This window comes from Zingiber officinale, chromosome 4B, assembly GCF_018446385.1.
Source record: "Zingiber officinale cultivar Zhangliang chromosome 4B, Zo_v1.1, whole genome shotgun sequence".
NCBI lineage: Eukaryota > Viridiplantae > Streptophyta > Magnoliopsida > Zingiberales > Zingiberaceae > Zingiber > Zingiber officinale.
This window is the reverse complement of record NC_055993.1, coordinates 49,986,674-50,058,762: the sequence shown is the minus strand read 5'-3', so window position 1 is coordinate 50,058,762 and position 72,089 is coordinate 49,986,674. Positions and strand designations below refer to the sequence as shown.

The 72,089-nt window shown below is 37.7% G+C and overlaps 1 protein-coding gene across 2 annotated transcripts; it reads right to left on the bottom strand.

Moving 5' to 3' along the window:
* Positions 1-30,689: 30,689 nt before the first annotated feature.
* On the bottom strand, positions 30,690-57,257 carry LOC121977540 (protein REVEILLE 8-like). Of its 2 annotated transcripts, XM_042530058.1 has the most exons (8): positions 56,675-57,256; positions 50,240-50,297; positions 49,525-49,648; positions 49,281-49,439; positions 49,076-49,201; positions 42,451-42,572; positions 41,648-41,707; positions 30,690-31,103 (listed from the first exon to the last, which is right to left on the bottom strand). In XM_042530058.1, exons 1-8 carry the CDS (start codon positions 56,923-56,925, stop codon positions 31,062-31,064), a joined length of 942 nt encoding a protein of 313 aa, XP_042385992.1. In that variant the 5' UTR covers positions 56,926-57,256; the 3' UTR covers positions 30,690-31,061. The 2 variants fall into 2 exon arrangements, with proteins under 2 accessions (XP_042385992.1, XP_042385993.1); XM_042530059.1 differs by lacking the exons at positions 30,690-31,103; positions 41,648-41,707 and adding an exon at positions 43,966-44,075 and having other exon boundaries at positions 56,675-57,257.
* Positions 57,258-72,089: the final 14,832 nt, after the last annotated feature.

The window sequence follows — 72,089 nt, the reverse complement described above, 5'->3', positions numbered from 1 at the left end:
ATTTAAAATTTAAAACTCTCTTTTAAAACCATGTGGATAGCTTCAAAAAAGGAAAGTTTTTAAATTTAAAATCTCTCTTTTAAAACATTGTAGATGGCTATAAAAAGAAAGATTTAAAAAATTAAAAACCCACTTTTAAACCCATCTTGGTCGGCCCCTTGCTTGGGCACCAAGCAAGGATGTGGCCGGCCATAAGGATTACTTGGGTGGATGTGAGGCTTTATACATAGAGACTACAACAGGGACCTAGAGGAGAAATTGGTTTTAGCCTCCTGATGAGCTTGAGCTTCTTGTGTTCGACCCGAACACCCAACTCAAGTTCATCAATAATAACTCATACCACTAAAGAGTTATTATTGAACTACCGCACCAATCTCATATTACATTATGGGCTCCTTCTTATCATGAGTGTGTTAATCTCCCTGTGTTTAAGATATCGAATGCCCATTAATTAAATGAGTTACTGACAACTCACTTAATTAACATCTAGCTCCAAGAGTAGTACCACTCAACTTCATTGTCATGTCGGAACTAAGTCCACCTGCAGGGTTTACATGACAATCCTTATGAGTTCCTCAAGGGGACATCATCATCCTAATAAATATGATATAGTTTCCTTCTATAATCAACAACACACCATATAAATAATATTATTTCCCATCTTATCGGGCCTATTGATTTAACGAATAAATCTCACCCTTTGATAAATTAAATAAATAAATACTAAGTACATGTGCTTCTCATTATATCGGGATTAAGAGTACGCACATCCATAATAATAGAGGTTCCATTCTTTTATGTAGTCAGTATAAAAGGAACAACCTCAAATGGTCCTGCTCTATACACACATAGTGTACTAGTGTAATTTTATAGTCAAGATAAATTAGTATCAAATTACACTACAATCATTCTAATGGTTTGTCCCAATCCATCTTGGTTGTGAGCTTCTATTTATAATTTATAAGGAACTGATAACATGATATTTTGTTGATACCACACCTCATGTTATCTACAATATAAATTAAATGGACAACTGCATTTAACTAAACGCAGACATTTGACCAATGTGATTCTCATTTCAAAATAAATGTTTATACAAAAAGCTAGGCTTTTAGTATACATTCTAACAAATCTACCATAAGGAAGTAAATCGGTTAATTCTAGAGATTATAGGGGGGCTAGGGTATCCCTTTAATCGAACTTTTCTAGAGTTGCTTCTTTACTTACGGACGTTAGAACTTGGGTAAACTCTCTAGTGTGACCTGCGTGGGGTTGTGCTAGACTTTAGTTAGAATTTCTGCACGAGTGTAAGCATGGAGTTAGGTAGATGAACAATGCATAGAGACAATAACTAGCATCATAATATAATTAAAATCCTATAATCTATCACTTTTCACTCACTTACGCTCCCTCTCTATCTATCTCTTCTCTCAATCTCTCTCTTCTCAAGCGTTAGTGACCAAACAACCTTTTGATTGTCTAGATAATTCACCATATAAAGTTAACCAATACTTAATCAATAGTCCCTGTGGGATCGATATTTTTATTACTTGATGACAACCGTGCACTTACGGATTGTACACTCAAGTTTTTGGCTCCGTTGTCGAGGACTGTTCGCATTAACATTAGTTCATATGAGTTACTCTGGACATTCTTCTTTTTCTTGTACTTTTTTATTTTCTTTCTTGTTTTCACTATACATTTTATTTTTTATCTTTAATTATGCATTTTATTTTTTAAATCAATCCAAAAATTAGTTGAGTGTCTTGATTATTTTAGATCTTTTTTGTCCATGTGATATATGATAATTACTCACTGTGTCTTGTGAGTTTTGTGCTATTATTTCAGGTGAGATCAAAAATTTTCTTTAGCCATGGATTGATATTCTTGGCAACCTGGAGGCTTAAATACAAGGTATAATTTGGATGACATTCCAATGCTGAAGATCTGCAGAGTAAGTGCCTAAGTGGTAGTCTAACCTATTCGTTTGTCATATGCCACCTATTCCAAAATAATACTAGCCCTTCCACTAAACCAATTGATGATACCTACAAGCAGCTCATCCCATCTAGCTACTATATATCACTTCTTTCAAAAAGTTGTTAGCTCTTTCCCAAAACTTCAAAATCTATTCCAACCTGTACAATAAGACATATATGATTCAGTTCCTAGTATTTCTAACTATGACTGGGGAGATCGTCAGACTCATAATTTTTAGCCCCGGCACATTTATAAGGAGAATGAGTAGTTATAATCACAGCAATATATCTCTGACCTACCTCAAGACTACAACCAAGATTAGGCGGATCATTAAAATTTTGATTATAACTTTATTCAAAGTATTAAGCAATCTTCTTAAGACAATCAGATTCCATCATAATTTTAAGATGATTCACTATCAGATGGAACACATCAATTGCAACTTAATGAGTTGACTGATTAGGACTCCCAACACTTAGATATTAACCAGATGAAGGCCAAACTACAAGAATTCGAAGAGCTCTTAGTGTAAGAAGGGATCTTGTTTCTTAAATCCCTACAGCAAGTTGATGCGTTAAGTCTATGCTTGAATCATGTATTAGAGGGGATAGAGTGTAAAGTTGATGGCGATTGCGATCATGATTCTACAGCTCTACAAGACTCCTCTACTACTGTACATGGTGATGATGTATTTAATGATACTCCGGACATTTATAGGATTTATGATTCATACTCAACCAACCTTGCTATTGTTCCTATTGCAACTCATAATATTACATGGTTGATGGATGATGGGATCATAGATGAGGCAGATGTTGAAACTAGTATGCAGCCCTCTGAGTGGGAAGTGATGGATAGCCGGAGACTCTAAGGCTAGGCACTCCCACTTTTGCCTATACATCACTTTCATCATAACAAGGCCTCAACATCAACTGTAATCACCGCACTCTTGGCCTGAATACTTCAAGTGAACCTTCTCCAATCGTCAAGAAGAATTTTTAAGGAGAGGAAGGAGAGAGCAATTCCTCAAGATGTAATTCCCACGATGAAATCTCCCTTTACATTTTGGGCTATAAGCCTGAAAGTCTGGAGTTATTTCACTCCGGTAAGATCATGATTTTAAGTGAACCAAATAAGGGGTTGAGCTAATAACCTTAAACAAGCACTTCTTGGGAGGCAACCCAAGTTCTTCTTTCTTATTTTTATTTAAGTGTTCAGTTTCTTTTTAGTTCCTTTTCTTTATTCATAATAACTCATATCCTCTACTTAATTTTTCTTATCTATCTTCCTTTTATAGGATTTAAAGTTGTGAAGGATTGTGAACATCATATAGAGGAGTATCTTCAAGCACACAAATGTCAACCATTTGGAGCTCATCACTTGGTAACTTCTCTAACTTCAAAAATGTCCTCCATATTACATTTCTAGTTTTTATTGGGACAATGAAAAATTTAAGACTAGGGGGATGTGTTGGGTTGTAGTTTATTTTTTGCACATTTCTTTTTACATAATAAAAAATTTCAAGTTGCATCACTCATCACATCATGATTGTTTGTTCCTTAATGCAAAATACTAGTACACTTGCTCTAGATTTCATGTGGGTTATGGGTTACTTACGGTGCTAGTATGTTTAGTAATCTATCTTTTCCTATCTATATTAGCATGAAGTGAGAAATATTTTACAGTAGAAGTTTGAGTGTTGGCCTTGTTTTAGAATCTCTTTAAACCTTGCCTAATTTTGATGGTAGATAACTTTAAAAATAGTCATGATTTATAAAATTGGACTAGTACTTGTGTTTCTAAGGTGTCCTCTTAATTATATTTTGGTTACTAGATGATCTCGGATCATGGCAACTCACTTGGAAAAATCAAAATCCCTACATTTGCATTTATATATTTGCATTTGTGTTAGTGCTACACCTTTAAAGCACTTAAAAAAATCAAATGAATATGGGATAGAAAATAGTTATCATGAGTGGAAACTAACAATTTACCCCTTTGAGATCGAGTTAGGTTACTGGAGAAATAAATATTATGTTTCTCTTGATTTCGAGCAGTCCTTTGAGATCTTGTGTAGTTTTAAATATATGAACCATGAGTGTGGCAGGTAAGTGCCTTTCGCCAGAATCATAAGGAACATAGTTTTCTGACAATTTGACTAGGCTTAGGGATTGAAACTTAAAAAACTTAGGTCACTATTACACTAAGCACGAAGAACTATTTCTTAGGTCATACTCAAATAACTTATGTATCTTGCTCACCAATAAAATCATTTGATGATATTAAATTGACTTGCTAGAGATTATGATGCACTATTTAGCCACTAGAGTTTAGATTGTAGTTTTTGCTTAAGGACAAACAAAGGTTTAAGTCTGAGGGTGTGATGTGCATAGATGATATATGTTTTTATGCATTCTTTGACACACATCTACTTGTATTTCATGCATATAATCTATGTTTATTACACCCTATTTCATTATTATTGCATGCTTCCATTCTATTTGTTCTGAGATCTACTCTTTGAATGTTTTTATTGATAAAATATAAATTGGAGCAAAATTGGAGCAAAAATGGAGCAAAGAAGCACATTGGAGCGAATATTGAGAAGACTTGCAACCTGGCCATGCCCCCTGGCACGACCATGTGTCAAGCCAAGTGCTAGTTGTACCTCCCACTAAAGACCAATCAAGGGGTGGTCGTGTGAAATCACACGGTGTGTTCCCCTTCTAGAGCTGATTCAAGGGCTGGTCGTGCCAAATGGAACGGCTACGCCCCCTCACCCATGGCCATTCACACCACGGTCGTGCCAATTGGCATGGTGATGCCTCTCCACTAGAGGTCATTTACGCCATGGCCATGCCTTAAGGCATGGTCGTGTGACAGATAACACGAGGGGACTGTGTCACACGAAAACAAGGCTATGTTGAATCTAGATGGATTGTAGACTCATTTTGAAACAACCATTACTCTGCACTCGATTAGAGTTACAAACTATTCTTTTTACTAAAATATATCTAATTTTTGTTCGATCCCGTGGTTGTTTTGATGTGATCAACTAAGTTAGTTAGGTCCTGTTTGTTTTTGATCCCTGTGTCTAAGTGTGCAAGAGCTTAGGAGTGTTAGGATCTTAGATGGCTAGAGGGGGGGTGAATAGCCTCTTAAAAACTTAAACAAAAACCTTCTAAAAAAAACTTGTTAGCACAGCGGAATTAGAAAACTAAAACAAGAAGGAAACAAGCACACTAACACACTGATTTACGAGATTCGGGGATAACTTTGTTAGAGTGTATACTAAAAGCCTAGCTTTTGGTATAAACATTAATCTAGAAATAAGAATCACATTGGTCAAATGTTTACATTTATGATAAATGTAGTTGTTCAATTAATTTATATTATAGATAACATAGTGTGTGGTGTCACACACAGAGGATCATGTTATCAGTACCTTATAAATTATAAACAGTAGCTCACGACCATAATGGAAAGGAACAAACCATTGGAAGGTCGTAGTGTAATTAGGTATTAGTTTATCTTAACTATATAATTACACTAGTACACTTAGAGTGTATTGAGTAGGACCATTAGAGGTCGTTTCTTTTATATTGACTTTATAAAGAAACAAAGACCTCAGTTATTATGGAAGTGTGTGCTCTTAATCCTGATATAATAACAAGCACATATATTTGATATTTATTTCTTTAATTTATCAATGGGTGAGATTTAGTTAGATGAATCAATAAGCCCGATAAGTTGGGAAATGATATCACTTATAGTGTGTGTTGTTGATTATAGAAGGAAACTGTGTCCTAGTGATCTAGGTTGAGAATGTCCCCAAGAGGAGCTCATAAGGATTGTCATGTTAAACCCTGCAGGTGGACTTAGTCCGACATGACGATGAAGTTGAGTGGTACTACTCTTGGAGCTAGATATTAATTAAGTGAGTTGTCAGTAACTTACTTAATTAGTGGACATTTATTATCTTAAACACAGGGAGACTAACACACTCATGATAAGAAGGAGCCCAAAATGTAATTTGGGATTGGTGCCGTAGTTCAATAATAGTGCTCTAGTGGAATGAATTATTATTGATAAAATTAAGTTGTGTGTTCGGGGCGAACACGGGATGCTTAATTTTATCGGGAGACCAAAACCAATTCCTCCTCTCGGTCCCTATCGTAGCCTCTTAATTATAGAGTACTATACCCACCTATACCCACCTTCTTACCCATCCTATAGGGGCCGACCAAGCTAGCTTGGAGACCAAGCTAGGGCCGGCCATGGGTATGTTCATGGGTGAATTCATGTGGTCGTCCCTATTAAAATAAAAAGGAATTTTAATTTTAAAATTTTTCTTATGTGGATAATATAATTTAAAAGAGAGTTTAAAAATTTAAATCCTTCCTTTTATAAGATTCTACAAAAGATTAAGAGAAGAGTTAAAATCTCTTTCCTTATTTGTAGATTAAAAGGTTGATTTTAATTTTGGTAAAAACTTTCCTTTTAATTATATTCATGATTTAAAAGAAAGTTTAAAAATTAAAAATTCTCTTTTATTAGTTTCTACAAAAGATTAAGAAAAGATTTAATATCTTTCCTTATTTGTACATTGAAAGGAGATTTTAATTTTTAGAGATAACTTTCCTTTTTGGAAATTATCCACATGTTTAAAAGAAATATTTTAATTTATAAAATTTCTTTTTATTAACCAATCATGAAGGATTAAAATTATTGGAGAAATTTTTATAAATTTCTAGAAACAAATTAGGAAGTTTTAATTTTTGTTTTAATTAAAACTTTCCTTGTTTTGGGGAGAAGAGTGGCCGGCCATTATAATTTGAAAAGAGAAAATTATTTTAATTAAATAAATTTTCCTTTTCAATGGCAAAAGAATTAAGTTTTTATTAAATTTTCCTTATTTGCCAAGACCAAGGATTATAAAAGAGGGGGTAGAGGAGGCTTCAAGGCTAACGACTCTATTCTATTTTTCCTCTCTTTTCTCCTTGAGTGTGGCCGGCCCTTTCTTTCCTCTCCTCTCCTTTGTGTGGCCGAAACCTTCTCATGGTGGAGATAGCTTTGGTGGCCGGATCTAAGAAGGAGAAGAAGGAGAGAAAAGAAGCCTCTTTTCTAGCATCCCTTGGAGCATGGTGGTGGTGGCTGAACCTCTTCATCCTAGGAGAAGTTTTGATGGCCGAAACTTGTAAGGAAGAAGAAGGTGCTTGGTGGTTCTCATCTCGGAAGATCGTTGCCCACACAACGTCCGAGGTTAGAAGAGGAATACGGTAGAAGATCAAGAGGTTTTTCTAAAAGGTATAACTAGTAATTTTTGTTTCCGCATCATACTAGTTATTTTTAGAAATAATACTAAATACAAGAGGCATACGATTCTAGAGTTTCGAATTTGTTTTCGATATAGTGTTCTTTTGTTTTTCTTTTCCTTGTGATTTGATTGTTCTTTTCGGTTAACCTAAAGTTATTTTAGGAAATTAAATATTAGCTTTCCATAAAAGGTTTTGTCTAGTCGGTGGTGGTTGCTCCCATATCCAAGAAGGCCATGTGCCTCGCCACGTCAGTACTGGGAACCAATTATGGAAATTAATATTTAATGGAATTAATAACTTAAGGTGATTTGGGTCGAACGTGTTAAGTTCCGCAGGAGACCCAAGTCAAAACCTAAAAGAACGAATAGATTAAGTTTTGGATCAAACGTGTTAAGTTCCGCAGGCGATCCAAAATTTAATTTAAAAGAACACATGGTAGCTAGGAAAAGGTTCAGACCTTTGTACAAAATTTTTGTACAGTGGAACCTCTAGGTTTTCCGAGTAGCAACCAACAATTGGTATCAGAGCTAGGATTTTGCCTCTATGTATTTGGTATTAGTTTAATTATGCACATGTCATACATAATTTAGGCAGGTTAATAGTAGGATGTGCTAACTTTGTGGATGCAGGATCCAACTATTATGGCTTATAGCTATTATGTGTGTGATTGGACCCTTGGACATGTCAAGGGCATTTTATTGTGTGTGCATGATTGTATTATAAAATACAGCAGGAGCTGTATTTAGTTTTATTAGGATTTATTTTTGATTTAGTTACATGTACATTCCTTTTTTGGAATATAGGATCGATGGATGTAAATTTTATTTTATGTTCGATCTAGTTTACATGTACATTCCTTCGAGGAATATAGGATCAAAATGTAAAATTCTATTTATGTCGCGGATCGAATCTTGCAAAGCGTGGAACCTTCTAAGGACCAGAGGCGCAGCGGAACTAGGAGCAAGATGGATGCGACAGCTAGACCCGGTGGCAGTGGCCAAATATGGCAGCAGCTTGGGATGACGACACACGGAGGACAGCAATAGATAAAAGTCATAATAGTTGAAAATTAGATTTTCTATTTATTGCTTTTTATGCTGTGTTGTGTGTGCTTGTTAGTATGCATGTTAGGTAGACTAGCATAGTTAAAATTCCTCATTTATAAATAACTAAGTGGGAGAGGGATTTTTAAGTAAATCCCATGGTCTCCATTACTGGTTTGTAAGTGATGCAAACAAGCTTGCGCGTTGGCTCTGAGTGCCTTCCTCCATAACGGATGAGCTTGTTTGTGGATCACTAGAACATACTTCTATTTTTGGATGACTATAGGAAATTAATTAAGAGCGTGTGATCTTCCCCAACGGAAGGGGCATAATCTTATTAATGGACTTAGTGTCAAGTAATGGTATACACTTAGACACATCTAACAGTATCCTCCCCATCGGAGTCACTGCTATTATTTGTGTGACCAAATGATACCAACTATTAATTTTATTTGTCAAAAAGTTAGGTTGACAAGATAATAAAATTAATGGGTTAAAACCCTCCTTTTACAAATATTGAATTTGTATACGTCCACACTAACGTGGCATGCAAAATTCACGGTGTTTGAGGTGTTGGTGAATTTAAATAATATTATTTGAGGAATCAATGTTATTTTAAATTCAAAAGGTTTTGACCAAATATTTGATCAAAGACAGATCAACTATTAATTTTATTCGTCATAAAGTAAAGTTGACGAGATAATAAAATTAATGGATAAAATCTCCTCTTTGATTTTGTATACGTCCACACTATCGTGGCATACAAAATTCATGGGGATTTTAAAGAATTGATCTTGACCAAATATTTTTGTGATTCTTAGGATTTAAAATGCTTGTCAATCCCCTAGTTGTTATACTATAGAAAAGACTTAGTAGTCCCAATTGTAAAGATTGGAAATAGGACTTGGACATTAAGGTAGACTGTCTTCTTAGAACTAAGAACAATATAGGTGTATTTAATTCATTAGTTGAAACATGTTTAGTGGTGTTATCTACCAGAACTTGGAGTGTAGATACAGATGCCATCAATCATGTCCGCAATTCATTGCAGGGTTCCAGGAAACCCGACAACTAAATGAAAATTAAAACACCGTCCACATGGGCACTACTGTAAAAATGGTAGCTGTTGCAGTGGGAGATGTTTATCTTTTGATAAGAATAAAACATGGATTTTTGAGTAATTGTCTTTACGCACCAAGTTTAGAAAGAACTAGTTTTCAGTTTCTAAACTATTCAAAGAACTAGATATTCTGCCTCTTTTAATAACAAAGTTGTTATTAAGAAAAAGAGGGAATTTTTCTGTTCTGGTACGTTGGTTGGTAATTTATAAATCCAATAACTCCCACGATGCAACAAATGGAAATTAGTAACACATCTTCTAATTTTAAGAGAAAGCAACCTTCGGAAATGAACCATTAATATCTTTGGCATCTAAAGCTAGGTTATATTAACTTGAGTAGGATTCATTGGTAGCTGATGAACTTTTGGGTTCATTAGTAGTGGAAATCTTTCCAACCTACGAGTCTTACTTGGAAGGAAAAATAACCAAGAAGCTTTTAAGTCTAAGGGGTATGAAGTCAAAGATATATTGGAATTGGTTCATTTTGATTTGTGTGATCCTATGAGCATCCAGGCAAGAGGTTGTTTCAAATATTTCATCTATTTTATAGACAACTATTTGAGATACGGATATATTTACTTGATGTGCCGCAAGTCTAAGTGCTTTGATTAGTTCAAAGAGTACGAGGCTGATGTGGAGAAACGACAAAGTAAAAGTATCAAGACACTACGGTAAGATTGTAGTGGCAAGTACCTCTTGGGAGAATTTAGGAGTCATTTATCAGAAGTAGGGATTCAATCCCAACTAACTGCACCTGGTACACCCCAACAGAATGGTGTAGGAAAAGGAAGGTATAGGACTCTTATGGAAATAAGTAGATTGATGAGTTATTAAGAATATTATCAAAATCATTTTAAGGATATACTCTGGAAACGGGAGTGAATATAGTACCTTCTAAAAGTCAGAACTCTCTACTCATATAGAATTGTTGAACAGGCGTAAGCCTATTTCGAAGCATATTCGGATTCGGGTATTCCAGCACATATGCTGAAGAGAGACAATGATAAGTTGGACAGGAATTCACTTGTTTGTGGGTTATCCTAGAGAAATGAAAGTAGGTTTATAGTCTTAAAAATCAGAAGATCATTGTTAGCATCAATGATCGATTTTTAGAAAAGGACTATGTAATAAACCACGTGCCCATAAGAAAATTTGTTCTTAAGGAAATATTAAAAGGCATGTCTAATCTAGTACCAACTGTAAAAGATGAGATATCACAAGGAAACTGCAACACGTATCACAAATGATACACAATTGCAGAAAGTGCCTTGTCGTAGTGGGAGGGTTAAGCAACCTAAAAAGATTCATGTTTTGGGAGAGTTTTTTGGACTCGATCCCTGGAGGACATGAACCTGATCTCCGGACATATGACAAAACACTCCAAGATAAAGATGCAATATCTTGGCAAAGAGTAATAAATAACAGAATTAGAATATATGTATTCTAATAAAATCTGGAAGCTTGTAGAACCACCAAATAGTGTAAAAGCCTTTGGGTATAAAAAGGTCTATAATAGGAAAAGAGGGATAGATAGGAAGGTAGAAACTTTCAAAGCAAGGCTAGATGAAAAAGAAAACTTTTTCACTGGTAGCCATGCTTAAGTCTATCCGGATTCTTTTATCTATTTGGTAAGTGGATGTCAAGACAGCATTCCTTAATGGAAGTCTTGAAGAAAGCATCCATATAAAGCAACCAGAAGGGTTCATTGCAAAGGGCTAAGAGCATCTTGTGTGCAAGCTCAATCAGTCTATGGACTGATACAAAGTTTCAAGGTCTTGGAACATCCAGTTTATCAAAGTAATCCAGACCTTTGGATTCATTTAGTAACTGGATAAGTCTTGTGTATACAAAAGGTGTGATGGAAGCGTGGTGGTATTTCTTGTACTATACGTAGATAACATTTTTGGTAGTTGGAAACAATATCAAAATGTTGTCAGAAGTAAGGGTATGGTTGTCCAAACAATTCGATATAAAGGACTTGGAAGAATGTATATATTCTTGAGATCAAAGTAATAAGGGATCGCAAGAAAAGAATATTTTACTTATCCCAAGCTTGATACATCGAAAAATCCTTGCTCGTTTTAAGCATGCAAAACTCCTCGAAAGGTTTCTTACCTTTTAAGCATGGAGTGTCTTTATCTAAAGAGATGTCTCCGATGACATCAAAGTAGATTGAGGACATGTAGGCAGTTCTTTATGCTTCGACAGTTAGACAACCTAATGTATGCTATGCACGAGATCAGAAATCTGTTTTGCCAAGGGCATAGTTAGCAGATATCAAAGTAACCCTAGACAAGGACATTGGACTGCAGTAAAGCATATATTAAAGTACCTTAGAGGAACTAGAGATTATATGCTAGCTTACAAGACAGTTAATTTAGTCCCTGTGGGTTGCATGGATTTTGACTTCCAATCGGATAGGGACAATAATAAGTCAACCTCGGGGTTTTGTGTTTACTTTAGGAGGTAAAGTCATAACTATGGAAGAGTGGTAAGCATAGGTGTTTTTCTGGACTCCACCATAGAAGCTGAGTATATGGCAAGCCTCTGAGGTAGCCATAAAAGCTGAATGGCTCAATAACCTCAAGATAGACTTAGATATGATTTTTGGTTTGTCCAAAGATTATTATAATTTATTGTAATAACATTGGTGCAGTAGCAAACTTGAAGAAACCATAAGTCTATAAGGCAAGAAAACACAATAGAGCGCAAGTACCACCCAATACGAGAAATCGTATAAACGAGGAGAAGTTGTTGCCGCCTAGATTACATCAAATGATAACCTGAGGTCCTTAAGGCAAGAGCTTTTTGAAAGGCATGGGAATCATATGTATGGCAGCAGATAAGGCAGCTTAGTCTTTTAGTATAAGTGGGAGATTGTTAGAGTGTATACTAAAAGCCTAGCTTTTGGTATAAACATTAATCTAGAAATAAAAATCACATTGGTCAAATGTTTACATTTATGATAAATGTAGTTGTTCAATTAATTTATATTGTAGATAACATAGTGTGTGGTGTCACACACAGAAGATGTTATAAATTATAAACAGTAGCTCACGACCATAATGGAAAGGAACAAACCATTGGAAGGTCGTAGTGTAATTAGGTATTAGTTTATCTTAACTATATAATTACACTAGTACACTTAGAGTGTATTGAGTAGGACCATTAGAGGTCGTTTCTTTTATACTGACTTTATAAAGAAACAAAGACCTCAGTTATTATGGAAGTGTGTGCTCTTAATCCTGATATAATAACAAGCACATATATTTGATATTTATTTCTTTAATTTATCAATGGGTGAGATTTAGTTAGATGAATCAATAAGCCCGATAAGTTGGGAAATGATATCACTTATAGTGTGTGTTGTTGATTATAGAAGGAAACTGTGTCCTAGTGATCTAGGTTGAGAATGTCCCCAAGAGGAGCTCATAAGGATTGTCATGTTAAACCCTGCAGGTGGACTTAGTCCGACATGACGATGAAGTTGAATGGTACTACTCTTGGAGCTAGATATTAATTAAGTGAGTTGTCAGTAACTTACTTAATTGGTGGACATTTGTTATCTTAAACACAGGGAGACTAACACACTCATGATAAGAAGGAGCCCAAAATGTAATTTGGGATTGGTGCGGTAGTTCAATAATAGTTCTCTAGTGGAATGAATTATTATTGATAAAATTAAGTTGTGTGTTCGGGGCGAGCATGGGATGCTTAATTTTATCGGGAGACCAAAACCAATTCCTCCTCTCGGTCCCTATCGTAGCCTCTTAATTATAGAGTACTATACCCACCTATACCCACCTTCTTACCCATCCTATAGGGGCCGGCCGAGCTAGCTTGGAGACCAAGCTGGCCATGGGTATGTTCATGGGTGAATTCATGTGGCCGTCCCTATTAAAATAAAAAGGAATTTTAATTTTAAAATTTTTCTTATGTGGATAATATAATTTAAAAAAGAGTTTAAAAATTTAAATCCTTCCTTTTATAAGATTCTACAAAAGATTAAGAGAAGAGTTAAAATCTCTTTCCTTATTTGTAGATTAAAAGGTTGATTTTAATTTTGGTAAAAACTTTCCTTTTAATTATATTCATGATTTAAAAGAAAGTTTAAAAATTCTCTTTTATTAGTTTGTACAAAGATTAAGAAAAGATTTAATATCTTTCCTTATTTGTAGATTGAAAGGAGATTTTAAATTTTAGAGATAACTTTCCTTTTTGGAAATTATCCACATGTTTAAAAGAAATATTTTAATTTATAAAATTTCTTTTAATAACCAATCATGAAGGATTAAAATTATTGGAGAAATTTTATAAATTTCTAGAAACAAATTAGGAAGTTTTAATTTTTGTTTTAATTAAAACTTTCCTTGTTTTGGGGAGAAGAGTGGCGGCCATTATAATTTGAAAAGAAAATTATTTTAATTAAATAAATTTTCCTTTTCAATGGCAAAAGAATTAAGGAAGTTTTTATTAAATTTTCCTTATTTGCCAAGACCAAGGATTATAAAAGAGGGGGTAGAGGAGGCTTCAAGGCTAACGACTCTATTCTATTTTTCCTCTCTTTTCTCCTTGGGTGTGGCCGGCCCTTTCTTTCCTCTCCTCTCCTTTGTGTGGCCGAAACCTTCTCATGGTGGAGATAGCTTTGGTGGCCGGATCTAAGAAGGAGAGAAAAGAAGCCTCTTTTCTAGCATCCCTTGGAGCATGGTGGTGGTGGCCGAACCTCTTCATCCTAGGAGAAGTTTTGATGGCCGAAACTTGTAAGGAAGAAGAAGGTGCTTGGTGGTTCTCATCTCGGAAGATCGTTGCCCACACGTCCGAGGTTAGAAGAGGAATACGGTAGAAGATCAAGAGGTCTTTCTAAAAGGTATAACTAGTAATTTTTGTTTCCGCATCATACTAGTTATTTTTGGAAATAATACTAAATACAAGAGGCATACGATTCTAGAGTTTCGAATTTGTTTTCGATATAGTGTTCTTTTGTTTTTCTTTTCCTTGTGATTTGATTGTTCTTTTCGGTTAACCTAAAGTTATTTTAGGAAATTAAATATTAGCTTTCCATAAAAGGTTTTGTCTAGTCGGTGGTGGTTGCTCCCATATCCAAGAAGGCCATGTGCCTCGCCACGTCAGTACTGGGAACCAATTATGGAAATTAATATTTAATGGAATTAATAACTTAAGGTGATTTGGGTCGAACGTGTTAAGTTCCGCAGGAGACCCAAGTCAAAACCTAAAAGAACGAATAGATTAAGTTTTGGATCAAACGTGTTAAGTTCCGCAGGCGATCCAAAATTTAATTTAAAAGAACACATGGTAGCTAGGAAAAGGTTCAGACCTTTGTACAAAATTTTTGTACAGTGGAACCTCTAGGTTTTCCGAGTAGCAACCAACAAACTTGCCCCTACTCCTCGGCGTGTCCGTAAGGTGGACGAATCCTTGATCTTCGGTAGATCGCACCCCGGATAAATTCCGGCTAAAGATCCTCCTTCTCGGTGGAGTAACCTCTCCACAAAGTCTCAAGGAATATATATGTTAAAGCACAAGACTTACAGATCTCGGTGGCAAAGAAGAATGAACGAACGCTTACACCCACGCGAGGATCAGTGGAATCAGGAACTCACAGATCGCAGTTTTTCACACAAGAGCTCAAGAACGATCAACAGAACTTTTTCACTTTCTTGCTTGCTTCTCTTACTTTACTCTCGTTGTTTTCTGCTTCTTAAGCCCCTATTCTCTGCTGTCACGGATCATGGTAAATCTGCATCAACTCATCGCTGCAGCCAATCCCTCTTCCTCCTTACCTGGTTCTCTGAACTCACACCAATGAAATCACAGTCTGTACTGGTGTCTTCTGAGCTCGAACCAATCACCAGGAGTCGAGCGGATCGCAGCCAGATCACACCAGTAGCCGTTGTTGCTTCAAATACACCATGCGCCGCGAATCACAGTAGAAAGGCCATTTGTCGTATTCCTCTTATGGACTTAATTTGAAATTAAGCTCTGAATGATACCTGTGATCCTGCAAACTCAAAAGCTAACAGCACAGAGGGTTATATCACATATATCAGGCAAATCAGATGCAGTGGAGGAATCGCAGAAACATCGAACAAAACGATTGTGTGTGGATCGGTCACCAGACCGATCCACAGACCGATCAGGACATATCCTGATCGGTCCACAGCTTACCCAATCGGTCGTGGAGACCGATCAGGCCGCAGCTGGATCGGTCTCCATGACCGATCCTTCCTTCTTCTCTTCGCAATCACATCTCCTGATCGGTCCGCAGACCGATCAGATTACACTCAGTGTGCTACTGAGTGTTTCTTGATCGCTCCGCAGACCGATCAGATTACACTCAGTGTGCTACTGAGTGTTTCCTGATCGGTCACCAGACCGATCCATGGAAACTCAGTTTCACAGTTTCACTGGATCGGTCTGGAGATCGATCCACTGTCTTATGTATCACTGGATCGGTCTGCCGACGGATCCAATGTACCATGGAATGTCCACTTAGGTCCCTCTCTGACCTAATTCGGTCCAGAGAACGAGCTCCCGAGCCCTCTCTAACCTAGTCCGGAGAACGACCTGCCGAGCCCTCTCCGACTTCGTGCGGTCGGAGAGCGAGCTACCAGGGCCCTCTCGACCTAGTCCGGAGAACGAGCTACCGAGCCCTCTCGGCCTAGTCAGGAGAATGAGCTACCGAGCCCTTCCGGGCCGTGGGGTTCGGAGAACGAGCTCACCGGCCCTCTCGACCTGGTCCGGAGGCAGGCTCACCGGCCCTTTCCGACTTCGTTGGGTTGGAGAGCGAGCTGAGCCCTCTCGACCTAGTCCGGAGGCAGAGCTACAGGCCCTCTCGGGCCCGTCCAGGAGAACGAGCTACCGAGCCCTCTCTGACCTAGTCCGGAGAACGAGCTACCGAGCCCTCTCCGACTTCGTCCGGTCCAGAGAACGAGCTACCGAGCCCTCTCTGACCTAGTCCGGAGAACGAGCTACCGAGCCCTCTCCGACCTAGTCCGGAGAACGAGCTACCAAGCCCTCTCCAACTTCGCGTGCCAAGTTTCCAACTTGGACTTTTCCCTTCCACTTGATCAACCTTGATCATTAATCAAACCGAGTTTAATTAACATCTGATACAAACTTAAATCCGTGTCAACATCAAAACAACAGCCAGGTCAGACTGTATCAACAATCTCCCCCTTTTTGTTGTTTGACAATACGATTTAAGTTTAGATCAGAAATGTTCTTATTTTCATAATTTTAGGGGAATCAAGATTCTCCCCCTAAGATGGATACACCACTAAGTCAATAACGGGAATCAAGATCATTCCCGTTATCTTCTCCCCTAAAATCAAGCCTTCATACATTTCTAAACTTAGGTATCCTCTCCCCCTTTGTCAAACACCGAAAAGGTGCAAATGAGGTTACAAAACTCAAAAGGCTCCCCCTTAACCCATACTGTCTTGCACCTAGAGTTCCCTCTAAGTGTATAATATGACAGTAAGAAAGAGATAATATACAATCAAGTCATGGCATAGGAACAGCATATTAATAGCCAATAGGAAATGACACATAAAGAAAAACAGGAAAATGAGCAGCATAAACAGATGAAATAAGTAAATATCCAGGTCATACAAAAATAACCAACAGAATAGCATCCAAAACACAGACAGTCAAACAGAATGTATCAATCAATGTCCTCAACATGAGGAGCATCATCATCATCTGCGGGAGGCACGTAATCCTGAGGCGGCATGCTGGAGCTCGAAGGTGGATGACCCGAGAAACGCTGCGGAGGTGGGTAGTTGGCCATCCAGCCCAGAAGCAGCTGCTGCATCACCAACTGCTGACTGCGTAAGTCATCGTAGCGCTGGTCGATCCGAACACGCAGTCCATGAAGCTCAGCAGCCAGCAGCTCATCGTGTCGATCAAAGCGACTCTCCAGCTCGGCGATCTGCCAGCGCAGATCAGGATCGGCCTCTCCATCGTCAGCAGCAGGAGGAGCAGCAACAGGAGCAACCTGTCGTGGAGGTCCCCGTGGTAACTCACCTAGTGCTCTCCCATCCTTCCACCGAACATCCCCATTTTGTCCTATGATTCCAGACTTGGAAAATGCCCGCTTCCCAAGTCTGCAATCCTGTCTGACCATCTTGACTATTCTACCCTTAGAGACATCAATCTGAAGGGTCTCGAGCCAATCTGTAATTATATGCCCATAAGGCATATAAACAGTGGAGCTGCTAGGCTGAGAATAAGAGATGATCGAAGAGTAGATACTCGACATGATATCAAAATCGAGACGCCGACATAAACCATAAAGCATAAGACAGTGGTATGGTCGGATCTCTGCTAGAGGTTTGGATGTGATTGGAAGAAGGCAGTTCGTGACAATCTTAAAAAGAATGTAGTCTTGAGGAGATAATCTCAAGGCTGCAAAGGTAGGGAAGTCAACATCTAGCTCATCTAGTCCATCAGGTCTAGGGTGTCCAAAGAAACACTCATAGATAGTGTCAGGTGACACATCAAGTGGAGGAGGTAGTGACTCTGGTAAATCAGGATAAATGGGAAAAAGATCTCCTGAACACATACGGCAACCTAGATACCCAAAGAATTCTCTGATGGAGAAATCGATAGTTCTTTTAGCGACTCGGGTTTTATAAACACCATCACTGTTCTGATGAAGATTGTTATAGAACTCAGAAACTAGGTCAAGGTTGATGTCCCTTTCTAAGTAGACTACCGAGTCAAGTTTATAATAGGCTAGGGTTTCGGATACAGAGGGACAAAATTCATCCATGTACTTTCGATCCACAGATCGACATGGAAGCAGCTTGAATGTCCTCTGTTGAAATGCTTGCTCAAACTGGCGGTTCAGGAATCTTGAAGAAGAGGAAGGTTGAGGTCGGGAGGGTGCCTGGGACTTGGATTTCTCAGGTGACTTAGATTTAGATGTCCCTTCACCCACTGCTTTCTTTCTAAGGGTTAACAAAGTGGTAAAATGGGGCAATGAGTGAGCACCGGAGCCACCAGCACCAAAAAAAAACATATATGGTGAGAAATGAAACCAAACTGCCAAAGTTCTAGAGAGGTAGAGAGTTACCTTGGTGCCATTGAACTTTTGGCTAGAGTTTCGGAGGGCTAGAGCTTCAGCTAGGGTTCGGCTAGAGGTCCGCGTGCAACGAGAAGAGAAGGAGTGAGGTGAGGGAAGGAGTCGGCTAGGGTTCCGCGTGAAAGAGGAAAAGAAGAGATCGGGAAGTTTTAATGGTTTACTGATGGGTATACAGTTGATGAAATGATCGGACGGCTGTCCGATCAGAGAAATCCTGACCGATCAGGGAACGTCCTGATCGGTCAGGGAGAGTCCTGATCGGTCGTGGAGACTGATCAGGGAGCTTCCGTGCCAAGCCTCCTGATCGGTCGTGGAGACCGATCAGGGAAGCTCCTGATCGGTCCCCGGACCGATCAGAGGTGGATCAGTGTGCCAAGCCTCCTGATCAGTCGTGGAGACCGACAGGGAAGCTCCTGATCGGTCCCCGGACCGATCAGAAGTCGATCAGTAACTACTGATACGTGCCAGAACCACTGATCGGTCTGCAGACCGATCAGATATCGAAGAACTCTCCTGATCGGTCGTAGAGACCGATCAGATATCATCCTGATCGGTCCCTGGACCGATCAGTGTCTGATAATCAGTGACTTCAGTCTCTGAAATTCGTATCGACAGTTCTGAAACTTGGTTCAACAACTTCCAAGTTCAGAACCTAGGATCTGAAGAGCCCACAGATTATATTCAGTGATACCAATGAATATTTCCTAATGATGAGCTCTAATGATTTGGAATTATCAAGGGCTCGAAAGTTTCAGACACTTCATAACAAATGTGTTGAATCTCAAAGTTTCAAAACCAGAGAAGTTTGTTTTGTTTGTTTGCTGAAACTATGATTTATAGTGAACCAAGGTAATAAATCTGACTCAGGCTATCGGTTCAAAATATATCCTTCCTATGAGTAGTTACAAGTTTGTCAAAATATGTCAAATTTCTTCACCAACTTGTCCTATTTTCAATCAAAATCAGGAAGGTATCAATCAAGGGTATCAATCAACACATCAACCAGGTTAGATGATTTCTAGACACAGATCCAACCAAGATTCCTTGGTTGGAATATATGAGTAAGATCTAGGAGCCAAATACACATGAATTATGTAATGGCTTTCCTCATACTCAATTTATGTCTCTTCAACCTAATTATTCAAGGGATGCATGATACATTTTGAATAATTTGGTTGATCCTAGCATCTCACCCCATTTCTAGCAAACAAAAATATTTTGTTAAACCTTATAGTTTGTGTGAGATGTCCCCAAGTTGCCCAAATTAATTTTCCAATTTCTCTTGTCATTTTAATGGTCCTTATTGATCATGATGTGGTCAAAATGACTTATTGAGCCAAACACATTCCCAATTCCCTCCTTAAATGACTAAATTCATTTTCCGGAAGGGGTTTGGTGAAAATATCGGCTAAGTTTGACTTTGACTCAACATATGTGAATGTAATATCTCCCCTAGCTACGTGATCTCTAATGAAGTGATGGCACACTTCAATGTGTTTGGTCCTAGAATGATGGACTGGATTTTTCGTTAGGTTTATTGTGCTAATGTTGTCACACAACACTTGCACTCCCTTATATGAAAATCCATAATCTTCTAGAGTGTGAATCATCCACAATAATTGTGATACACTCTCTCCCATGGCAATGTATTCAGCCTCGGTCGTGGAGAGAGCAACACAATGTTGCTTCCAACTTGACCAACTAACCAATGATGATACTAAAAATTGGCAACCCCCACTAGTACTTTTCCGATCCAATTTGCATCCAGCATAATCGGAATCGGTATAGCCTATCAAATCAAAAGACTCCGTACGAGGGTACCACAGTCCTACTCTAATTGTGCCTTTAAGGTATCTCAGAATTCTATTAACTGCAATTAAATGAGATTCCTTGGCACAGACTTGATATCTAGCGCACATGCCCACAGCAAAGAGTATGTCCGGTCGACTAGCTGTGAGATATAGAAGACTACCGATCATGCTTCTATATTGCGTTAGATCAACTGATTTTCCACTCTCATCATTGTCCAGACGAGTGTTTGTTGCCATTGGTGTGGACACTTCCTTAGAGTCACTCATGTTGAATTTCTTGAGCATCTCTTGAGTGTATTTCGTCTGATGGACATAAATTCCATCTCGAGTTTGTTTGATTTCAAGTCCAAGGAAGAATGTCAATTCTCCTACTAGACTCATCTCAAACTCACTTTCCATGTGGGTGATAAATTCATTCAAATAGTCCTTGTTGTTTGAGCCACAAATTATGTCATCGACATACACTTGGGCTACAAAAATATTTTCACCATCTCTACGCAGAAATAGTGTTGGATCTATTTGGCCTCTTACAAAACCCTTTTCTAGTAAATATGTTGACAACCTTTCGCACCAAGCTCGTGGTGCTTGTTTAAGCCCATAAAGTGCTTTCTTAAGCTTGTACACGTGGTTTGGAGCTTCGGTATTCACAAACCCCGGTGGTTGTTCAACATAGACTTCTTCTTTAATAAAGCCATTTAAGAAGGCAGATTTAACATCCATTTGATAGAGCTTGAAACCTCTATGTGCAGCAAAAGCTAGCATCAAACGAATGGACTCTAATCGGGCCACGGGAGCATAAGTCTCATCATAATCGAGACCTTCGACTTGACTATAGCCCTTGGCTACAAGTCTTGCCTTGTTTCTTACAACTTCTCCCTTTTGATTTAACTTATTTTTGAAGACTCATTTAGTTCCAATAATGGTGGTCTTCTTAGGTCTAGGAACTAAGTCCCACACTTGGCTCCTTTCAAATTGACCTAACTCATCTTGCATAGCTATGATCCAATCAGGATCGCGCAATGCCTCATCAACTAATTTTGGTTCAATCTCTGAAATCAATGCGACTTCATTAGACTCATTTCTAAAGAATGACCTAGTCCTAACCCCTTGTTGGATGTCTTCCACAATTTGGTCTTGGGGATGACTAGTGGCTATCCTAGATTGTCTTGGTGTTGATGGTGCCTCATGAATGGTCTCATTAGGCACAGGCAAGGACTCAATATCAGGCAAAGGATCAGATTGAGTTCTTTGTTGCCTTTGCTCATCATCATCAGAGTCAACCTCGACTCTTTCTTCATTTCGATCATTCAAACTTAGATTTCTAAGTTCGAGTTGAATTTCTCCTACATCCCTTGATTGATCATTTAAGTTAGGGATTTCTTCAAAAGCTACATCAGATGACTCTTCAATCAATTTAGTCCTATTGTTGTAGACTCGATAGGCTTTGCTGGTGAACGAATACCCGACCAGTATCCCTTCATCAGCCTTGGCCGAAAATTTTCCAAGATGGTCCTTGGTGTTCAAAATGAACACCTTACAACCAAACACCCTAAGATGTTTAATTGTAGGGGGTTTTCCAAACCAAAGTTCATGGGGAGTCTTCTGGTTTTGCACATAGCAAGCTGTATTTACAGCTTCAGCCCATAAGTAACTCGGTAGTGAGTACTCATTGAGCATACTTCGTGCAGCCTCTTGTAAGACTCGGTTCTTTCTCTCCACAACCCCATTTTGTTGTGGGGTCCTTGGAGTAGAGAACTCATGCCTATATCCCTTTTCTTGACATAATTCTAAAATCCTATGATTTTGAAATTCCCCACCATGATCACTTCTAATGGTTTTAATTGTTGTTGATTTTTCATTTTCAGTTCTTCTACAAAAGGAAATAAAAATATCTATGGTTTGATCCTTAGTTTTCAAAAAGAAGGTCCATGTATACCTAGTAAAGTCATCAATAATCACTAAACAGTATCTACTTCCATTTAATGAAATAACACTACTGCAATCAAACAAATCCATATGTAATAAGTCTAAGGCAGTAGTTGTACTTACAATGCTTTTACCTTTATGAGGCGCTTTGGTTTGCTTACCCTTCTGACATGCATCACACAATTTGGTCTTTTGGTACTTGATGCTTGGTAAGCTTCCGGATATTTTTCATGTTCACATGAGCCAACCTCCTATGCCAAAGCCATGATTCTTCTTCTCTCGACATGAAACACTTAGCAAGAGCATTAGTAGCACTTTTAAAAGAAACTTGATAAATGTTATCTACCCTTGTGCCTACTAGTACCGTGTCAAGTGTGTCAATGTTTTTGACTAGACATTGACTCGAATGAAACTCAATTGTGTAACCCGTATCACACAATTGACTGACACTTAGGAGATTAAAAGTCATCCCCTTGTCTAGAAGGACATTCTTGATTTGGAGATATTCGGATATATGAATGTCTCCAACTCCTATAACCTTAAGACTACCATTGTTACCAAATGACACATTACCTCTATTTTTGTTTTGAATGGTAGAAAATAGTGACTTGTCTCCGGTCATGTGCTTAGAGCATCCACTATCAACAAACCAAGTTGATAGACGCTCCCCCTTTACCAATGCCTACAAGACACGAAAGATAGATGTTTTAGGTACCCAAATCTTGGGACCTAATGCATCTACAATGAAAGACTTAGGCACTCATGCCTTTGTTACCTTCTTCCTAGTCTCATGAACCCTAGAAACATGCGATCTATGAAATTGGGTTCTTGACACTAAAGAAATAAAGCTAGACTCCTTAGGTTGGTATCCTAATCCAGCCTTGTTGTAGACCGCCCTTTGGGCATTTAGAATCATATCTAGGGTCTTAGAGCTAGTTGAGAATTTCTCAAGCATTTTCTTAAGTTTCTCAACCTCACCCTTCAAGGCCTTGTTCTCATCCTCAAGGAGCTCTAGATGTAGGTCATCAACCTCATCTTCCCTAAGAGCTCTCAAGTTTTCTACTTCTTCTTTTAATGATTTATTTTCTGTTTTTGATTTTTTAAGCAAGGTAGACAAATGTGTAATAGTCTTATAACATTTTTCTAAGTGAGAAGAGGTTACCTCTTCATCATCCGAAGATGATGAAGCCGCGGCTGAAGTGCTTGAGTCATCACTCTCGGACTCGGACTCCTCCCTTGCCATGAGTGCCAATTGCCGAGTACTCTTCTCCTTCTTCTCTTCCTCCTCCGATGAGCTTGAGGAAGATTCATCCCAAGTGGCCTTGAGAGCTTTCTTCTTCTTGGCTCTTTCCTCCTTCTTTTTGGCCCGTTCCTCCTTCTTGAGTTTTGGACACTCACTCCGGTAGTGACCTTTCTTGCTACACTCATAGCAAGTAATGTTAGACTTATCAATATTTTGATCTACAGTTTTACCTTTGTATCTCCTGCTTCTTCTCATGATCCTCCTCACAAAATTTGCCATCTCGCTTGATGATGATCCACCTTCATCATCGGACTCGGAGGAGGATGAAGATGAAGGAATCTCTTTCACCTTCTTCTTTTCTTTCTTTCTTCTCCCATCCTTGCTCTTTTCTCCTGCAACCAAAGCTATACCTTTCTCCTTTTGACCTTTGTTAGCAAGTTCATGAAGTTCCATTTCACAAAAAAATTCATCTAACTTTACAATTGAAAGATCCTTAGAGACCTTGTAGGCATCTACCATAGATGACCACAAGGCACTCCTCGGAAAGGCTTTTAGAGCGTACCTTACAAGATCGCGATTCTCCACGCGTTCATCCACGGAATGGAGACCATTGATGATCTCTTTGAATCTTCCATGTAGCTCACTCACTGTCTCATTTTCCCTCATGGTGAGGTTTTGGAGTTGATTCAAGAATAGGTCCCTCTTGGCTATCCGAGAATCTCGAGTTCCTTCTTGGAGCTCGATAAGCTTGTTCCATAAATCTTTTGCACTCGAGAATGGACCTACCTTGACGAGTTGGTCCTTGGCAATCCCACATTGTAGGGTGACTACTGCCTTGGCATCAGCTTGCCCTTTACGAGTTTGTTCAGTAGACCACCTTGATGAATCGAGTTCCTTACCTTCTTCGTCCTTCGGTGGTGTGAATCCTTCCTTGACCGAGAACCACATGGAGATATCAGTCTTGAGGTAATACTCCATGCGGCTCTTCCAATACTGGAAATCTGCTCCATCGAAGAAGGGTGGTCTGTTGGTGCTGAATCCTTCCTTCATGGCCATCTTGTTGCTGCTTAGAATGTTAGTCCAGATGAAGAGCACCAGGCTCTGATACCACTTGTTAGGATCTTAGATGGCTAAAGGGGGGGTGAATAGCCTCTTAAAAACTTAAACAAAAACCTTCTAAAAAAAACTTGTTAGCACAGCGGAATTAGAAAACTAAAACAAGAAGGAAACAAGCACACTAACACACTGATTTACGAGGTTCGGGGATAACTTGCCCCTACTCCTCGACGTGTCCGTAAGGTGGACGAATCCTTGATCTTCGGTAGATCGCACCCCGGATAAATTCCGGCTAAAGATCCTCCTTCTCGGTGGAGTAACCTCTCCACAAAGTCTCAAGGAATATATATGTTAAAGCACAAGACTTACAGATCTCGGTGGCAAAGAAGAATGAACTAACGCTTACAACCACGCGAGGATCAGTGGAAACAGGAACTCACAGATCGTAGTTTTTCACACAAGAGCTCAAGAACGATCAACAGAACTTTTTCACTTTCTTGCTTGCTTCTCTTACTTTACTCTCGCTGTTTTCTGCTTCTTAAGCCCCTGTTCTCTGCTGTCACGGATCGTGGTAAATCTGCATCAAATCATCGCTGCAGCCAATCCCTCTTCCTCCTTACCTGGTTCTCTGAACTCACACCAATGAAATCACAGTCTTCACTGGTGTCTTCTGAGCTCGAACCAATCACCAGGAGTCGAGCGGATCGCAGCCAGATCACACCAATAGTCGTTGTTGCTTCAAATACACCATGCGCCGCGAATCACAGCAGAAAGGCCATTTGTCGTATTTCTCTTATGGACTTAATTTGAAATTAAGCTCTGAATGATACCTGTGATCCTGCAAACTCAAAAGCTAACAGCACAGAGGGTTATATCACATATATCAGGCAAATCAGATGCAGTGGAGGAATCGCAGAAACATCGAACAAAACGATTGTGTGTGGATCGGTCACCAGACCGATCCACAGACCGATCAGGACATATCCTGATCGGTCCACAGCTTACCTGATCGGTCATGGAGACCGATCAGGCCGCAGCTGGATCGGTCTCCATGACCGATCCTTCCTTCTTCTCTTCGCAATCGCATCTCCTGATCGGTCCGCAGACCGATCGATTACTCGATGTGCTCTTGAGTGTTTCCGATCGGTCACGGACGATCCATGGAAACTCGGTTTCACGGTTTCACTAGATCGGTTCAAGACCGATCCACATCTTATGTATCCGGATCGGTGCCGACGGATCCAATGTACCATGGAATGTCCACTTAGGTCCCTCTCGACCATTCGGTCCAGAGAATGAGCTCCGAGCCCTCTCGACCTAGTCAGGAGAACGACTGCCGAGCCCTCTCCGGCTTCGTGCGGTCCAGAACGAGACGAGCCCTCTCGACCTAGTCCGGAGAGCGAGCTACCGAGCCCTCTCGACGTCGGGTCCGGAGAACGAGCTCTGAGCCCTCTCGACCTGGTCAGGAGGCGAGCTCACGAGCCCTTTCGGGCTTGTCGGGTTGAGAACGAGCTACAGGCCCTCTCGACCTGGTCAGGAGGCAGCTACCGAGGCCCTCTCCGACTTCGAGTCCAGAGGAGCTGAGCCCTCTCGACATAGTCCGAGGAACGAGCTCCGAGCCCTCTCTGACCTAGAGAACGAGCTACCGAGCCCTCTCTGACCTAGTCCGGAGAACGAGCTACCGAGCCCTCTCCGACCTAGTCTGGAGAACGAGCTACCAAGCCCTCTCCGACTTCGCGTGCCAAGTTTCCAACTTGGACTTTTCCCTTCCACTTGATCAACCTTGATCATTAATCAAACCGAGTTTAATTAACATCTGATACAAACTTAAATCCGTGACAACATCAAAACAACAGCCAGGTCAGACTGTATCAACAAGGAGCACAGGAAGTCGAGTGGAAGACGCAGCTAGCGAGAAGGACGGCACGGGAAGGGAGCCGACGGGCTCGGTGCGTCCAAAGGACGAGAGAGCTACGGAAGAGTACACCGGTGGGCGAGAAGAATGTGCACGACGTTCAAGGGACGTAAAGCTGGGACGGAAGACTGCTCGAGGAGAAGGCTAGAAATTGAGTTCGGGTGAGTCCTATTTCAGTTGGCCAAAATCACTCAAGCAAACGGAGCTTCGGAAGCCAAAGCGAAGAAAAATAAGAGCTGGAAACTATTTATACCATGCGAGCAAGAAACTACTTATACCAGCCTTGAAAGCGCCTTCATTAAGCATTGAGGGCGCCTTCAACATTGAAGGCACCCTCATTTCTTGTTGAAAGCACCTTCATCCAGGTCAAAGTGACCGTTCAAGCACCAGATAGAGTTGTATCCATTCACCGAGCTGCAGGCGCCCTCAAGGCTATTGGAGGCACCTTGAACCCTCGAGATAAGATTTCCAGGAGCTACATAAAGGCTCTGGAGTTAGGAATTAATCAATCAACTACATTCAACTCTTGTATTCCATTCCAAACAATAGTTCTAAGCTTTTAGTGTGTAAAAGGCTTCTCCGCCTCCAGAGAAGGAGATCGTTAGTGCTCTTTTCATCGCATTGGATTAACAACCATCTTGGTTGTAACCAAGTCAACTTTTGGTCTTCTCTAAGTCTTGTTATTTTATTATTTTATTATTATTGCATATTTTTTAGTTGAAAATTCGAGGAGGGTATACTTTTATTTGGCAGGCAATTCACCCCCCTCTTGTCGGCCCCTATGCACCAACAAGTGATATCAGAACCCAACAGCCTCAGAAGGACTAACCGCTGACTGAAGCACAAAAGATCAAGACGATGGCCGGCGCGAACATTCATCCCACAAAATTCGAAGGAGACTTCGCTACATGGAAGCGAAAAATGGAGGTTTTTCTTAAGACTAAATTTGATATTCTTTTAATAATGAAATATGGATATACATCGCCAAAAGATAAAGAGGAATACAACTGGACAAAGAAGGAGCAGGCCGATTTCGTGGCTAACGAAAAGGCGGAATTCCACCTGCTCAGTGTTCTGCCACCCAGGAGGTAAGTCGGATCGGGAGCTACGACTCTGCTAAAGACCTCTGGGATAAATTCCTGAAGCTTCACGAAGGTACCTCGGAAGCTAAGTTAGCAAGGTGGGACATCCTCCGGACACAACTGACGAATCTCCGAATGTACACCGGCGAGAAGGTAGCGCAACTCCAAGCGAGGATCAAGGATCTGATAACGCAACTAACGAATCTCAGTGAATCGGTAATGAATCGAGATTCCATTCGGTATGCACTCAACGCCTTCCCCAAATCTCCGGAATGGGCTTCCTTAGTAGATGCGTACTACATCTCTAAGGACTTTGAGGTAAGTAGTTTAGAAAATTTATTCTCTACATTTGAACTTCACGAGTCTTGAATCGCAGAGCCTAAACAAATGGAGAAGACAAATCTCAATATTGCCCTACAAGTCGAAAAGGACGATCCCGACTCTGAAGCGTCGACCGACGAAATCGAAGCAGCGTTATTGGTAAGAAAGTTGAATAAATTTGTTAAAACTAATAAATTTAAATCGCAATCGATGAAGCATCAACGCAACAGAAGGACGGTCCGGTGCTACAATTGCAACGAAGAAGGGCACATCAAGGATGAGTGCCCAAAGATAAAGCTAAAGACAAAAGACAAGGAGAAGGTAAAGTACAAGTCAAATTCCTCCAAGCACAAAATCCTAAAGGCCACTTGGGACGATTCAACGTCCTCCGAATCTGAAGTCGAAGCACTCTCGGGACTAGCGATGATGGCCAACCATCTCTTTGAAGATGATTCGGACTCAGAGATGAGCATAGATCAAGGGGGAGAATCAGAAGAAAGCTGCGACGAAGGGGGAGCATCACCAAGTGAGGTAAGTAAGGTACGTGATCTCACCCCTACTCAATCTTTTCAGTTTATCAAAGTATTTACGAAAGATCTAGCAAAATTAGAAAAAGAAAACGCTGAATTAAAAATGAAACTAGAAAATTCATGCTCATTAGAATTATTTAACAATTTAAAATTAGAAAATGATAAATTGAAACTCCAAATTGAAAAGTTAGAATCTCATGCATGTTTAAAAACTAATGTTTTTCAAAAATTAAAAATTAAAGTTTATGGAAAATTAAACTGGTATATAAGAAAGCATTAGGGACAACTTAGACGAATTCCAAGAAATTATATACCCCCTAAGTTCTTAAACAATCCTGTAGGAAGGAACTTATACTGGGTTCCAAGATCTTTGCTAGTTTAAATTATTTTTAAGTTAGGGCTTACAGCGAGAAAATTAAACATTACAATTTCTTTATGAGATTTTGTCTAAGGAAGTGGTTGTTGCTCCAATAACCAAGAAGGCCTAGTGCCTCGCCACGACCTGGAAAATAAAATATTGAAATAAAATGTTTAATTAACTTTCTGGTAAAACATTAAAATTAGAATTATATAATGCTTTGAAAAGTTTTTTTAAAAAAACATTTGTTTCTGGAAATTCTTCAATATTTTTTTTTGCCAAAGTTAAAAATTGTTGTCTAAAAATTAGAACTTTTCCTTGAAAATTCTTAAAAATACTTTTGACTTAGAAATTTTTTACATGGATTTTAAATTCGAAATTTCAAAGTTTTACTTAGAAATTGTTTTTACATATTATTCTTTTTTGTTGTGATCAAAAGGGGAGATAATTAAGTACAAGTTGAAGTTTAGGGGGAGTTAGGAAAATTAAATTTTTTTATTCTAACTTATGCAAATTCTATTATTGCAATTTTTGTGCTTAAAATGTTAGTTTAGTAATTTTCTTAAAATTACTATTTGTTTGTTTTTACCCTAACTTGAACTTGGGTTGATGTACATCAAAAAGAGGAAGATTGTTGGACCACGTGGTTATTTAGATGTGATCAATCAAGTTAGTTAGGTCCTGTTTGTTTTTTATCCCTGTGTCTAAGTGTGCAGGAGTATAGGAGCACAGGAAGTCGAGTGGAAGACGCAGCTAGCGAGAAGGACGGCACGGGAAAGGAGCCAACGGGCTCGGTGCGTCCGAAGGACGAGAGAGTTGCGGAAGAGTACACCGGTGGGCGAGAAGAACGTGCACGACGTTTGAGGGACGTAAAGCCGGGATGGAAGACTACTCGAGGAGAAGGCAGGAAATTGAGTTCGGGTGAGCCCTATTTCGGTTGGTCAAAATCACTCAAGCAAACGGAGCTTCGGAAGCCAAAGCTAAGAAAAAGAATAGCTGGAAACTATTTATATAATACAAGCAGGAAACTACTTATACCAGCCTTGAAGGTGCCTTCATCAAGCATTGAGGGTGCCTTCAACATTGAAGGCGCCCTCATTGCTTGTTGAAGGCTCCTTCATCCAGGTCAAAGTGACCGTTCGAGCACCAGATAGAGTTTTATCCATTCACCGAGTTGGAGGCGCCCTCAAGGCTATTGGAGGCGCCTTGAACCCTCGAGATAAGATTTTCAGGAGCTATATAAAGGCCCCTGGAGCTAGGAATTAATCAATCAACTGCATTCAACTCTTGTATTCCATTCCAAGCAATAGTTCTGAGCTTTTAGTATGTAAAAGGCTTCTCCGCCCTCAGAAAAGGAGATCGTTAGTGCACTTTTCATCGCCTTGGATTAACAGACATCTTGGTTATAACCAAGTCAACTTCTGGTCTTCTCTAAGTCTTGTTGTTTTATTATTTTATTATTATTGCATATTTTTGAGTTGAAAATCCGAGGAGGATATACTTTTATTTGGCAGGCAATTCACCCCCCTCTTGTCGGCCCCGCTGCATCAACAATTTCAAGATCTACAACTTTTCTTCAGGTTCAACAGAGAGAAATAGTTGTATACCCATGCTAAAAGGCACAACAGTGCCTCCCATCCTTGGCTGCGTCACACCCTCCGTCTAGACTACAAACCAAAATTTGAACTATAATAACTTTCAGCTTGATTAAAGACATGACTCGTCCCCTCGGGGCGGTGCGATGGTTAAGGCATGGGGTGTTACCACATGAGGTCTTGGGGTCGAAACTCAACGTGACCGAGCATGACCTTCCCTATGTCTTGGCCATTTGCACTAATGGCTAGTAGTCACCCGTGTCTTGACAAAATGCTACACCCATAAGCACAAGTTCTCCAATATGGTTTCTTCTTCAACAAAAACAAACAGAAAATAGCTAAGTTATCCAACGCCAAGGCAACAATTGTCACAATATTACAGTTGAATAGATCATCTAATCACATGCAAATGTAGTCTTTCTTCATCAAACATGAAGTGGGTTTGGGCACCATAATAAAGTCCATGCCTTAAGCATCTTGTTAATACCGGTGGCCCTTTTACACGTTCCATGTCATCTCCTCTGTTCACAAGGAAGAACATTACAGCGATGACAAAATAGAGTAGAGGAAGAAATGATATATGTATCAGCAACTTATTGAGATGATAGGAGGCTTATATGTTTGATTTTGCAAAAGAGACAGGTCTGCCAGCCACTGTCACTTTGCATTCACATCGTCGTTGTTGCCCAACCAACCTAGCTGTTGGATGAATAACAAGCCATTAGCCAAAACAATTATCAAGTCAAAAAATAAAATAAGTAGGTATAAATTTTTGTTGGAATAGATAAGCTCTTATGTCACTTAATGGCTACCTAAACCATTTGGTATCAGTATTATTGAAAAAACACTGAGCTATTGACATATCAACCAAATAAAATAGATGTTCTAATCGCCACCTTAAAGCACCCTGTCTACATTGACCACAATGTGGTAAGAATGTGAAGGGCTTAAAGTTAGCAAAAAAGTTTATTAGGGAGACACTCCCTATAACCCGCAATTTTATAGTTCCTCAATGATAATGTGTTGCAATTTTTATTTTCGAATGCTGTTTTGGGAAAGGTTTTCAAAACATGGAGAAGGAAGAAGAAGAAAAAGAGATCTCAAAGCATTTGGGATTCTCATGTAAAATTTCAATCACAAATAAGGGAGATTGATACATCTAAATATAAATTTCAGTATGAAGTTATGTCTTGGTTAAAGGTGAACCTAGTGAAAGCCCCATATGATTTTGTGTTAGGACTGTCATTCCTTTGTCTTGATGATTTTGATGATATTGGCAAAGGGTTTAGTTAATTTTTGTGGTGATCTGATATGTGTGTTAAGTTGTGCATAGTACACAAGTTATGAGGGTTTGATGGCTCAAGGTCCATAATAAGATCAAAGAAGCATGGTGCATCCAAGGGACCGCATGATGAGGAACATCGGAACATAGCAAGTCAAGTAGATCTACGCAAGCAAAGGCGAGAAGGATGGCTAAGGAGGAGCTATAGGCTCAAAGCATCTAAGGGGCGCAGCTTGTGTATTAGACAGACTCGACCTTAGAATTGATCAAAGTCAATACATTAGTCGACTGATAGGTAAGACTCAATTGATTGGTGATCCACACTCCAAGTTTGGTCTAGTTGGGGTATTAAGGATATATCAATCGACTGATATGTGAGTTCTAGTCGACTGGTAATTCGAATACCCTAAGTTTATGTTGTTTGGGATATTAAGTCTATGACAATCGACTGATGGGTAAGGTTCAATCGATTGTTGGTGGTAGGGTTGTGACAAGCCGAATAAAAAGTTCGATAGTCGACTAGCACAGTCGATTAGCATCCACATAAGAAGCATAATAAGTTCAAGAATCGATGGGAGAAATTGATTGGATATAGAGCTCAATCTATCGACTACTACTACAATGACCGTTTGAAATAGAGCCAGTGATGGAAAGATCAACGACACAATATAGATAGAATCTAAAGATCAATTGATTGATGGTGATAGACAACTAATGGCCACTAGATCAGCCAACAGGTAAATTTGAGCTAAAGGCTATAAAAGGGGCTCGAGGGGTTGTAAGAAGAACAAGTCTTAATCAGAAAAATCACACCCAAGCTCTATTATTTTTAGCTTTCATTGCTCTTCTATTGTTGTATCTACTTAACTTATTGTAAGAGGTTTCTTCACCTCCAGTGATTTATCGTAGGTCTCAATCTCTTTAATTTCCTTTACTAATTTTGTTGTGTCTAGAAAACTAATATTGCAAACAAAGAGTGGTATTACCCACTACCACACCGGCACCAGCAATCCAACATTGTGTACCATGGGTAGAGTTGAATAGGGTCATATTCAAAGCATATGAATGAGCACCTTTGCAAAGATGTGTGCACGCACATAATTTTCATATCCTTGTGACACAAGTAGGAACAATGGCAATGAGGTTTATGTGGTGCATTGTTAGAGTACCTTTCATCATCACAAATCATATTAAATGCATTTATTGATTTATTATGATGTTGGAAGGCACCCTCTACTTTAGTCACTCATAACGGTCGATAGACCATGGTGCATTTATTTGATTATCATGTTAGAAATTGCCCTCTACCTTAATCATGCATGATGGTCCATCAACCATGGTGACACGTGTGGCACAATGCAACGTGTGAGATTTTGGCCCAAGTTTTACAACCAATTTGAATTGGTGTGTTCGGGATTGCCCAAGAAATCACATGGCTTAGAATAAACCTAAGCGTAGCCCAGCTATAAGGGGCAAGGACATGTTTATAGAAAGGCTACAATGGAATGCGCTAGAGATAGAACTAAGGTTAAAAATCTAGAGGCTGTTAGAGTTTTGGTCTTTAACTCAAACAAACTTTGTCTATATTATGCCAACGTTCTGATGCATGATGTCGGTGACGAATTAGAGGGTGAAGAGGGTGGTGACAAATAAAAGGGAGATATAACAACTATATACTTAAACTTCAAATTTTGTGTTTTATATGGAATGGTACAATTTGGACATTATTTTGTATGCATATAATAAAAAAAAATTAAAACATTATCTTCGATCATCTTGATGTTGTAGAATACCAATTGATATCAAGTATTGGCATGACATGATATGCATCAACATGATTGACACTGCTATACAAAAAATATTACTTGTGTTGAGTAATATTAAGTTTCGGAAATTTATTATATTGTGTTGTCCAATATAGTACAATATTTCAAATAATAGATAGAATTGCATAAAATTAAGCAAAAATTAGCAAACAACAAGTCTTCTCTCTCTACAAAACATCATTTTCTTTCATACAGATGAAGCTCAACAGCTAAATTTGCAGACTCTGGTGGTTGGATTTCTCGACCCAATCTTTGGAAGTAGGTAGACCACAAACTCTTCCTTGATAGTACGTTGCAAAAGAATGAACTATCTTATTGTATTCTAAAAAATGTTGGAATTGATATGTTACATGGTTGGTATGTTAGAGAGGAGAAGGGTGAATAGTGATTTTTCTTGAAATTAAGACCTAGACAAGAATATGTAGTGCAAAGTAAAACAAGGAAGAAATATAAATGCTAACATGTTGATTTACGTGATTCAAAACCCTCATTCTTACTCTATGGCTTATAATCCTTCGGCGGATAAGTCTTGAAAGCCCCATTAATTTCTCTTTCTCAAACTTCTCTTGGAGATAGAGAAACCTCTTATATGTTTTTCTTTTAATATTCTCGTAAACATTAGATCCTCTTACTCCCTTTATATAAGCCTTCATCACCTTTACTTAGTCTTGATTGCACTGTTGTGTTGTACGGATGCCAACTAGTCGATAAGAATCCATATCAGTAGAGTCATCCAACCTTCTTGTGCAACTATGTCATATCAATGGCTCTCACTAACTTTTCCACTATAATATTAGTTAATTGAATCATATCAATTGACTCTCTAATCAACTCAACCACGCACAAAAACATTTTGTTTGAGTTGACTACCTAGTCAACTCAGCGATCTGGTCAATTTAACTTCAAACTCAGTACCAAGTAGAAATATTTTTTTTTTGTTGGCTAATGTATTTGAGTTGAGTACTTGGTCGACTCAACCACCTCTAGACTGAAAACATTCTGTAGTCAACAAGATCGTTGACTACAATCATCTAATTAATCTTTGCCTAAGTTCAGAATGTTTTGAACTCAACTGTGGCACTGACTATTTTGGCATCAATTATAGTAAACAATTATTTATGGTTAAAGTTGACTTAGAAAGAGCCATTATGTAGGTGAAATGTTCGATTTAGTAGAGCAATCAACTGATGTGTGCTATTAGTCAATTGTTAGGCAAAAATCACCCCCACCAAAAAAACTATAAAAGAAGGGTTACATGGGGGATTTTGGCGTCGATTCTTGGACTTAGAAGGTGAAGTGTTGCTATATTCGAGACCTTCAAAAGGCAATCCAAAGCAATCAAACGGCAAGCAAAAGCAAAGATCACTTGTGTAAATTATTGCTTACATTGTATTTTATTTTTCATCCTCATCTTTATATTTTGTTTGGGTTGCTTGTATAAGAACAAGTCTCGTAAGAAGTTTTTAAGCCTCCGAAAGGTATCCGATAAGGAGAAAGGATAGTGGAGTACGAGCACAACGAACAACGATTGAGTGAAGCACATTGCTATTCACTGGTCCTAACAAGTGGTATCAGAGTCGTAACACTTTGAAGAAGCTTAACAACCTCAAGCACAACGCTAGGCGGAAGAATGAAGAGTTGTAAACTAAGTCCTCCAATACCAACAAGTGGTATTATAGCAAGGTCATTCTTCATCGAACTGACTACCATAGGAGCCAATGCTAGAAGTTGTGCTTTCAGAATAGATCCTCGACACTGATTTGGATATGACATTCGAGCTCTGTTGCCTTTTGGATTAGGGGGATTTGCTCAATGGAAAGCAAGAACGGAGATGTTCTTCTAAATGAATATATAAAGCAGTGGTTTGCTCTAATGGAAGGATTTGAAACACTAAAAGATCAAAGAAGACATCTCAACAAGGGAACATGAACGAAGGAGCGAGTCCAAAGATCCAAGGCACCTGAGAAGAAAATAAAGATTTTGACTAATTTAGTGTCTAATGACATCCTATGTAAATTAGGTAAATACAAGCACGCAAGAGATCTATGGAGCAAGTTGGCCAAACATAAAGTCCATCACCGACACAAGATGAGGATGAGTCCGAGGAAGACTCATTGCTTCAAGAACAAGTACTCGGAGGTTGAGAGGTGCTCAACATTCAACATGGAGAAGGTTGAAGAAGCATCTGCCTTAAGGTTTGAGGGGGAGGATAGGCAATTGACATTGGAACGAAAGGAACCCTCAACATCCGGAGCCAATGAAGATGAAGCACATGCCACCTCTACAACCATAGAAGGTATTACGATTTCATTTAATAAAAATAAAGATCATATCATGTGTTTTGAATATAGGGAGAAGGAACATTATAAGAACAAGTGTCTAAAATTGACCATGAAGAAGACACGTGGCACCTAAGACAAAGAAAGCCAAACCCATGGTACGGAAAGGTATAGTATGCTTTTCATGCAACTAACAAGGACACTATTGAAATCAATGTCCATGGGGAAGCCACCCAAGTAAAGACAAGGAAGGAAGCTCAAACTTTAGAGGGAGCTTCTAAGGCATCATTTTATAATGAAATTCCCTTGCGTCATGATAGAAGCATGCTTGAAGTAAGTTTTATGACTTTTGTATTTATTATCATGAAAATAGGAATGTTAATAAATCTAAGAACAATTCTATATTATCCCTAGTGTTGATCTTGATGAGACTAGCATGGCTAAGGTTTTTAAGAGCCTAAAAATATTAGAAAGGTATCTAGGGAGGTTATCCCTAGTGAGTACCTAATACACCGAAGGAGTTCCAATAGATATTGGATTCCTAAGAATGTAATCCTTTCATAGTAGATGGTTTAGAATGTGTCAATCTAGATTGGAAGGGTAGTTAACCAAACCATGGTAAAGTTGACATTTTAGGATAGTTTCAAATTATAGCAATATCTTGAGACTGAAACTTAAAATCTTATCTTGGAAGATTTGTAGAGTGTCAAAAAAGAATTGAGTTCTTAAGTTGATCAAATATTGACACAGTAGAATAGAGTCCAAAAGTGTGCCAAGTTTGGAGTTTTTGGCACATTCTTGGGAGTTTGTCCGTTTATATTAAATTTTATATTTGGCATAATGTTAGAAGATGACGCTTGGATTAGAGAATTAGGCATCTTTACATTATCATGTTATTTATGCTTACCATGTTTGTGTGTCATGATATATGCTGTGGCATCATGTCATACATGAGTAAATCTTGTCGTGATAGTAGTGCCTTTAAATTTGATACATGATTTTTAATAGTGTCATGCTATGTCATACATGCATCATTCAGAGTATGTTATTTTTTTTTTTAAGTATGCATTTGATGTATGTCATATTCAATTACATGCATTAATTTAATTTCATGTAATTAAGAATAAATGACATTATTTGACATTCTAGGTAGGATGGTCAAATTAGAAATGTCTAAATAAATATGCATGATCTCTTAGTTCAGAGAAAAATATTTTTACATCTCATTAGAACCATAGGATAACATGTGTGTATTGAGATATTTAGACATAAGTAAGATAATAGAATGATGAGCTAAGTTCGAGGTGTTTATTTGATGGATCCAAATGAGATAAGTTTCATCAAATCAAATGGATTTTGTGTTGACTAATCATGGGGAAAGCTAATGTAAAAGTCTTGTACATTTAGCCTATAGATCATGGTTGGAAATTGATTTTGATAAATATTGATACAAAGTTAGAGTGAAACATTGAATGTTTTAATGGTTTCCATTTTGTATCATTCTTTGAAAATAACAAGTATTTTCTTAGAAAACTATAATATTTGTTTCAATCATATTTACTCACTCTTAGGTATTTTAGATATCACTAACCCTCAAATATTTTGAATAAGTATTCAAAAGAAACTTTCTTAGTGAAAATGAGAAGGGGATGTTAACAAAGAGGAAAATAAGGAATTGAGAAGAGGTTAAGATTCAAGATTGAATTTTTAACCCCACAACATAGATTTCAGAAACTTTCTTAGTGAAAATGAGAAGGGGATGTTAACAAGGAGGAAAATAAGGAATTGAGAAGAGGTTAAGATTCAAGATTGAATTTTTAACCCCACAACATAGATTTTAGAAACTTTCTTAGTGAAAATGAGAAGGGGATGTTAACAAGGAGGAAAATAAGGAATTGAGAAGAGGTTAAGATTCAAGATTAAATTTTTAACCCCACAACATAGATTTCAGAACTTCCTCAAGGTTTAGGAACTCCAAAACATTGTTTGTGCAATAATTTAGGAAGAAGTAATGAATTCCTTAAGGGGAGAGGGACTTCCTGAATTAAGGAATGAAGCTAAGATGAGATAGAGTTTTGGAAGATAGGGAACCTCCATTGAGATGTTGACATTTGGAATCAAGGAAGAAAATGGATTTAGAAGAGATTTTTTTTTCAAAGGGGGAGAATGAAGGGATTAAGTTAGGAAACCTTCATTTATGCTTTGGTATAAGAAATAGGATGTTGGATTAATGAATTAGTATAACTTAAACATATTGTCAAATATCAAAAAGGGAAAGATTTTTGCTGCAATTAACCTCTGGTCAAGGTTAACCAAGCTTGAGTTGGCTCGAGTTGGCTCGAGTTGAGTTTCAATGTTTGATCAAGATGTTAGTTGATGAGAGCGAGACATTCAAGTCAAAGGAGAGTTTGTTGGAGAGGGAGATTGTTAGTGCAATCGACCTCAGGTCAGGCTGACCAAGATTGATTTACATGTAGATGGTAGAGTGAAAGGTTAAGTAGATTAAGGTTGATCGGATACTTGATAGTAGAGAAGTCCAAGTGGGTCACGGTTGACTGACACTTGACAGTGGAGAAGTCCAAGTGAGTCATGATTGATCAGACACTTGGTGATTGAAAGTCCAACAGGGAATTGGCAAGAGAGAAGTCCAAATGGGTCATGGTTGATCGGACACTTAGCGGTCTAAAGTCCAATAGGGAGTTGGCAATAGAGAAGTCCAAGTGAATCACGGTTGATCGAACACTTGGTGGTTGGAAGTCCAATAGGGAATTAACATGAGAGGTGAAGTCCAAGTAGGTCATGAAGGACCGAACACTTAGCGGTTGAAATATAACAGAGAATTGGCAAAGGCGAAGTCCAAGTGGGTTATGGAGGACCGGACACGTATAAAAAGTAAAATCTAAGTGTGTAATGGAGGACCGGACACTTAGAATGAGACATAAAGTTCAAGTGAGTCAAGGTTGATCGAACACTCAACAATGAGGGAAATCAAAATATGTCAAGGAGGGCCAAACACTTGGCAATGAAGGAAGTCAAAATAAATCAAGAAGGATCAGATGTTTGGAAGTGGTAAAGTCATTGCAGGTCAAGGTTGACTGGATGCTAGATAATGGTGAAGTCTTAGCGGGTAAAGGTTAATCGGATACTAGGGGTGAAGTCTTGAGTAGTCAAATTTAATCGTAATGGTAAAGTCCTAGCAAGTCAAGATTGATCGGATGTTAGGCAAAGGAAGTCTTGGCAGGTCGAGGTTAATTGAAAGTTAGACAAAGGAAATCCTGGTAGATTGAGATCAACCGATACCATGGAAGGCGAGAACTCATCCTTGGTAAAGTTGAAACAGAGGTATCAATCGACTGCTAGAGAGTAGCAATCGACTGATAAACCCAAATTCCAAATTCGAGGTTTAAGAGGGTTTAGCTGTATAGCAGTTGACCATTTGGTATGAGCAATCAACTGATGACATTGTTACATAAAATAAATTATTTGGAACATCAATTCAACTGATGATGATCAGTAAATTGATAGAGTGGAACAACTATTGTTACTATTATAGCGAACAGAATGTTCTAAACGTTGCGACACTATTTTGGCATCAGTCGACTAATCGATTGTTGTGGTCAAATATAATTTAGAATGAGTTGTTTAAAGGTGCAACATTCAAATTCAGGGGAGCAATCGACAGATGGGTACTATCAGTCGACTGGAACATCAATTCAACTGATGATGATCAGTAAATTGATAGAGTGGAACAACTATTGTTACTATTATAGCGAACAGAATGTTCTAAACGTTGCGACACTATTTTGGCATCAGTCGACTAATCGATTGTTGTGGTCAAATATAATTTAGAATGAGTTGTTTAAAGGTGCAACATTCAAATTCAGGGGAGCAATCGACAGATGGGTACTATCAGTCGACTGTTATGCAGAAATCCACCTCGACCTGAAGGCTATAAAAGAAGGGTTTTGTGGAGAATTTCAGCACCAATTCTTAGAGACTTTGATGGGGAAGTGTTGTTGCATTTCAGACTTTCAAGAGACAATCCAAAGCGATGAGTAAAGCAAAGAACACTTGTGTAAATTGTTATTTGCATTATATTTCGTTTTTCATCTTCATTTTTGTATTTTGTTTGTGTCGCTTGTATAAGAATAGATCCTATAAAAAGTATCTCCGCCTTTGGAAAGTATTCAAAAAGGAGAAAGAAGAGTGGAGTATCGCTAAGACGGTAGGCCATGGAGTAGCTAGGGATTTTGACCCACATAAAATCTCGTGTTCATATGCTTGTGTTTTCTTGTGCTTATTTTCATTGTGTACTAATCATTTTGTAGAGGAGCACAATGAACAACAATTGAGGAAGCGAATCACTATTCATTCCCCCCCCCCCCCCCCCCGCCTCCCCGCCTCCTCTAGCAATGTCAACGGTCCTAACAATGATAACCTCCCACGACTAACCAAATGATAAACAGTAGGATATATATAAATAAATAAATGAGAATATAGTATGGTTCATCCTAAGCACATGTCTATTCGAGAGAATGTAAGTACATATGATATGAGAACAAAATAGAGGCATACCTAGGAAAGTCATACACAAATAGTGTAGAATTACCTATCGACCTCCCTAGACTACTCTCTCATCACTATTGGAGAAATATATAAATAAAACGTCATGTCACATGCTCCTTAAACCCTAAGATTTCCTCGATCCTCTCTTCATGTTCTTTGATCTTCAAAATATTATTGTGCATATCTCTAAAAACATCATAGCTCTAGTGCAAGCGAAGCCTTGTCTCACCACCATGTATATGCTAGACCCCATTGTGCAAGTGGTTTAATGAACATTTTGGACTAGTCTATATGAATTGGAGATGGCAATGGGGTAGGATGGGGTGACTTTTTACCTCTCTATTCCCACCTTATATAAGAAACAAGGTCTTGTTAACGAGGTGAGTTGTGGATGAACTCTTCTTCTCCATATTCACCCCATTAAGCTTCATGCAGATTAGGTTCGAGCTAGGAAAAAAGAAAATCTGAATTAAGAATATAGGATACAATAACAACCAAGATTATAGGATGATGCACTATAAATTTAATCTCATCTAGGGTGAGTGGGAAGGGGGCATAAAAGTTTTACAATGTCCCTGCCCCTCCCCATATGTAGCATATATGTTTTTTATAACATTCCTGCCCCATAATGGGGTAGCCTAAAAAAAACAATTGAGCATGGTAGACAAGCAGTGAACATTATGTTCGGAAACTTGAAAGTTAGACACATTATACATTGTCAAGGTGGAATTGAATCTACTCAATAGAAGTAAATCAAAGAGGAAGAAATACCATGAATACACAGTATTGCATTGTATTGAAATGTCAGAGATGAAATGCAAACCTGAACAAGCAACTTCAATATCCATATACAGTCTCAGTTAAGTATCTTCAATGTTACTGAAACACTTGTGTAACCAAAATATTATTCAACCATCCTTCTATATGGGTTGGAAAATCAATCATCAGTGAAGTATACACTCCTAGTACCTACCTATATCCAAAAATTTATTATAGTTACCACTCTAAAATATTTTATGCCACACAGAATTTGTCAACTGTATTTCTTCAACCTACCTCTATTTTTGTTCATCTTGTATCCCAGATTTTTGGTACTAAAATTTTTATATTTGCCAGTTCACATTTCTGGAATGTGACTGCATGTGGAAATTTCATTCCACGATTTGCCTATAATACTATTGAAATATGTTTCTGGGGGCAGTTTTCATTATAAAGTTATATAATTCAGATAAAGTTCCAAATTATAAATAATACTCAAATGCCACAACGTGAAAAATAAAATGTACTCACAAGAGACTCATGACCAGGATTGGATAGGTTTACAGCAACATTCCTCATTAACATCACAATCTGCAAAGTTTTCAAAAGAAAATTATTTATGCTAAGCATAATAAAAATACAAACTCAATTTACTGGTCCTATAATCTAGACATGTGCATCAGAGTCTGTAAAAGCAGGATAATTTGCAAATGTTTTTCACAAGTACATGTAACAAATTGTCTTACATAACCCAACTATTTTGCACCTTACTTACACCAATTCTCTGCACAATTGTACACCTTGATGGTAGGTCATCTTGTATCATTGTCATATTAGCTTAAATGAACCAGGATTAAGGTAAGACTTTTTTGGAGAATTGAGGTACCCTTAAATTTGGTTTTTGAAAAAGTTTCATCTTTTTTCTAACAATGTAATCCTACTGATGTGGGTTTTATTTCATGTGCGCTCTCTCTGTTTCTAAGCGAGAGCTGGAGACCCTGATATTAATACTTCAAATGACAAAGTTTATTGCCTTAGGGTGGAAACACAGATTTCAGGTAAAAAATCGATGGGTTAATCTACCCGGCAGAATATCTATTCAGATAGTAAAATTTACTAACAAATACAAGGGTCATTTATAACTGTCACAAGAAGGATTTTAGTCAGCAAAGAATGAGAAAGATCTAGAACTTGTTTTCCTCAAATAGGTCATAATAAGGTTCTAAATGAAAAGAAATTAACAATATGGATTCTACACATTTCATATACAGGAGGATTAAGATGTTGAAGGAAAAGTGTCCATAAAAAAGTTTGTCGATTTCTAAAAAACTTACAATTTTGGCAGTCATTGGATCCATATCTTGTATCTTTTCTAAAAATAGTTCCACGCTCCATATAACATCTGGATCAAACATACTTCCAATGAAACTATACACTTGTGCAAAATCTGGTACAACTGCAAGTTAGATTATGATTAAATGAACACCATATTCACAAGGGAGTGAAACCCTTAAAGATTTCCCATAGACCAGGTGTGAGAGGAATATGAAAAAAATGCAGATTAATGTGGAAGTTTTAAATTTGCTAGTTTTAAATTAAGAAGTTTTGAATTTCATAAAGTCTTTATTTTAAGCATGTCAAAAAAATGTAGATAAATTTACACTCTTATTTTGAGCAATAAGCTATTTAGAGAATGGGACACTTAGTTCCAAATATGATGAGTCATTTTAGTATCAGTGGTATCTTTTTTCCAAGTTTTTTTTAGTTTACTTTTTAAGTTCCATTAAATACTTTGGATATAGGGTTATTTCTTTCCATGTGTTGACCCTTTAAAGAGACCCCAGTCATCCCTCAATTTAGTAAAATTTGTATTTTGGAGAGTTGTTGAGTCTTGCTGTTGCTGTATCTCGTTGTATCAAAACTGAATCTTTAAATTTGAACAACTCTTTGACATTAGCTTCCTCCTTGCCCCAAACCATCTCCGCCTTCTCTTCCTGCTGCTGATTTTCTCCATCCTACTTTGCACTCTCGATCAACTTTGATGCCTAGCTAGTAGCTAGGTATCTCCCTTGCATCCAACATATGCTCTCAGCAATAACCCCAACTCCTTCTGCGTAACAAACAGCCCAGAGGGGTGACCTACAACCCTTCCTATAGGATGCTCTCATTGGCAACACTGTTGTTGTTACTTCAGTACCAGCCCCACGCCCAGCCCACCTCCCATCTCTGTCATCTTTTGTTATATTTCTAGGTCCAAATAGAGGTTATTACAGGATAACAAAGTTAATTGTGGTTTACTAGTAGAAATTATTAAAGATGAACCAGCAAGCTTAAATGCAGATTTAGTAGTACTTGGATCCAATCTAGGTTTTAGCCAGCTGAGGATTGTATTAGGGGGAGATTGAGCTGGATTTGCTTTGGATTTGAACAGGACTCAATCTCGATTCAATCATACCCACTAGCAGTAGCTCCTGTTATTTGTCCTTTCAGTCGAGCCTATGATACTCTATCCTTGTCAATCGAGCCCTCCAAATGTAAAAGATTCGGCTCTCTCGCTGTCGCTCCTTGTCTTCTTCCTCTCCCACTTCCTAAGGTGGAGCTACTTCTAATACAATAAGGTGTAGAGCCTGCAGCTGTTGATTTAATACTGTCCCATATTTATCGGTTACGCACCTGAAGTTAATGAGAAGTTGCTAATAGCAGCAGTTTCCATTAGAGTGAATTCCGATTGCTTTCTAAGATTGACTGCTTTTGTTCTCATTGAATATACATGGAACTTATTTTCAGTCTTTCCTTTCATGTACCTTACTGGCACTTCTTATATAAAAGAAGGGACAGGATACACTTACAAGTGCCCTTCCGAGAGAAAGAGATTAATCTTCCATTCCTTCTGTGAATCGTAAGTTGCAGGAGAGCCGGTCATTACTCTCAGCCCTTCTTGTATTGTTGCTCGACCTTCCTACACGGGAAAGAGGCATTCTGTGAATTAACAGAGTCAAAGTCCCAGTCTGAACCTTACTTTGGCTGAATCATTATTGAACCATGTAGAAATGCTTTGATTCAGTTAGGTTCATAGGTTAAGATTTGGATATGTCCGTGGAAAATCAATCTTGGCAATAAAATCAATCTCGACAGATTTATTACAGATATATTATTTATTGTAAATTTGATTTGATTTTCTATAATTAATTAGGAGATATTTTGTAATTAATTAGGAGATTTTGATTCCTTAAGTAGGAGTATATGACTTATATATAGAGGACATACGGATATTGAAATAAACATAAATATATTTTCTCGAAAACATTCATAGTATCAGAGCTACCCTAACCCTAAATCTTTTGCCCAGCCATCACCAACTTCCATCTCTTTGGACCAGAACATCTCTTCCTATAGTTAATCATGTCAAACTTCGAGCATATTTCAGCAAGCTCTTCCGTAATCAATTCTGCTCCAAATCTCCCCATGATGTCATGATTCCCAACTCAACTAGAAACTATCTCTAGTTCAATTACCATTCACAAACTGAATGGCCAAATTATCTTCAGTGGTCACAATATGTAATGATATTCATCAACGGACGAGGAAAAGATGATTATCTCTTAAATGTTCCAAAACCAGGAATAAGCAGTTCGGAGTACCGAATCTAGAGAGCCGAAAACAATCTGGTTATGTCATGGCTAATCAGTTCTATGGATGTAGAAACTGGTGAGAATTTTCTATTGCTAACAATAGCCCAAGATATATGGGAGGTAGTTCAGGATACTTTCTCTAATCAATACAACATTGCTGAATTATTTCACATTGAAAACACTCTCCAAGACTTCAAGCACAGAAACTATCTAGTGACAACTTATTTCACAACTCACTCGCTATTGGCAACAAGTGGATCTCTTTGAAACCAATAACTGGAAATATTCTGAAGATCAAATATATTTCAAGAAATTTGTGGAGAACAAGAGACTTTTTAAGTTTCTGATGGGACTTGATCAATAGCTAGATGCAGTAAGGGACAGAATCCTCGGCACAAAACCAGTATCAAGTCTTCGAGAGACATTTTCAGAAGTTCGAAGGGAAGAAAGTCATATGCGGGTAATGTTGGGACATCTAAATCCTGAAATTCAGCCTCTTAAGTCAACTGAAGCAAGTGCTCTAACTGCCCGGAATCCCACTTACAACACAAAGAAGGGACGACCTTGGTGTGACTACTATCGAAAGCAAGGGCACACTAAAGACAAATGTTGAAAGCTTCATGGGAAATCAATAGCAATAGAAAAATAGGACAAAAAATGGAAAAATAGGATGAAAAAATAACAAAATCGGACAGCAGCAAGAACACGAACCAGCAACTCAGCAAGAAGAAAAGAAGATACCAGAACAAAGAGAAGAAGAAGAAGAACAACAACAACAACAACCAAGCCTTTTCCCACTAGGTGGGGTCGGCTGTATGAATCCTTTTACGCCATTGAGCTCTATCTCCTATTATATCATCATCTATATTTAAATAAATTTTATCTTGTTTTATTGTTGCTAACCAAGTATTTTTTGGTCTTCCTCTTCCTCGTTTTATATGCATGTTTATCATAGTTTCACATCGTCTAACTGGAGCATTTATTGGTCGTCTAAGTACATGTTCGTACCATCTTAAACGTGTCTCTCTGAGTTTTTCCTCAATAGATGCAACTCCTACTTTCTCTCTAATACTCTCATTTCTTATTTTGTCCATCCTCGTATGTCCACACATCCACCTTAACATCCTCATCTCTGCAACTCTCATCTTCTGCTCAGGTGCTCGAGTCAAAACCCAACATTCAGCTCCATATAACATAGCAGGTCTAACTGCGGTTTTATAGAACTTACCTTTAAGTTTAAGAGGTACTTTACGGTCACATAAAACACTCGACGCTCCCCTCCATTTCACCCATCCTGCTTGTATTATATGTAAGACATCTCTCTCAATCCCTCCATCATTTTGTAAAAATAATCCTAAATATTTAAATCTCTCGGTTCCAGGCAACTCGTCCTCTCCTATCTTAACAATTGTTTCATTACTTCTAATATTGCTAAACTTAAATTCCATATATTCCGTCTTTAATCTACTAAGCTTAAAACCTTTCCCTTCTAGTGTTTCCCTCCAAGATTCTAGCTTAGCATTTACTCCTTCACGTGTCTCATCTACCAAAATAATATCATCTGCAAACAACATGCACCACGGTACTGTGTCTTGAATGTGTGTAGTGAGTTCGTCCATAATTAATGTAAAAAGATAGGGACTTAGAGCTGATCCTTGATGTAACCCTATCTTTATTGGAAATGCTTCAGTTACTCCACTTGAAGTCTTTACTCTGGTCGTTACATCCTCATACATATCCTTAATTAGTTCAATATATGTTACGCTAACACCTCTCTTTTCTAAAATTCTCCATATAATTTCTCTTGGAACTCTATCATATGCCTTTTCTAAGTCAATGAAGAAGAAAAATTGAAAACAAAGAAAAGAAAAGAAGATAATAGAAGAAGAGAAGAAGATAACAACAGAAAAAGAAGAAGAGAAGAAGAATATAAAAACACATACATGAGTACGGCGACGCAACTCAGGCAACGGCGGCTACAGACGGAAATGCTCCAGTTAGGATTTAGGTTTCTTCTTCTTGCGTTCTTTTCTTCTTCCCTTTTATCTTTCATCTTCATGCCCTAATTCCAAATCAAATGAAATATTTTTTGAAAAATTCACAAAAGTCTTAAAGAATGATGGTACTCTTAGTCACAAGTTGTCACAGCTTGTTCATGAAGTATTTCTAAGATGGAAAAGGCACTTTTCTGATTGTGTATGTTTGATGACGTTACTCAAACAGGAAATCATGGGGATGAAATTAGAAGACTCAAGTCTCTCATGTGCAAAGAATTTGACATCAAAGGCTTGGGACACTTAAAGTATTTCTTGGGAATGGAGGTAGCACGAAGCAACAAATACGTTCTTGGTTTGTTGCGTGAAACAGAATGAGTGGGTGCAAGCTAGCTAAAACCCCATGGATTCTAATACGAAGCTTATGCCTAGAACTAATAAATTAGAGGCAGATAAGGAGCAATACCAATGGTTAGTAGGTAAGTTGATTTACCTAACCCATACACGTCCGGACATAAGTTTCTCAGTGAGTTGAGTCAGTCAGTTTTTGAGTAATCCATCTATAAATCACATGGAGGCAATGAATCATATATTGAAATACCCGAAGAAAGATCCAGGGAAGGGTCTTATGTTCAAGAAATCAGGTAGCAAATCTTTAGAAGTATATACTGATGTTGATTGGGCAGGATCTCCAAATGATAGACGATCTACATCAGGATATTGCTCTTTCGTCTGGAAACTAGTGACATGGCAAAGCAAAAAAGCAATTTATGGTTGCTAGCAGTAGTGCAGAAGCTAAATTTAGAGCACTAACCTCATGTATTTGTGAGGGGCTATGGCTAAAGCGGCTGCTAAATGATATCAAAATTGGGACATCGAGCCCTATTAAAATCTTATGCGACAACTAGTCAACTATCGCAATTGCAAGGAATCCTATTCACCATGATCGTACCAAACATGTGGAGATTGATCAACATTTCATCAATGAGAAAATTAAAGATAAATCAATCACCCTCAACTACATTCCATCAAAGCATCAAGCAGCTGACATCCTAACCAAGGCCTTGTTCAGACCTAATCTATGTGAGATGAACACGATCCTTGAGTTGCAAAACATCTACTACTTAGATTGAGAGGGAGTGTGGAAAATCAATCTTGGCAGTAAAATCAATCTTGGAAGATTTATTACAGATTTATTATTTATTGCAGATTTGATTTGATTTGCTATAATTAATTAGGAGATATTCTATAATTAATTAGGCAATTTTGATTCCTTAAGTAGGAGTATGTGACTTGTATATAGAGGATACACAGATATTGAAATAAACATAAATATATTTGCTTGAAAACTTTCAATGTCAGTCCTTGTTAAGATTTGGAAAGTACCCACACCAGAACAATCTCCTTTATCAAGAAGATAAGCCACAGTAATGGGCTCATAATGATGATAGAGTAAAGCTTAGAAGTTATAAAAAATGCACGAGGCAATAGGCTTCTCATTAAGTTCCTAGCATAGTTATTTATTTGAGTGGCTAATCTTTTAACTACGCTGTCAGAAATGGGGAATCAAATAGATTATGCATAGGTAACCCGATAAACCAGAAAGAGCCATCAGTTTTAATAGGCTTTCAATTTGTCACAACAAAAATAAAAATGGTAAGAGGGAAAGAGCTTCTACTTTTCTGAATTTTCCAATCATTTCTTATAACTGCATATCAATGCATATAGGATGCATAAATATGTTCTTCCATTTATAATATAATTACATTCCATATTTTCAACAAAAGGTTATCAATACTAAGTATTATCAGTTAAGCCATTGTTTAATCTATAACTTGAGAGCAGTAACTGAATAGTACATGCATGAAAACGAAATGTAAAGCTAAATGGAGAAGCTCACATCTTTTTTATGTTAACAATGTAAAAGGCCATCAATAAATTTAAATGAATTAAAAAAAAAAAAAGAGCAGCCCGGTGCACGAAGCTCCCACCATGTGGGGTCTAGGGAAGGATCCATTATATGCAGTCTTACCCTGCTTTGTGCAAGAGACCTTATATAAAATTATTAATTATTTAGAGTTGTTGATGTTTTAGGTCCATAATGGACTATTTAATAGGTATATTGAACTTGATAAGCATGATATTTTACAGCATATATATTGAAATTGGTTAAAATTAGTGATTAAAATTTTACTTGTAAGTGGCCATGAGAGCGACATGTAAAATCAGTTATTCACATGCATTTTCCAGAGAAGCTAATACCCTTAATTCAAAATGCAGTATGAATCTATTGAGAATTACAAGTAGGGTTTGTAGAAACTGAAAAAACATACCTGATTGTGAAGAATGTGGGTCTCTTTGCATTGTTGCACTCTCAGTTAGCCAACATCCACTTAAATTTCCACTCCAATTAGTATTTTGGTTATAGATGCTAGTTTTGCTTAGTAGACCATTGACACCTACATTACCAAGTTGATAAAAGAAATTATTACTGAATAACTTCAAGCATGTTTCTCCTAATAGGAAAATGAGTAATACCTTCAGTATCAGGGCGAAGGGTATAGCAAGCAGGTAAGGAGTTTGCTTCATTGGATGAGTAATTTATATTGTGGGAGGTATTGTCCCAGAGAGTGCGTGCAGATAGAATATGAGAAGATGAAGAAGGGCAAGCAACGGATGATTGCAATGGTACTATATCTACCAACATATGTTAAAATTGATACAAGGCCAACAGAATAGAAACAAAATAACATACTTTTTTAAATATGTTGAACATACAAACCATTGTAGGGGGTGTTCCGTTGGTTTGAATGAGGCATTTTGCGTTTAGGATGTGGAGGTGGCACATGGGCAGCTAACCCAATCTTCTGTACCTTAAGGAAATACTTCTGTGCATGACTGCGAATCTGAAAACATATAAAGAACAATGAGGAACTAAATAAGACCAAATTATGCAGTTTGATGCAACAAAGTTAATTAGTTCAAAACAAATTTGCAAATACAAACCTTTCCATCGTTGGCCAAATACATCTTACTCATGACTAAATAATTTTGAAAAAAAAATCACTTGATAAACAGATCCTTAAAATTTGAAGGAAGAGGTAAAAAATGAAAACACATTTGCTTCTAGGATATAAATTAACAACACACTCCATTAAGTCAAAAAAAAATCTGGGCAAAGCTAACAAAAGAATGAAGATAGAAGACAAAATAAGCGCACAAAGTAAAGTTATTATCTCCAACAAAAAAGAAAACATCATTTATAGGAATAAACAGAATTGTCAGGAACTCCAAAAACATGATTTAATGTTTTCCTTCTTGGTAGTACAAAGGAGAATTCAATATCCAGGAGTTTGAGTTGGAGGATGTTAGCTACCTGACAAACTTCCCAGTTATAAAAGATATGTTCAAGTAATATTAAATCTTATTAGAGAATTCAAGGTTGCATGAGAGCAAAAGAATTGCAGCAGATATGGAAAGTATGGAAAAAAATGTACCTGAATTGTAGTTTTTGTGCCAACAAAATCTTCAATTTTCTTCCAATCACGACCAAACCTGTGGGTAGAGGGTGTATGTTTTAAGCAAAGAAAAATCACGTTTACAACCTTTAAATATTGAAGGATTGCTCGAGGGACATCAAATAGGAAAGAGACACAAAGTTGGAGAACAGATGCAAAAGACAGCGACATACAATTGAATCAAATTGATCAATCTTGTTAACAAGATTATGGGTTGATGGAAGGAGAAAACAATAACTATAAAGTCACAAGGAGAAGGGAAGTAAGTCATGGTTATGTATCTCCTCAAAACTTAACTAGGTTATAATAATCAGATATTCAATAAATATTCGATAACAAAGTTCAAAATCTCAAGCTGTACCAAAGTTTCGGTCCTTAACTAGAACAATATTGTTCCAGTATCATGCTGATGTTTCAATGCATGATGCCAATATGAATTGGAGGTTGAATGAGGAAGGAGATGAAGAATAGAAAGGAATACTATTTGTGTCGAATATGATTTTAAATCTTGTACCATGTCAGACGAAACGAGCAAGATAGTCAAAACTTATCATTTCAATAAATTAGCAAAACTCGATACCACTTAGCACAAACAATATCTCCTTTTGCTTCATTTTTTTCCTCCTTCAACCTACAATATGTCACTGACACCATGCATTGGAGCGTCGACTACTAAATCAAAAACATTCCAATCAAAGGACGAAACTACATGGCTTGAGATTTTGAAACTTGGTACCAAGTGGTATCAAGTTTCCATAATTTACCGAAATGATACGTTTTGACATTTTCATCTTACATGGTACAAGATTTCAAAACGTGTTTGATAATACATAAAATATAAAACTATTAATTAATTACATGAGATATAATTTAGTTAATATATTATAGATAGTATACATTATATATAATAGCAGTTTGGTTATGGTTCTTCAAGTTTCATATATACCCCAGAAACTCCAAAACCCAAATTGTAAAATATTGAATACCAAAACTTGAAGAAAAAAAAAAACTAGATCTTTGTAATGGGTTGGTTTAGTTTTTGAGTCATAAAAATGGATACATCAATTTTTTTGCCACCCCTATGTACATGGAGCATACTGCATACATGGTAAATATATGGTCATACAAAAATCACTAGAGAGAATATCCCTTCAAAAAGTACTTAATTTTTTAATTAGCCACCTAAATTATACCAATATATTAGATTAAAATAATATTATTTTAAAGAATAGGCTATAAATGAACAAGTAAGATAGTATAGTTCATATTATATATTAATACATAAATAACTTATCGATAAAAGGCAATGAAAAAGATTTTTTTGGCTTTAGTGAGAAGAATAAAATGATCAATTCCTGATTTAATTTGAAATCACTATAATGTGTGAATTGAGTTGCAGATGAAAGGTTGGTATATGTGTGAGGAACTAATATAATGCAAAATGATGAACCATTTTATCATATAATTTTCCCCATAAAATAAAGCTACATGTCAATTTTTATCTTTTCTTCAAGAAAGTAAACATGTCAAATGGATTCTTTTTATATTCTTGAGAAAATTTCACTTTGCATTTAAAGATTGCAAAGCATCTCCATCTCACTCCCAGGATTTTGATTAGAAGAAAAGGCAAGATTTCATCCTTCAACTTGAAGCTCTTTTACATAATAATCTTCTCACCTAGAGTTAGATCCTTAATTATTAGGTGAGGTGTTTGGGAGTTTGCTTGTTTCTAAAGGGCATCTAGAAGCATTATGTTGGATTGTAATAGTTTGATAGAAAGTCACTAGCAATAATAGAAGTTTAGCCAAGACAAGATTAATAGGCCACATGAAGTGAGCACGTTATTAGTTGAGGATCTTAGGTGAGGAAATCTATCTTAACTAAAGGGCATCTAGTTGAGGATTACACCAATTGCTCTGAAGCTCATCATTGTGAGAATTCTAGAAACTTTGAAGCTTATCATTTTGAGAAATTCTAGAAACATTTCATTCTTCTCTGTTGAGGTTTATCCCACTACCACAAATAAAGGATGAATTAATGGAACATTCGGGGGTGACACACCAGACACTTCATAGGAAATGGAAAAGGAGAAGGGCCTCTAAACCACATTATATCATATTATTAGCATTTTGATTTTCTTTCTTATTTATTTCCATCATATTATTATCACACATGCAAATTTGTTAGTAATCATTCTATTTGAGCTTTGCATTGTGCAAGAATTTAAAAAAAAAATCGAGCATCCTGTTTTCACCTCTCTAGATAGATCATCAACATTCCAACATTAGTATTGAAGTGGGTGCTCAAGGAGTTAAGCTGACATTCAAGTGCATGGTCAACTAGTTTAGTGTTCATCCTCCATTACATAATGGTACTAATTTCGATTATTAGAAGATGAGGATGGCAAGAATTTTAGAATGATAGCAGCACTAGAGAAGATTTTGAAGGGCCTTGGTCAATCATGAAAACATTATCAATAGAGGGAGATGGACCCAAGAGCACCTTGATAGAATAAAAGAGCATTAAACATCTTGATGGATGGATTTTCAAAGGAGAAGTTGGAGAAAGTAAGAGATTGAAAGAATGCTAAACATATATGGAGAAGCTTATGGAGTTACATGAAAGAGCTCCATAAATGCAATCAAATAAAGATGATGCATCCATGTCCATTTCTGTAATATAGAATTGAAATTATGATGAGGTGCACATTTCAAGACCCTTCAACCATTATGCACTTGTAGCCATAATCAATGAATCGAAGATTCAAGACCTAAATCTTCCCATAGAGAATCCACCTAAACATATTGCACATGAAGAAGAGGAAGAATCAAGCTCCATCACTCCAAGCCATGAAGAAAGACACAAAAAAGAAAGCAAAGACAAAACAACCAAATAGGATATGCTTGCAAAAAGAAGGGGCACTACAAGAGACTATGTATGCACCTTAAGATGAGGAAGAAGGGAAGCTAAGTATAAGTACCCAAATGCAATAAAAAGAGGGAAACTCAAGTGAAAGGGGAGGAAACTAAATGAGAAGGAAAATCTACATTAGGGTAAAAGACTCATCTCATGATAAATTGCTATTTTTATTGCATGATTTGTCTGAACATTCAAAAGAATCCAAGAAAAAGACCACAACCCTTGAAAAAGAATTAGAAAATCTAAAGGCTAAGATAGATTCCATTCCTATGATTACCGAGCATGAAAAGTCTAAATTTAAGCAACTAGAATTAGAAAATCAAGACTTGAGATTAAACTTGATAACATGAGGACAATTTACCGATGGCTCTAAATAACAAGATATAATCTTAGAGAGAGAAAGGGAAGCTAACAACAAGACCGGATTGGATTACAAGCTACGACCTAAGGATAAGGATAAGGTCATTACACCTTCAAAAGGGAGGTAGGTTTCCACCAAGACAAAGGGATAAATCATATGGATCCTCTATGGCTTAGAATGTCACTAAGGGAATAAAACCTAAAAATATAGTTAACACTTTGACCGTGAAGGTAACCTAATGAACCAAACTGTTCCCAAATTAATTTAGGCACCAAAATATATTGCCTCATCATTTCAAATCATGGAAAAAAATGTCGAGCCGTGTCAATCAACACGAGCGGAATTTACTATTTTGCCCTCTGGCTGACAATGGTATGGGTTCGAAGCTCCAAGGTCACGAAGGTCGTGTGTGGTCGCAACCTCGTGGAGGCAAGCTATTGTGATCGACCACTTTTTTTATTTTTCCTTTCTTCTTTTTCTCCTATTCTATTTTTTATTTTTTTAAACAGTAATTCCAATTGCTTTCTTGCTCTTAATTTTTTCCTCCATCATCATTAATTTTTCCCTACTTCATCGTTATTTTTTCTCTCATAATCCAACCACAAGGATAAACAAAGAGAAAAACACCTATTAACCTCTTTAAGGATATGGTTTTTTTTTCTGTCCATCTGCCATAAGATAAACAAAGAAAAAAATCGAGGAAATAGATTGCTAGGAAAAATAATAAATAAAATTTCTAACCGTGAATGAAGTTTAGCCGACCTCACTTAATAGGATAAGACTTAGTTGTTGTTGTACTGATGAATTAATTTATCTTTTATATATATTTGGTTTAATTTAAACTAATGAGTCATGTCTACTTGGTGGACTTCAGCTTTACTCAATAAGCATCAAAAATTTCATGAGATAATATCAAAACTTAAACTCAGCATTCAACACCTCAAATATAACCATGAGTAAGCATCTATAGCAATCAAATATTAATAAAATATATTTTAATTAATTATTTTATCTTTTAAAAAGTATCGAAATCATATCAGTACAACACAATATGATACTAAAATAGTATCGTTCCGACCATAAATTAAAATTTCAACATGGCTCGAAATTTTAAACCTTGGGATATTTATGTTATATTATTAATAAAGATAAAATCTAATCCCCTTGATTTGGACAACCCATGAAACTCCACCTTCGAGTTGAGTTACCTTTGAGGTGACGGCTTTATTCTTTATTGGGGTAGATTTTCTAACTTAAACCTCAACAATTTCTTCCCCTTTAACATATATCAAAACATCAAACATGTGATAGATAAAATACCAATACATGGGAATGAACACAATAATATATTAGTTAAGTGGTAAGTATTATGCATTTAATATCTCAAAACTCATGCATTCCCTTTAGCTATGAAACATTTAGGCATTTTCCCTTTATAATGGTATGTAATCATAAAAAACATAAAATTTACCAACAAAGCATGGGAAAATTATTTTAATTTTTTGACTATATAGTATATGCAATATAGTTATAGAATGACAACAACAACCAAGTCTTACCCCACTAAGTGGGTCTGTTAATATAGTTATAGAATAAGTCACAAATAATTTTTAAAATAGAGAATTAGCTTGCATTGAGTATTTTTTTGTTTTTATATAAAAATAGAAAACTGGATATGATATATTATATGCTTTCTCTCGAAAAAGAAAAATTAGAGTTAATTTTATGTGATTTTTCAATTTGGGTTAGACATGAGTTTTTTTGCTTACTATTAGGAATTAGCATAATTAATATATTATATCATCTTTCTAGCACTGTAATTTCCTTTCATATATATTTTTGTTGTATTATAGCATATGAGTTTTTTTTTGCTCATTTTATTTGAGCAAAATTAGCATGACTATTCACTCCCCCAACTAAACCATTAACGTTCTAACAATATTTTATTTTACTCTATTGAAATATCTAATAGATTGAAATAGGACGATCAACTATAAGCAAGAGAATTCAAAATTTAAATTCTGTAATTAGATAATTCAACTATGGATTCAGAATTTATATCTTATACAAACATTAGAACAGATTATCACATATATTATATAACATCATAATGAGCTAATTAAATTATCTTTTAATTGTTTAACCGTGTATATGATATGTAATATAGTTATAGAATGTCACAAAGAAGTTATCATATAGAAAATTTGTTTATGTTGAGTATTTTTTTTTTCTTTTTATATAAAAATATAAAATTAGATCCATATGAATTTATTATATGTTGGAGCCTTTGTTTGGAAAAAAAAAATTAGAGCCAATTCAATTCAAATTTTCAATTTGGGTTGCAAGTAAGTTTTTTTTCTTTATTAGTCATTAACATTGTTAATTAATTATCTGATTGAACACTATCTTGGTAATTATGTCATGTCATTTTCTCGTCAATAACATAATGGTGTTAATATTCAAGGGACAAAAAGATATGAGTTAAAATATATAGCAAGGAAATTTGATCATTTTAAAATTCTAGAAGCATTTCGAAAAAACAAGGTATATTATAGGGGCAAAATTAAAAAAAAAAAATCATTGTTTACCATTATATTTACCAAATGGTGTTTAGCTTAAGGAACAAACTACTACAATTTTGCAACCTTTGGGGTGAGTTTAATTTATCAAATCCTTGGGGTGAAATAAAAATTAGAAGATGAAAACTTAAATGTGTGTTGTATTTGAAGCAAAAAGAATATGCTGTGCTAGAAATAAAAAAATTTAAATGTTGTGATCAATTTGAAGTAAGGTGCAAAGGTTGTGTTATATTGATTAATTAACCCTAAAGTAAGTTAAATATTATATTAATAATGATGACGTGAAGATATAGATTTCTGAATGTTATGTAGGAGATGAAAGTGCTTTTAATGGATTGATTACATTGATAAATTCTCACACAACTAACATATGCATGTATGATCTTCAACTTCTGGATAAATTCCAACTTTCTTTTACTACCAGATTAAGCAACGTGTTTACCGCCTTACCATCCAGGATCACAATACATAGAAGATGTTCATGAAATTAATTTTCAGAACAAAGAAAACTAAGCTCAATCATGGAAATAATAAGCGATGGAAAAGGAAAATTACAGGAAGAGAGCATCGAGAAACCTCTCGTGCTCTTCGGCCGTCCACCTGTCCCTGGACTTGGTGATAGTGTATGGCTTCCGCAGCTTCTTAGTAGTCCGCTCAGCAGTCGGCGCGGCCTGGGAAGTGGAAGGGGTCGAGGGGTTGGCGCTCTCCGGTGGGTAGGTGAAGCATCGGAAGAAGCGGAAGGAGACAAAGAGAGGGAAGCACAGGTAGAAAAGGATCCGGAGGCTAGGAATCCGATGGACCGCCATCGACAACGACCTGGAAACGACAGTAGCCCTGAGTTGGGAGGACGGATGGAGGGATAAATGGAGGGGAGTGGGGATGAGTCGGCGGGGCAGGCATGGAATGGGATGGGAGCCGAACAGGGGCAAGGAAGGTGCTCGAGTGAATGCGGGAAAGAGGGCGGGAGGAGGTTGGCATGCCTAACGCAGAGACAAAGGAGTGGGCGGATCTCAGCGACGAGCACATGGTAACAGAAAAAAGTGAGGCCCGGGATGCCACCGAGGAGATAAATGCAGGTTTGGCGACGCAGAAGAGTTCGGCAGACGCAGACGGAACGAGGCGAGAAGGGAAGGAAAAAAAAAATAAAAACAGGAAGAGGGAAGGAGAGAATCAAATGGTTGTCACGATGGATGCACGTGATATAGGTGACTTATTGGACCGTTCAAAATGAAATTATCATCTAAAAGCAATTTATTGATTTTGTCCATTACTACTTCTGGAATTTAAATTTAACTAAGATTTATTTTACTATAGATTAAAAGTACTATACAGTGCTGCCTTTATTAAAATTTCATTCTAATGTTAATAATCTACTTCTTAGATCTACAAGATCAATGATCTACTTTTAACTATTAATTTTGATTTAAAATGGTTCATTAAATATTTTTGAGGTCAACATGATCAATAATACTTTCTTTTATGTAATGCTAATTTTTTTTTATTTACGTTTTAGATGTTAAATGATTGTTTTGACATTTTGGACACATTCTAATCAATAGTAGTATCCCGACCAGTATACCATGGATGGTCAAGCTGTTAGGAACTAAGACACTAAACACGTGAAAGCGCAGCGGAAAACATCTAGTTCCTTTCCAGAAGATCCATGCGAAAGGAAACCATATACTAAGTACTAATTCTTCTACATGAGAAAGTTTTACCTTTGCTGCGTGCCCTTCGCAATCCCAACAGCAACGTTTCTTTAAATGCGGATCTCAGCGCGATCAGTACGTCCGCGCCTCTACGGTATCCACACTAACATGTTCTCCATCCGTCTCACAAACTCACAACTTGGAGAAGAAACAACTTCGTTGTGCTAGCAATTCTACAAGGTTGTTTTTGACCAAGAGAAGAAAAGGAAGAAGAGCAAAACCAAGAAGAGCACACTCACCCAAAAGGTCACTTCATCTATATAAGGCGACTTCACAAAAGGGTTACTTTACCAAATAGGTTACTTCACCAAAATGGTTACTTTACCAAAAAGATTACTTCACCTAAAGGTTACTTTTACAAATGGCTTTTGTATTAATCCAATGAATACGAAATACTTTTGTCTCTTGATCTTCCTTTTGATTAATGATATATTAATCTCTATTAATATTCATTAATCTTAATGGGTTGGATTTAGAATATTGGATTAACCATTAACCCAATAAGCCATTAACCCAATAAACCAATGAGTCTAACTCATTACTCAATAAGTCTAATCCGAATTCATTCGAGTCTAACTCAATGTGTATAATTCGGATTAAATTTAACCCCATAATCCATCTCCAAGTCAACGTGTTCTTTGTGTGTGACCCAATAGGCTCTCGTAACGTTGGCAATGTATCTTAAACTATTTAGATACATAAGCAATCAGTGGCATCTAGCAAGGCATCATTGCTACCCAAGTGATGAGAAGGTTAAGATCCGACCTAACCTGTCCGTGACTATTATCTTGTATGACTTGGTCCCTCTATCCTTGATATCTAGGTTGATCAATGAGGCATTGATGTGCGTAGATTGTATACACTTATTAGCATGTTTTGACGCACATTCACATATTTTGTACATGCTTTGTCTACGTATTTTCGTACTTTCAGCTCTTCTTTTAGCATATTTACTCTTTTTGTTTGGAGATCTACTTTTGTGTAATTTTTTGTACATAGGAGTCGAATTTGGTGAAGATTTCATGTTCAAGGCCAAATCTGCAAACAAATCAAAGGAGGAAGGCATCATTCCTGAACCTCACACGACCCTACCATGGGGGGTTGCCCTGGCCGTGTGGAGATTTCTGGCCATGTGGCTGAAACAGAGAAGGAAGTTGTCACGGCCGTGTGAACCTCACACGGTCGTGTCAAGATATGGAGCCAGCAGGAGCAGCCAATCAGGTCGTGTGCAGTACACGGTCATACTAGCATTCCAGTGTTGAAGACTTACATGGCCGTGTAGATCTACACGGTCGTGTGAGGTTTCCAGAGACCATGAAGGGCCTGGTCGTGTACACTACACGACCGTGCGAGATCTCTAATGCCAGAGACTGTCCAGGCCGTGTAGATCTACACAGTCATGCGAAGGTAGCAGATGCAGGGTGTGCCACGGTCGTGTCTCACACATGGCCGTGTGAGTTGTGCAGAGAGGGGAGTGAGGCAGGTCGTGTGAACCTCACACGGCCGTGCCTCGAGGTCATGTGGCACCCAAACCTCACCTCTATATAAGTCTTCCTCCTTGATTTGAAAGGGGATCTTCTCCCCTTTGGGAGAAAGAAAGATTTGGGTGATTCCTTCCATTCTTGGGTGGATTTCTGGGCGATCTAAGGGAAAATCTTCACCGATTCGACTCCGGAAGCGTGGATTGGATCCGAAGACCGTCTTCTTTGTAGATAAGTTTTCTTCTTTCCTCTTCTTGTATTGGGGGATCAAGAATGCTTGAGATTTGTATTTCTTCGGGGTTTTCTCTACGATTCATGGAGTAGATCTTTTCGTTCTAGGATGGAGGGAGTATTTGTAAGAATTTCTTGATGTAAACTCTTGTGGATTTGTCAATTCCTTATTTCTATGATTTTGCCATGTTTGTATCAATTAAGTATTGGATGTATTGTTGTGATTTGGACCTAATTCACATTCTTGATTGATTGTTTGAATGTCTTATGGATCTTGTAGAGATTATCTCTCACTCGATTTTCCGAGGGAAGTACGCGAAAGGTGCAAGCCCGTGTAAGGATGTTTGAGGGATGAGCTTTAGGGGGGAAATAGGATAATTCAATAGGGTAGGATAGATTTACACATTAATCTTTATATCTTATGGGTTGAGAGGTAATGATTTCTATGTTGATATTCCGAGGGATCTTCGTGACAGGAACATGCCCATGTAAGGACAACATAGGCTCATATCTAATTGATCGCATTTAGATATAGATTTCAGTCCTAGGTCGGTTGTATATTACAAGAGAGAACTGGCAACCTTCTACAAATGGTGGACAATTGAGAAATAAGATTTGGTAGATCATTTACATTGAAGAACCTTACAAAGAAACCAAAACTCCTAGAACATCCCTTATCATTGCCCAATTCCTTGTTTCCTATTCTTTTATTTCTTTGTTACTTTTCATAGTTACACTTAGACTTTGTCAATCCATTGATTTGTTGTCTAGCTAACTCACCTTGAGACATCTTTAATGCTTATTTCAGTCCCTGTGGATATGATAATCTTTTATATTACTTGTGATATTTTTGTACACTTACGAAGGTCAACAGGCATAGACCGTGTCATCCTCTTATCAACCTTTGTGTTTCTTGATCTCTAAATAGACACACTCAATAAAATAAGCTCAATATCTCAAATTGACTCATTTGCGCATGACCATACTTTCTTGTGTCCTACTAATCAAGGGGCTCACAGATATCGCTTCCATCATATGGAAGAGATAGATCCTATCTACATCACTCACATCCCTCCACATAATTTATTGCATACCCAGTAATCGACTTTATTGTCCACCTTGTTACAGCCGATACCAAAGTACACAACTCCTTATGTAGGGAACCGTAGTGACTTTAGGTCAAAGGACTATTCATACCAATAGTCACATGAGAATGTTTATGACACTCATATAACGATCCATAAAACATTCTCATGGCGGGTCATTCAATATATATTCTCTAATGTATACCAATGTGTCAACTTGATATCTCATATCCATGACTTGTGAGATCAAGTCATCCGTTGACCTACATGCTAGTCTCAACGCATTAATATTGTCCTTTGTATATTAATGCTTGACTAGGAATAGTTAAGAGTAGTGTTCTCTACAATATCTCACTATCAATTCAACTAATTGATATATTATAGATAAGAACCTACTACTCAAGGACATTATTATAATTATTCAATTGGCACTGAACTGAAATAAATATAATAACCAACTTTGTCTTTTTATTAATAATGATATATGATACAATAATGTACCCTTTACAATCATCTCATAATTGGTACTAGGGCTAATACTAACAATCTCCCACTAGCACTAGTGCCAATCACTAAGATATCGAATTCCCATGGACCTAATGTGATCATCATGCTTTCTCTGTGCCAAAGCCTTGGTCAAAGGATCTGCAATGTTAGCATCGGTTGGTACTCTGCATATCTTCACATCTCCTCTATTGATAATCTCTTGAATGAGATGGAATTGACGTAGTATGTGTTTGGATCTCTGGTGAGAACGAGGTTCCTTAGCCTGTACAATAGCCCATCGTTATCACAATAAAGGTCTATTGGACTCGCTATACTAGGAACAACATCAAGCTCTGCAATGAACTTCCTGATCCAAACAACCTCCTTTGCTGCAGCTGAAGCAGCAATATACTCGGCTTCTGTTGTAGAATCAGCGACTGTGTCCTGCTTCGAACTCTTCCAGCTCACAACACCACCATTTAAGCAAAACACATACCCTGACTGCGATCTATAATCATCCTTATCTGTTTGGAAGCTAGCATCAGTGTAACCCTTTACAACAAGATCTTCATCACCTCCAAAGATCAAGAAAATCTTGAGTCCTTCTCAAGTACTTAAGAATATTCTTGACTGCTGTCTAGTGACCTTCACTTGGATCTGACTGGTATCTGCTCATCATGCTTAAAGCATATGAGACATCTGGGCGAGTACAAAGCATGACGTACATGATAGACCCTATAGCAGATGCATAAGGAATATGATCCATGCGACCCCTTTCTACCTTAGAAGAGGGACATTGAGTCTTCGAAAGACTCACACCATGTGACATAGGCAAGAATCCCTTCTTAGAATTCTCCATGGCAAAATGTTTAAGCACCTTGTCAATGTATGTACTCTGACTTAGGCCAAGCAATCTTTTAGATCTATCTCTATAAATCTTAAGGCCTAAAATATAGGCTGCTTCACCTAAGTCTTTCATTGAAAAATAATTCCCAAGCCAAGTCTTCACTGACTGAAGAGTAGGGATATCATTTCCAATGAGTAGTATGTCATCTACATATAATATGAGAAAGATGACTGTGCTCCCACTAACCTTCTTGTAGACACAAGGTTCATCTTCATTCTTAATGAAACCAAACGTTTTGATCGCATCATCGAATCGAAGATTCCTGCTTCTAGAAGCTTACTTTAATCCATAAATGGATCTTTGCAACTTACAAACCTTTCCAGCATGCTTTGGATCTACAAAATCCTCAGGTTGTGTCATATACACATCCTCAAGTAGATTTCCGTCAAGAAATGCGGTTTTGACATCCATCTATCAGATCTCATAATCATAGTAAGCTGCAATAGCAAGTAAAATCCGAATGGACTTAAGCATCGCAACTGGTGAAAAAGTTTCATCATAGTCTATACCATGAATTTGCTTGAAACCTTTAGCTACTAATCTACCTTTATAGGTATGCTTATGTCCATCCATGTCAGTCTTCACTTTGAAGATCCACTTACACCCAATGGGTTTGATCCCTTCAGGTGGATCAACCAAAGTCCATACTTGGTTAGTGTACATGGATTCCATTTCGAATCTCATGGCCTCTAGCTATTTCTCAAAATCTGGGCCCTGTACAACTTCCTGATAAGATGTAGGCTCATCAAGACCAATAAGCTCTACATCATCGTGGTCAGACAAGAGAAATGAATATCTCTCAGGTTGACGACGGGCCCTATCAGATCTGCGTAGAGCGTGTGCTACTTGAACAGGTTGTTGCTCCACAACTTTTTGTGGTGCCTGTTCAATTTCTATCAAGGCATCAGTGCTAGTTTGTGTATCTTGAATTTCTTCAAGATCGACTTCACTCCCACTAGTCTTTCTAGAAATAAATTCCCTTTCTAGAAAGACACCAGTTCTGGCAACGAACACTTTGTCTTCTGTGGGATTATAGAAGTAATATCCCTTTGTTTCCTTGGGATAACCTATAAAATAACACTTGTCTGATTTGGGTCTAAGTTTATCTGAGACTTGTCATCGAACGTAAGCGTCACAACCCCAAATCTTCATAAAAGATATCTTGGGACTCTTCCCAGTCTATATTGTATATGGTGTCTTTATGACAGCTTTAGATGGAACTCGGTTAAGTATGAAAGCGGTCATCTCTAGAGCATGTCCTCAGAAGGAAGTAGGAAGATCTGTATGACTCATCATCAATCGTACCATATCTAATAAGGTGTGATTTCTCCTTTCTGATACACCATTCCATTGTGGTGTTCCAGGTGGAGTGAGCTGAGATATGATCTCACACTCAATGAGATGATCATGAAACTCTTGGCTAAGGTATTCCCCACCTCGATCTGATCGAAGCATTTTAATACTCTTACCAAGTTGGTTTTGTACTTCATTCTTGAATTCTTTGAACTTTTCAAAGGATTCTGACTTATGTCTCATCAGATACACATAGTCGTACCTACTGAAATCATCAGTGAAGGTAATGAAGTAATAATAGCCTCCTCTAGTAGCTATTCTGAAAGGCCCACATACATCTGTATGTATGAGTCCTAATAGATCATTAGCCCTTTCTCCATGTCCACTAAATGGAGTCTTTGTCATCTTGCCTCGAAGACAAGATTCGCATGCCTCATATGATTCAAAATCAAATGAGTCCAAAAGTTCATCCTTATGGAGTTGGGATATGCGACTCTCATTTATGTGTCCTAGGCGACAATGCCATAGATATGTTTGGTTCAAATTATTAGACTTGAACCGTTTGGTATTTATGTTATAGATTGAGTTTTCAAAGTCTAGAACATAGAGTCCATTCACGAGATGTGCACTACAATAGAACATTTCATTGAAATAAATGGAACAAGATTTGTCCTTTATTACAAATGAGAATCCTTTCCAGTCCAAACAAGAAATAGAGATGATGCTCTTAATTAAGGTAGGTGTTGGAGTAATCCTAATGGTCCGTGGGACCATGTGTTTTGGTGTTTGGGCAAAGGGTTTAAGTTAGGTTTATCCTCGTTATTTGATATGTGTACTTGAGTTGTGCAGGACTGCAGGTGACACATGTGACTCAGGTTGACGGCTTCGGGTCCGGTGAAGGATGGAGCATCCGAGGGACCGTGGACAAGACAGCAAGGACAAGGGCCGATGGAAGCGACTTCGAGGCATACACGAAAGATGGCATTGGGGGCGAGCCGCAGGCTTGGATGCATCCGAGGGACGAGAGCCAAAGGAAGTAGGCTTGAAGGCAAGAGGTCAAAGCTGCAAAGAAGAGTCAAGTGAGTCATGAGGGTCCGAGTGCTGAGAGAAATGTACTCGGGATGGGAACCCTAGGTATAGGGTTGTACCAATCGACTGGTACTGGGATCAGTCGACTGGTGGTGAGCACAGAAGCTCTCTATGCCCGAAATGGCTGGGATCAGTCGACTAGTCCTGGGACCAGTCGACTGGTAGAGAGCCGTTGAGAGAGCCGTTGGGCTGGCACCAGTCGACTGGTGCAAGGACCAGTCGATTGGTAATGGGCAAATCAACTTTCTGATTTCCTCCAAGCTCTATAAGAAGGAACTTGGGATGGTCGGCCAAGGTGACGAAATTAGACTTGGTTAAAGCCTAATTAGTAGTCACTAAGTGCTCAAAGGTTCCCTTGTGTCCAAGTGTTTTTGGTGAGTGTTGTGGGACTAATCCACCGATGGATTGAGGGATCGTCCACCTTACGGACACACCGTGGAGTAGGAGCAAGTTATCTTCGAACCACGTAATGAACGTGTTAGCGGTTTGCATTTCCATTCTTTTATTTGGTGTTTAGCTTTCTATTTGTGTTCGTTTGTATTCTGCTGCGTTAACATCATACGAAGCAAGGATTTGGGGGCGTCGTCTATTCAACCCCCCTTCTAGCCGGCCACCGATCCTCCAACAAGTGGTATCAGAGCAAGGTTTGCACTTCACCGGACTAACCGCCGAGAAGAGCAACTACAAGAAGATAACCGCCTTGATTGAACCTCCAAAGTTTGAAGGAGGAAGCTTTGGGGACATCACATTTTGGATGATGAAGATGGACGTCTTCTTCAACACGGATTGGGACACCATGATGGTGATCAAGGACCCGTTCGAAGTCCCAAGAGGCAAGAAGGGAAAAAGACTCCGACCACGACATTGGACGGAAGAGCAAACCGCACGATCGAAGGCAAATGATAAGGTAATATCAATGTTAATAGATATGTTGCCTTCTAATGTGATGAGTTGTGTAGGAGAATATAAGAACGCCCACGATTTGTGGAGCAAGGTGAGGATGGTTCTACGGGAAGAACCTAAACCTACACAAGAAGAAGAAGAACCCAAGGAGATGGGTTTAATTGCTCAAGTTGAGGAGGAGCAAACGGAAGTTGAGCCATGCTCAACATCCGAGGAGGATAAGGAAGATGAGGCATCATCTACATCCTCAAGAATTGGAGAAAATTCCAAGGAAGTGAAGAAGAAGAAGAGGTCTTGGAAGTGGTCAACATAGCAAGCACCTCCACCGAAGTGAAGTTAAAGAACAACATAATTTGCTTCGGTTGCAATGAAAAAGGACACTACAAGAGTAGGTGTCCTATGGGTAAGAAAGAGGTATATCCTAAACTCAATTCAATTTGTTTTGAATCTAATTTGAGTTGTAGGAAGAAGAAAGAGAAGAAGCACATTAGATGCTTCACATGTGGAGAAATGGGTCACTACCACACCAAATGCCCAAGGAAGGGAGAGCTCAAGAAATTGGCGCATTTGAAGATGTGGGAAAAGAAGTGGAGGAAGAATGGAGGCTTGAGTCAAGGGGGAGCTCCAAAGGTAAAGGGTAAGGTAAACCCTAGTTTAAATTTGAAGTCAAATTTAAATTCCTCCATGCATGTTAGGAATAATTCTTATTATTTACCCATGTAAAATTTTAGATTTAAATATCATGATAGGAATAGGGTAAATATCGATCATAACCCTAGGAGACCTATGCATGATAGACCTAGGAAAGTTAAATTCTCATTACCTAAAGAAAAGAAGGTAATAGAGAACCAAAGCATTAATCCCAAGAAGGGGAGACATATGCCTAGGAAGGGTAGGTCTAGGAATGTCCAAGGTGGACAAATTAACTCTAGGTTTAGGAACCTAGAAAGGGAGAATCAAGCTTTGAAGGAAAAACTTTATAAGTTGGAGAAAACCCTAGAAAGCTTCAATGTTGGATCTAAGGGTTTAGGTATGGTGTTGGGTAGTCAAAGACCCAACAATGATAGATCGGGTTTAAGATACCGATCTAATGTCTCCAGGGCTAAGGGAAAGTCTTATGCTAGGGTGCATATGACTATAGCAAGGAGAAATTAACCAAGGACAAGGTGTCTAAGGTCAAGAAGGTTAGGTTTGTAGGCCAAGTGTCACCGGAGGCGCACCGATGTGACCTAGCAATTGTAGATAAGTCACCTAGAGAGGTGTCTAAGGCTAAGAGCTCTAGGGGGAGCTCAAAGAGTCATGTTGGGACCCATGGCCAATGGATCTCAAGTGGGTACTACTTGGGATTCTAGATGGGTTATGGAATGTGCCAAAAGGTTTGGAGACGGATTTGAGTCTCAACCTTAGAGTTTTGACACAATTGGGTTATGTTTCATGCAAGGAAATATGACATTGGGGCCATATTGCATGATAATTGATTTTGGATGTATAGATACCATATAAACCAATGCTAGGGATGCATTATGGGTTGGTATGGGCAAATACATCAAGAGGAAGCCAAAACTAGGACTTTAGGTCAAGGTTCAATTGAACCATTTAGCTAGTTTTGGATTTTGTGTCAATCTTGGGATTGGTGATAGATACATTTTGTAATGTATTTTTCCCAAGTAGACAAGGGTACAATAGACCTCTCCACAAAATTTGGGGATTTTTGGAGGTCTAGGAAATTTCTGGTGTATTTCTAAAGTTGACCTGAAAAGGCTGATTTTTTCAGAAATAAGGTACCAGTCGACTGGTACAGATACCAGTCGACTGGTAATAGTATTTTTGAGCACAGAATATCTCTATAAGCTTATTTTTATAAGGGCAGTCGACTGGTGCTGAGACCAGTCGACTGGTAACAATAGATTTCAACCACAGAATACTTCTTTAATGTTCTGTCGAAGGGGGCAGTCGACTGGCACTCAGGGGCAGTCGACTGATACCAGCTTGATATTATTTTTCAGTGTTGTTCGTGATCGTGTCAACTTGTTTAAATGTATGGGACCTATGGGGGATAAATACATGAGTTTGGGTCAGTTTGGATGATAAGTTTTTAACAATTGAGATATTGTTGGAGAACTTTTTAGATGTTAGGCAAAGAGGGAGAAGTAAGGTTTAGTTGGAAAAACCTTAAATGCCTTTGGGAAAACCTTAAATGCCTTTGGGAAAACCTTAAATGCCTTTGCATAGGGGGAGCCTTTGTTGGTTGCTACTCAGAAAACTTAATGGTTCCACTGTACAAAAATTTTGTACAAAGGTTTGAACCTTTTCCTAGCTACCATTTGTTCTTTTAAATTAAACTTGGATCGCCTGCGGAACTTAAAACGTTTAATCCTAAGTTTAATTTATTTGTTCTTTTAGATTTAGACTTGGATCTCCTGCGGAACTTAACACGTTCGATCCAAATCACCTAGGTCACGAAGATAATTAAATATCTATTTCCAAAATCAGCTTCCATTACTGCATGGCGAGGCACTTGGCCTTCTTGGATATGGGAGCAACCACCACCGACTAGACAAAGCCTTTTAAGGAAATTAAATATTTAACCTTCCCATAGTAACCCTAGGTTAACCACTAAGAACAATCAAATCACAAGGAAAAGAAAAAACAAAAGAACACAACTTCGACAACTAATTCGAAAAACTAGAATCGCATGCCTCTTGTATTTGGTATTTTTACAAAGAAACAAAACTAACATGATGCGGAAAATAATTATTAGTTATACCTTTCTTTGTGAATAATAATAACCTCTTGATCTTCTACCGTATTCCTCTTCTAATCTCGGATGTTGTGTGGGCAATGATCTTCCGAGACGAGAACCACCTAGCACCTTCTTCTTCTTCCTTCAAGTTTCGGCCAAGCACAAAACTCCTAAGGAAGAAGAATTTTTTCCACCAACCAAGCTTCAAGGGATGCAAGCTTTCTCTCTTTCTTCTCCAAGCTAGGATCCGACCACCACTTGATCTCCAAGAAAGAAGAGAGGTTCGGCCACACCAAGGAAAGGAGAGAACTTGAAGAGGCCGACCACACCAAGGAAGAAAAGAGGGAGAAATAGAATAGAGGTTGTGTTTCATGAAGGCACCCAAACCCCCCTTTTATAATCCTTAGCCTTGCCAAATAAGGAAAATTTAATAAAACCTTCCTTAATTCTTTTTCCATTGAAAAGGAAAATTTTAATTAATTAAAATTAAAATCCTTTTCTTAATGCATATGGCCGGCCACATCAAACAAGCAAACTAGGAAATTTTTCGCTAGAAAAATTAAAGCTTCCTAATTTACTTCCGGAAAAAATTTAAAATAAAATTTCTCTTTAATAATCCTTTCATGGTTGATGCTATAAAAGGAAATTTCTTTAATTTTAAAATTTATCTTTTCAACATGTGGATGATTTATAAATAAGGAAAGTTTTTACCAAAATTAAAATCAACATTTTAATCTACAAATAAGGAAAGAGATTTAACTCTTCTCTTAATCTTTTGTAGAATCTTATAAAAGGAAATATTTTAATTTTTAAACTCTCTTTTAAATCATGTATTCCACAAAAGAAAAAATTTAAAATTAAAATTCCTTTTCTATTTTTAATGGCCGACCACACATAGGTTGAACTCATGCTTGGACCGGCCACAATCAATCCCATCTAAACATGGTTTGGCCGACCCTTACTTAGGCTCCAAGCAAAGCTTGGCCGACCCCTTTTAGATGGGTACGAAGGTGGGTATACGTGGATATAGTACTCTATAATTAAGAGGCTACAATAGGGACCGAGAGGAGGAATTAGTTTTGGTCTCCCGATAAAATTAAGCATCCCGTGTTCGCCCTGAACACACAACTTAATTTTATCAATAATAATTCATTCCACTAGAGAACTATTATTGAACTACCGCACCAATCCCAAATTACATTTTTGGGCTCCTTCTTATTATGAGTGTGTTAGTCTCTCTGTGTTTAAGATAATGAATGTCCACTAATTAAATGAGTTACTGACAACTCACTTAATTAATATCTTAGTCCAAGAGTAGTACTACTCAACCTTATCATCATGTCGGACTAAGTCCACCTGCAGGGTTTAACATGACAATCCTTATGAGCTCCTCTTGGGAACATTCTCAACCTAGATTACTAGGACATAGTTTCCTTCTATAATCAACAACACACACTATAAGTGATATCATTTCCCAACTTATCGGGCTTATTGATTTATCGAACTAAATCTCACCCATTAATAAATTAAAGAAATAAATATCAAATATATGTGCTTGTTATTATATTAGGATTAAGAGCACACACTTCCATAATAACTGAGGTCTTTGTTCCTTTATAAAGTCAGTATAAAAAGAAACGACATCTAATGGTCCTACTCAATACACTCTAAGTGTACTAGTGTAATTATATAGTTAAGATAAACTAATACCTAATTACACTACGACCTTCCAATGGTTTGTTCCTTTCCATCTTGGTCGTGAGCTACTGTTTATAATTTATAAGGTACTGATAATATGATCCTCTGTGTGTGACACCACACACCATGTTATCTACAATATAAATTAATTGAACAACTACATTTATCATAAATGTAGACATTTGACCAATATGATTCTTATTTCTAGATAAATGTTTATACCAAAAGCTAGACTTTTAGTATACATCCTAACAATCTCCCACTTATACTAAAAGACTAAGCTGCTATATCTGCTGCCATACATCTGATTCCCAACCCTTCAACATGCCCATCAAAAGCTCTTGCCTTAAGGGCCTTAGTGAAAAGATCTATAAGTCATCATCTGATGTAATCTAGGCGGCAACAACTTCTCCTCGTTTATACAATTTCTCGTATTGGGTGGTACTTGCGCTCTATTGTGTTTACTTGCCTTATAGACTCATGGTTTCTTCGAGTTTGCTACTGCACCACTATTATTACAATAAATTATAATAATCTTTGGACAAACCAGAAATCATATCTAAGTCTATCTTGAGGTTATTGAGTCATTCAGCTTTTATGGTTACCTCAGAGGCTTGCCATATACTCAGCTTCTATGGTGGAGTCCAGAAAAACACCTATGCTTATCACTCTTCCATAGTTATGACTTTACCTCTTAAAGTAAACACAAAACCCCGAGATTGACTTACTATTGTCCCTATCCGATTGGAAGTCAAAATCCGTGCAACCCACAGGGACCAAATTAACTGCCTTGTAAGCTAGCATATAATCTCTAGTGCCTCTAAGGTACTTCAATATATGCTTTATTGCAATCCAATGTCCTTGTCCAGAGTTACTTTGATATCTGCTAACTATGCCCTTGGCAAAATAGATTTCTGATCTCGTGCATAGCATACATTAGGCTTCCGACAGCCGAAGCATAAAGAACTGCCTTCATTTCCTCTATCTCCTTTGATGTCTATGGAGACATCTCTTTAGATAAAGTTACTCTATGCTAAAAAGGTAAGAAACCTTTCTTGGAGTTTTGCATGCTTAAAACGAGCAAGGATTTTTCCGATATATGAAGCTTGGGATAAGTAAAATATTCTTTTATTGCGATCCCTTATTACTTTGATCCCAAGAATATAAACTTTCTCCCAAGTCCTTCATATCGTATTGTTTGGACAACCATACCCTTACTTCTGACAACACTTTGATATTATTTCCAACTACCAAAAATGTTATCTACGTATAGTACAAGAAATACCACAACGTTTTCATCACACTTTTTTGTATACACAAGACTTATCCGGTTATTAAATAACTCCATAGGTTTGGATTACTTTGATAAACTGGATGCTCCAAGACCTTGAAGCTTTGCCTCAGTCCATAGACTGATTGAGCTTGCACACAAGATGCTCTTTGCCCTTTGCAATGAACCCTTCTGGTTGCTTTATATGGATGCTTTCTTCAAAACTTCCATTAAGGAATGCTGTCTTGACATCCATTTGCCAAATAGATAAAAGAATCCGGATAGACTTAAGCATGGCTACCAGTGAAAAAGTTTCCTTTTTCATCAAGCCTTGCTTTGAAAGTTTCCACCTTCCTGTCTATCCATCTTTTCCTATTGTAGACCTATTTTCACCCAATGGCTTTTACACCATCTGGTGGTTCTACAAGCTTCCAGATTTTATTAGAATACATATATTCTAATTATGTATTCATTGATCTTTGCCAAGATGCTACATCTTTATATTGGAGTGCTTCATCATATGTCCGGGATCAGGCTCATGTTCATTTAGGATCAAGTCCAAAAACTCTCCCAAAACATGAATCTTTTAGGTTTGCTTGACAATCCTCCCACTACGATGAGCCACTGTCTATAATTGGGTATCATTTATGATATGTGTTGCAGTTTCTTGTGATATTTCATCTTGTACAGTTGGTACTAGATTAGACATGTCCTTTATAATTTCTTTAAGAACAAATTTATTTATGGGCTTGTGGTTTATTACATAGTCCTTTTCTAAAAATCGGTCATTGATGCCAACAATGACCTTCTGATTTTTAAGACTATAAACCTACTTTCGTTTCTCTAGGATAACCCACAAACAAGTGAATTCTTATCCAACTTATCATTGTCTCTCTTCAGCATATGTGCTGGACTACCCGAATCCGAATATGCTTCAAAATAGGCTTACGCCTATTCAGCAATTATAGAGAGTTCTGACTTTGGAAGGTACTATGTTCACTTTCATTTCCAGTGTATATCCTTAAAACAAATTTGATAATTTTCTGAATAACTCATCATCGATCTAATTATTTCA

What these genes read in the sequence shown, in the direction of transcription:
- LOC121977540 (XM_042530058.1), bottom strand. Translation starts at nt 56,925, where the DNA reads ATGGCGGTCCATCGGATTCCTAGCCTCCGGATCCTTTTCTACCTGTGC. An exon ending in GCACAAAAACTACAATTCAG is followed by an intron (nt 49,649 to 50,239) that starts GTACATTTTTTT and finishes ATATGTTTTCAG; the next exon opens with ATTCGCAGTCATGCACAGAA. An exon ending in ATCCAATGACTGCCAAAATT is followed by an intron (nt 41,708 to 42,450) that starts GTAAGTTTTTTA and finishes AAAACTTTGCAG; the next exon opens with ATTGTGATGTTAATGAGGAA.